Here is a 71,200-nt window from a genome sequence, read left to right as displayed (position 1 = left end):
ATTTGAGTGTGTTGCTTTCCTCCCTTACTCTTGTGTTTCATATTGATTCTTATTGTAAGGGCGAGAGACTCCAAGTTGTGGAGATTCCTCGCAAACGGGAAAAGAGCAAAGAAAAAAAAGAACACCGTGGTATTCAAGTTGATCATTGGATCACTTGAGAGGAGTTGAGTGCAACTCTCGTCCGTTGGGACGCCACAACGTGGAGTAGGCAAGTTTTGTACTTGGCCGAACCACGGGATAAATCCTCATGTCTCTTGTGCTTGTCCTTATTGTGTCTATTGTGCTTCACAAGAGTTCTCCTCTCTACTCACTTGATTTCATTATTCTAACTCTTAATCAAGTTTGTGGTGTTAAGTTTTAAGTTTTACAGGATCACCTATTCACCCCCCTCTAGGTGCTCTCAATTGGTATCGGAGCCGTTCTCTTCAAGAAAGGGACTAATCGCCCGAAGAGATGGATCCTAGGGGCAAGGGGATGGTGGTCAATGATAAGGAGAAGGACTCCTTCGTCAATGATCCAAAGGATGATAAGCCTACTGACTCAGGCTCGGGCCACAAAAGAAAAGACGGGAGGAAGAAGAAAACAAGGCGCATCAAGGAGATAGTCTACTACGACAGCGACGAATCTTCTTCTTCCCAAAAGGATGACGACATCGACTACGAGAAAAAGAAGACGGTTAATTCAAACTTTTCTTTTGATTATTCTCGTATTCCACAAAGTACAAATGCTCATTTACTCTCCATTCCACTTGGTAAACCTCCTCACTTTGATGGAGAGGACTACGGATTTTGGAGTCACAAAATGCGTAGTCACTTGCTCTCTCTCCATCCAAGCATATAGGAGATAGTAGAAAATGGAATGCACTTTGATAGTACGGATAGTCCCATGTTCATTAATGAGCAAATTCACAAAAATGCACAAGCTACTACTGTTCTTCTAGCTTCATTGTGCAGGGATGAATACCATAAGGTGAGCGGCTTGGATAACGCCAAGCAGATTTGGTACACCCTCAAAATCTCACATGAGGGGAACGACGTCACCATGCTCACCAAGATGGAGTTCGTGGAGGGCGAACTTGGGAGATTCGCAATGATCAGGGGTGAGGAGCCAACCCAAACATACAACTGGCTCAAGACCCTCGTCAACAAAATAAGGAGCTATGGAAGCACGCGATGGACGGACCACGACGTCGTCCGCCTAATGCTAAGGTCTTTTACTATCCTTGATCCACATCTTGTGAACAATATTCGTGAGAATCCTAGGTACACCAAGATGACGTCCGAGGAGATCCTTGGAAAGTTCGTAAGCGGGCGGATGATGATCAAGGAGGCAAGATACGTTGCCGATGCGTTGAATGGCCCAATCCAAGAGCCTCAAACCATTGCTCTCAAAGCAACGAGGAGCAAGGAGGCGCTACCTAGCAAGGTGGCACAAATTGAGGCGGCCGGACTTAATGATGAAGAAATGGCCCTCATCATCAAACGGCTAGGAATCTGCAACAGTTGGCTTCGCCAAAGAAGGAAAGAAATCCGCACCGGACAGTGTCCGGTGGTGCACCGGACTGTCCGGTGCGCCAGGCGACAGAAGGCAAGAATTGCCTTCTTGAAATGCTCTCAACGGCTCCTAGCTGCCTTGGGGCTATAAAAGGGACCCCTAGGCGCATGGAGGAGTACACCAAGCAACCTTTGAGCATTATTGATCACTCACACTTCATTCTTGCGCACTTGTTCAACATTCTTAGTGATTTGAGCTCCGTTCTAGTGAGAACCTCGAGATATTGTCTTGAGCTCAAGTCTTGATCTTGTGTGTGCGTATTTGCTGTGGATTTGAGTGTGTTGCTTCCCTCCCTTACTCTTGTGCTTCATATTGATTCTTATTGTAAGGGCGAGAGACTCCAAGTTGTGGAGATCCCTCACAAACGGGAAAAGAGCAAAGAAAAAAAAAGAACACCGTGTTATTCAAGTTGATCATTGGATCACTTGAGAGGAGTTGAGTGCAACTCTCGTCCGTTGGGACGCCACAACGTGGAGTAGGCAAGTTTTGTACTTGGCCGAACCACGGGATAAATCCTCGTGTCTCTTGTGCTTGTCCTTATTGTGTCTATTGTGCTTCACAAGAGTTCTCCTCTCTACTCACTTGATTTCATTATTCTAACTCTAAATCAAGTTTGTGGTGTTAAGTTTTACAAGATCACCTATTCACCCCCCCTCTAGGTGCTCTCAATCGCCGCCCTTCTTCTTGTAGTACTTCTTCTTTTCCTTCTTCATCCCCTTCTTGTCGTTGTCCCTGTCACTGTCACTAGACATAGGGCATTTAGCGATAAAATGACCGAGCTTACCACATTTGTAGCACACCCTCTTGGAGCGGGGTTTGTAATCTTTCCCCCTCCTTTGCTTGATGATTTGACGAAAACTCTTGATGATGAGTGCCATTTCCTCGTTGTCGAGCTTGGAGGCGTCCATGGGGAGCCTTGAAAGTCGCCTAGAGGGGGGTGAATAGGGCGAATCTGAAATTTATAAACTTAAGCACAACTACAAGCCGGGTTAGCGTTAGAAATATAAACGAGTCCGAGAGAGAGGACACAAAAACAAATCATGAGCAAATAAAGAGCGAGACACGATGATTTGTTTTACCGAGGTTCGGTTCTTGCAAACCTACTCCCCGTTGAGGTGGTCACAAAGACCGGGTCTCTTTCAACCCTTTCCCTCTCTCAAACGGTCACTTAGACCGAGTGAGCTTCTCTTCTCAATCAAACGGAACACGAAGTCCCCGCAAGGACCACCACACAATTGGTGTCTCTTGCCTTGGTTACAATTGAGTTTGATCACACGAAGAAATGAGAAAGAAAAGAAGCGATCCAAGCGCAAGAGCTCAAATGAACACAAATGTCACTCTCTCACTAGTCATTATTGATTGGAGTTGTCTTTGGACTTGGGAGAGGATTTGACCTCTTTGGAGTGTCTAGAATCGAATGATATAGCTCTTGTAATGTGTTGAAGGTGGAAAACTTGGATGCCATTGAATGTGGGGTGGTTGGGGTATTTATAGCCCCAACCACCAAAATATGGCCGTTGGAAGGCTGCTGTCGCATGGCGCACCGGACAGTCCGGTGCGCCATCGGACACTGTCCGGTGCGCCAGCCACGTCAGCCAGCCATTGGGGTTTGACCGTTGGAGCTCTGATAGGTGGGGCCTCTAGCTGTCCGGTGGTGCACCGGACAGGTCTTGTAGACTGTCCGGTGCGCCAACTTCTCGTGCTCTGTCCTTTGCGCGCGCAGGCGCGCATTAAATGCGTTGCAGTCGACCGTTGCGCGTGAAGTAGTCGTTGCTCCGCTGGCACACCGGACAGTCCGGTGAATTATAGCGGAGTGGCCTCCCATTTTCCCGAAGGTAGTGAGTTCAGCGTCGAGTGCCCTGGTGCACCGGACGCTGTCCGGTGGCACACCGGACAGTCCGGTGCGCCAGACCAGGGTGTCTTTCGGTTGTCTTTCGCTCTCTTTGTTTGAACCCTTTCTTGGTCTTTTTATTGGCTTATTGTGAACCTTTGCCACCTATAAAACTTATAGACTAGAGCAAACTAGTTAGTCCAATTATTTGTGTTGGACAATTCAACCACCAAAATCAATTAGGAAAAGGTGTAAGCCTAATTCCCTTTCAATCTCCCCCTTTTTGGTGATTGATGCCAACAAAAATCAAAGCAAGTATAGAAGTGCATAATTGAACTAGTTTGCATAATGTAAGTGCAAAGATTACTTAGAATTGAACCAATAAACATTTTCATAGAATATGCATGGATTGTTTCTTTATATTTAACATTTTGGACCACACTTGCACCACATGTTTTGTTTTTGCAAATTATTTTGTAAATTCTTTTCAAAGTCCTTTTGCAAATAGTCAAAGGTAAATGAATAAGATTTTGAGAAGCATTTTCAAGATTTGAAATTTTCTTCCCCTGTTTCAAATGCTTTTCCTTTGACTTAAACAAAACTCCCCCTTAATAAAATTCTCCTCTTAGTGTTCAAGAGGGTTTTAAGATACCAATTTTGAAAATACTACTTTCTCCCCTTTTGAATACAATTAGATATCAATTGAAAAATTCGTAATTTTAAAACCTTTTGAAAATTGGTGGCGGTGCGGTCCTTTTGCTTTGGGCTAATACTTTCTCCCCTTTGGCATGAATCGCCAAAAACAGATACTTGAGTGAAATATAAGCCCTTCTGAACTACTTTCTCCTCCTTTGGCAAACATAATATGAGTGAAGATTGTACCAAAGTTGGAGAGTTGCTTGAAGCGACGGCGAAGGATGAGTAATTTGATGGAGTGGAGTGGAAGCCTTTGTCTTCGCCAAAGACTCCAATTCCCTTTCAATACACCTATGACTTGGTTTGAAATATACTTGATAGCACATTAGTCATAGTATATAAAGGAGATATGACCAAAGGTATATTAATGAGCTATGTGTGCAAAACATCAAAAGAAATTCCAAGAATCAAGAATATTTATCTCATGCCTAAGTTTGTTAAACGTTTGTTCATCTAGCGGCTTGGTAAAGATATCGGCTAATTGTTCCTTAGTATTAATATATGCAATCTCGATATCCCCCTTTTGTTGGTGATCCCTTAGAAAATGATACCGAATAGCTATGTGTTTAGTGCAGCTATGCTCAACGAGATTACCCGCCATGCGGATTGTACTCTCATTATCACATAGAAGAGGAACTTTGGTTAATTTGTAACCATAGTCCCTAAGGGTTTGCCACATCCAAAGCAATTGCGCGCAACAATGGCCTGCGGCAATATACTCGGCTTCGATGGTAGAAAGAGCTACGGAATTTTGCTTCTTTGAAGCCCAAGACACCAGGGATCTTCCCAAGAACTGGCAAGTCCCCGATGTGCTCTTTCTATTAATTTTACACCCTGCCCAATCGGCATCCGAATAACCAATTAAATCAAATGTGGATCCCCGAGGGTACCAAAGCCCAAACTTAGGAGTATAAACTAAATATCTTAAGATTCGTTTTACGGCCGTAAGATGAGCTTCCTTAGGGTCGGCTTGGAATCTTGCACACATGCATACGGAAAGCATAATATCCAGTCGAGATGCACATAGATAGAGTAAAGAGCCTATCATCGACCGGTATACCTTTTGATCGACGGATTTACCTCCCGTGTCGAGGTTGAGATGCCCATTGGTTCCCATGGGTGTCTTGATGGGTTTGGCATCCTTCATCCCAAACTTGTTTAGAATGTCTTGAATGTACTTTGTTTGGCTAATGAAGGTGCCCTCTTGGAGTTGCTTCACTTGAAATCCCAAGAAGTACTTCAACTCCCCCATCATCGACATCTCGAATTTTTGTGTCATGATCCTACTAAATTCTTCACATGTAGATTCGTTAGTAGACCCAAATATAATATCATCAACATAAATTTGGCATACAAACAAATCATTGTCAAGAGTTTTAGTAAATAAAGTAGGATTGGCCTTTCCGACTTTGAAGCCATTAGTGATAAGAAAATCTGTTAGGCATTCATACCATGCTCTTGGGGCTTGCTTGAGCCCATAAAGCGCCTTAGAGAGTTTGTAAACATGGTTAGGGTACTCACTATCTTCAAAGCTGGGAGGTTGCTCAACATAGACCTCTTCCTTGATTGGTCCATTGAGGAAGGCACTTTTCACGTCCATTTGATAAAGCTTGAAGCCATGGTAAGTAGCATAGGCAAGTAAAATGCGAATTGATTCTAGCCTAGCTACGGGTGCATAGGTTTTACCGAAATCCAAACCTTCGACTTGTGAATATCCCTTGGCCACAAGTCGGGCTTTGTTTCTTGTCACCACACCATGCTCATCTTGTTTGTTGCGGAAGACCCACTTGGTTCCTACAACATTTTGGTTAGGACATGGAACTAAATGTCATACCTCATTCCTAGTGAAGTTGTTGAGCTCCTCTTGCATCGCCACCACCCAATCCGAATCTTGAAGTGCTTCCTCTACCCCGTGTGGCTCAATAGAGGAAACAAAAGAGTAATGTTCACAAAAATGAGCAACACGAGATCGAGTTGTTACCCCCTTTTGAATATCGCCGAGGATGGTGTTCACGGGGTGATCTCGTTGGATTGCTTGGTGGACTCTTGGGTGTGGCGGTCTTGGAACTTGTTCATCTTCCTCATCTTGATCATGGGTATCTCCCCCTTGATCATTGCTCTCCTCTTGAGGTGGCTCAACTCCTTGATCTTCTCCTTCATCATTTTGAGCCTCATCCTCATCTTGAGTTGGTGGAGATGTTTGCATTGAGGAAGATGGTTGATCTTGTGCATGTGGTGGCTCTTCGGATTCTTTAGGACACACATCCCCAATGGACATGTTCCTTAGTGCGACGCATGGAGCCTCTTCATCACCTATCTCATCAAGATCAACTTGCTCTACTTGAGAGCCGTTAGTCTCATCAAACACAATGTCACAAGAAACTTCAACTAGTCCAGAGGACTTGTTAAAGACTCTATATGCCCTTGTGTTTGAATCATATCCTAGTAAAAAGCCTTCTACAACCTTAGGAGCAAATTTAGATTTTCTACCTCTTTTAACAAGAATAAAACATTTGCTACCAAAGACTCTAAAATATGAAACATTGGGCTTTTTACCGGTTAGGAGTTCGTAAGATGTCTTCTTGAGGATTTGGTGTAGATATAACCGGTTGATGGCGTAGCAGGCGGTGTTGACCGCCTCGGCCCAAAACCGATCCGAAGTCTTGTACTCATCAAGCATGATTCTTGCCATGTCCAATAGAGTTCGATTCTTCCTCTCCACTACACCATTTTGTTGTGGGGTGTAGGGAGAAGAGAACTCATGCTTGATGCCCTCCTCCTCAAGGAAGCTTTCAATTTGAGAGTTCTTGAACTCCGTCCCGTTATCGCTTCTTATTTTCTTGATCCTTAAGCCGAACTCGTTTTGAGCTCGTCTCAAGAATCCCTTTAAGGTTTCTTGGGTATGAGATTTTTCCTGCAAAAAGAACACCCAAGTGAAGCGAGTATAATCATCCACAATAACTAGATAGTACTTACTCCCGCCGATGCTTATGTAAGCAATCGGGCCGAATAGATCCATGTGTAGGAGCTCGAGTGGCCTGTAAGTCGTCAAGATGTTCTTATGTGGATGATGAATACCAACTTGCTTCCCTGCCTGACATGCGCTACAAATCTTGTCTTTCTCAAAATGAACATCTGTTAGTCCCAAAATGTGTTCTCCCTTTAGAAGCTTGTGGAGATTCTTCATTCCAACATGTGCTAGTCGGCGATGCCAGAGGCAGCCCATGTTAGTCTTAGCAATTAAGCAAGTGTCGAGTTCAGCTCTATCAAAATCTACTAAGTATAGCTGACCCTCTAACACTCCCTTAAATGCTACTGAATCATCACTTCTTCTAAAGACAGTAACACCTGTATCCGTAAAAAGACAGTTGTAACCCATTTTACACAATTGCGAAACTGAAAGCAAGTTGTAATCTAGAGAATCTACAAGAAAAACATTGGAAATGGAATGGTCAGGAGAAATAGAAATTTTACCCAATCCTTTGACCAAACCTTGATTTCTATCCTCGAATGTGATAGCTCATTGGCGATCTTGGTTTTTCTCGTAGGAGGAGAACATCTTCTTCTCCCCTGTCATATGGTTTGTGCACCTGCTATCGATGATCCAGCTTGAGCCCCCGGATGCATAAACCTACAAAACAAGTTTAGTTCTTGATTTTAGGTACCCAAATGGTTTTGGGTCCTTTGGCATTAGATACAAGAACTTTGGGTACCCAAACACAAGTCTTTGATCCCTTGTGTTTGCCCCCAACATACTTGGCAACTACCTTGCTGGATTTGTTAGTCAAAACATAAGATGCATCAAAAGTTTTAAATGAAATGTTATGATCATTTGATGCAGTAGGAGTTTTCTTCTTAGGCAATTTTGCACGGGTTGATTGCCTAGAGCTAGATGTCTCACCCTTATACATAAAAACATGATTAGGGCCAAAGTGAGACTTCCTAGAGTCAATTCTCCTAATTTTGCTCTCAGGATAACCGGCAGGGTATAAAATGTAACCCTCGTTATCCTGAGGCATGAGAGCCTTGCCCTTAACAAAGTTAGACAATCTTTTAGGAGGGGCATTAAGTTTGACATTGTCCCCGTTTTGGAAGCCAATGCCATCCTTGATGCCAGGGCGTCTCCCACTATAGAGCATGCTTCTAGCAAATTTAAATTTTTCATTTTCTAAGTCATGCTCGGCAATTTTAGCATCTAATTTAGCTATATAATCATTTTGTTGTTTAATTAAAGCCATATGATCATGAATAGCATCAATGTTAATATCTCTACATCTAGTGCAAATAGTGACATGCTCAATGGTAGATGTAGAGGGTTTGCAAGAATTAAGTTCAACAATCTTAGCACGTAAAATATCATTGTTATCTCTAAGATCGGAAATGGAAGCATTGCAAACATCTAATTCTTTAGCCTTAGCAATTAATTTTTCGTTTTCAATCTTAAGGCTAGCTAGAGAGACATTTAATTCTTCAATCTTAGCAAGCAAGTTAACATTATCATCTCTAAGATTGGGAATTGAAACATCACAAATACTAGAACCAACCTTAGCAATTAGTTTAGCATTTTCATTTCTAAGGTTGGCAATAGTATCATGGCAAGTGCTTAGCTCACTAGATAATTTTTCACATTTTTCTACTTCTAGAGCATAAACATTTTTTACCTTAACATACTTCTTATTTTCCTTAATTAGGAAGTCCTCTTGGGAGTCCAAGAGTTCATCCTTCTCATGAATAGCACCAATTAATTCATTTAATTTTTCCTTTTGTTGCATGTTTAGGTTGGCAAAAAGGATGCACAAATTATCCTCATCATCACTAGCATTATCTTCGTCACTAGAGGATGCATATTTAGTGGAGGATTTTGATTCTACCTTCTTTTTGTTGTCCTTTGCCATGAGGCACTTGTGGCCGACGTTGGGGAAGAGGAGTCCCTTGGTGACGGCGATGTTGGCGACGTCCTCGTCGGAGGAGGAGTCGGAGGAGCTCTCATCGGAGTCCCACTCGCGACACACATGGGCATCGCCACCCTTCTTCTTGTAGTATCTCTTCTTTTCTCTCCTCTTTCCCTTCTAGTCGTCGCCCCTGTCACTATCACTAGATAATGGACATTTTGCAATAAAATGACCGGGCTTACCACACTTGTAGCAAACTTTCTTGGAGCGGGGCTTGTAATCCTTCCCCCTCCTTTACTTGAGGATTTGGCGGAAACTTTTGAAGATGAGCGCCATCTCCTCATTGTCGAGTTTAGAGGCGTCGATGGGTTGTCTACTTGATGTAGACTCCTCCTTTTTCTCCTCCGTTGCCTTGAATGCGACCGGTTGTGCTTCGGGCGTGGAGGGGCCATCTAGCTCGATGATTTTCTTTGAGCCTTTGATCATCAACTCAAAGTTCACAAAATTTCCTATTACTTCCTTGGGAGACATTAGTGTATATCTAGGATTACCTCGAATTAATTGAACTTGCGTAGTGTTAAGGAAAACAAGGGATCTTAGAATAACCTTGACCATCTCATGGTCATCCCATTTGGTGCTCCCGAGGTTGCGCACTTGGTTCACCAAGGTCTTCAAGCGGTTGTACATGTCTTGTGGCTCCTCCCCTTGGCGAAGCCGGAAGCGACCGAGCTCCCCCTCGATCGTCTCCCGCTTTGTGATCTTGGTCACCTCGTCTCCTTCGTGCGTGGTCTTGAGTACGTCCCAAATCTCCTTGGTGCTCTTTAATCCTTGTACCTTGTTATACTCCTCTCGACTTAGAGAGGCGAGGAGTATAGTGGTGGCTTGGGAGTTGAAGTGTCGGATTTGGGCGACCTCGTCCGAATCGTAGTCTTCATCCTCCGGAGATGGTACCTGTACTCCAATCTCAACAACATCCCAAATGCTAGTGTGGAGTGAGGTTAGATGATGCCTCATTTTATCACTCCACATATTATAATCTTCACCATCAAACATAGGTGATTTGCCTAATGGGATGGAAAGTAATTGAGTACGTTTTGGAATGCGAGGGTAGCGTAGGGGAATCTTACTAAACTTCTTGCGCTCATAGCGCTTAGAAGTTACGCATGGTGTGTCGGAGACGGAGGTGGATGGCGACGAAGAGTCGGTCTCGAAGTAGACCACCTTCCTCATCTTCTTCTTCTTGTCACCGCTCCGACACGTCTTATTGTGTGAAGGGGATCCCTTCACCTTGTTAGCGGACTCCCCGGATGGAGCCTTCCCATGGCTTGTGGCGGGCTTCTCGCCGGTCCCGAATTCGCTCTTGGCGGATGCTCCCGACATCACTTCGAGCGGTTAAGCTCTAATGAAGCACCGGGCTCTGATACCAATTGAAAGTCGCCTAGAGGGGGGGTGAATAGGGCGAATCTGAAATTTATAAACTTAAGCACAACTACAAGCCGGGTTAGCGTTAGAAATATAAACGAGTCCGAGAGAGAGGGTGCAAAAACAAATCGTGAGCAAATAAAGAGCGAGACACGATGATTTGTTTTACCGAGGTTTGGTTCTTGCAAACCTACTCCCCGTTGAGGTGGTCACAAAGACCGGGTCTCTTTCAACCCTTTCCCTCTCTCAAACAGTCACTTAGACCGAGTGAGCTTCTCTTCTCAATCAAACGAAACACGAAGTTCCCGCAAGGACCACCACACAATTGGTGTCTCTTGCCTTGGTTACAATTGAGTTTGATCCAACGAAGAAATGAGAAAGAAAAGAAGCGATCCAAGCGCAAGAGCTCAAATGAACACAAATGTCACTCTCTCACTAGTCACTATTGATTGGAGTTGTCTTTGGACTTGGGAGAGGATTTGATATCTTAGGAGTGTCTAGAATTGAATGCTATAGCTCTTGTAATGTGTTGAAGGTGGAAAACTTGGATGCCATTGAATGTGGGGTGGTTGGGGTATTTATAGCCCCAACCACCAAAATATGGCCGTTGTAAGGCTGCTGTCGCATGGCGCACCGGACAGTCCGGTGCGCCACCGGACACTGTTCGGTGCGCCAGCTACGTCAGCCACCCGTTGGGGTTCGACCGTTGGAGCTCTGACAGGTGGGGCCTCTGGGCTGTCCGGTGGTGCACCGGACAGGTCCTGTAGACTGTCCGGTGCGCCAACTGCGCGTGCTCTGTCCTCTACGCGCGCAGGCGCGCATTAAATGCGTTGCAGTCGACCGTTGCTCCGCTGGCACACCGGACAGTCCGGTGAATTATAGCGGAGCGGCCTCCCATTTTCCCGAAGGTAGCGAGTTCAGCGTCGAGTGCCCTGGTGCACCGGACACTGTCCGGTGCGCCAGACCAGGGTGCCTTTCGATTATCTTTTGCTCTCTTTGTTTGAACCCTTTCTTGGTCTTTTTATTGGCTTATTGTGAACCTTTGCCACCTGTAAAACTTATAGACTAGAGCAAACTAGTTAGTCCAATTATTTGTGTTGGACAATTCAACCACCAAAATCAATTAGGAAAAAGGTGTAAGCCTAATTCCCTTTCAAGCCTACTTGATGTAGACACTTCTTTATTCTCCTCTGTCGCTTTGAATGCGACAAGTTGTACCTCGGGTATGGAGGTACCGCCTTGCTCCAAGTTGACGATTTGTTTGGAGCCTTTGATCATTAATTCAAAGCTCACAAACTTCCCTATAACCTCCTCGGGAGACATTAGTTTATATCTAGGATCACCACGTATTAATTGAACTTGCGTAGTATTGCAAAAAACGAGTGATCTTAGAATAACCTTGACCATTTCATGGTCATCCCATTTGGTGCTCCTGAGGTTGCGCACTTGATTCACCAAGGTCTTGAGCCAGTTGTACATAGTGTGTGGCTCCTCTCCTTGGTTGAGGATGAAACGACTGAGCTCCCCCTCGACCGTCTCCCGTTTGGTAATCTTGGTCACCTCGTCTCCCTCGTGCGTGGTCTTGAGCACGTCCCAAATCTCCTTGGCACTCTTCAACCCTTGCACTTTATTATACTCCTCTCGACAAAGAGAGGCGAGGAGTATAGTAGTAGCTTGGGAGTAGAAGTGCTAGATTTGGGCAACTTCGTTTGAATCATAATCTTCGTCCCCTACATTGGGTACCTGCGCTCCAAACTCAACAATGTCCCAAATACTTGCGTGGAGTGAGGTTAGGTGATGCCTCATTTTATCACTCCACATAAAATAATCTTCACCATCAAAAACTGATGGTTTGCCTAATGGGACAAAAAGTAAAGGAGCACGTTTAGAAATGCGTGGATAGCGTAAGGGGATCTTACTAAACTTCTTGCGCTCATGGTGCTTAGAAGTGATGGACGCCGCGTCGGAGCCGGAGGTGGATGGCGACGAAGAATCGGTCTCATAGTAGGCCACTCTCTTCATCTTCTTCTTCTTGTCGCCACTCCGATGCGACTTGACGCGGGGAGGTGATTCCTCCCTTCCTTTGGCGCTGGACTCCCTTGATGGAGCCTTCCCATGGCTTATGGTCGTTTCCATCTCCCTCTTGGCGGATCCTCCCGACATCACTTCGAGTGGTTAGACTCTAAATGAAGTACTGGGCTCTGACACCAATTGAAAGTCCCTAGAGGGGGGATAGGCGGAAACTGAACTTTACAACTTTAAACACACTACAAGCCAGGGTTAGCGTTAGAATAAATCCGAGTCCGGGAGAGAGGGGAAAACAAATCAACCAAGAAATAAAGCGGATGACACGGTGATTTGTTTTACCGAGGTTCGGTTCTTGAGAACCTAGTCCCCGTTGAGGTGGTCACAAAGACCGGGTCTCTTTCAACCCTTTCCCTCTCTCAAACGGTCACTTAGTCCGAGTGAGGCTTCTTCCTTAATCTCACGGGTCACTTAGACCCCGCAAGGATCACCACACAATTGGTGTCTCTTGCCTCGCTTACAAACCACTTGAGAGTAAGAAGTGAGAAAGAAAAGAAAGCCAAGTGTTGGGGGCCTTCGTTCTCCGAAGGTCCTCAAAAACGTAATTTAACAATGTCTTCCAAGTATGGCTTATGGACAGGTACCTTCGGATTCATGATAAAAGCGTACACGATGAGAAGAGCATGATCGTGAAAAAGATTGTCGTTGCTCCGAAGCTACGCGCAAGGGAGCTTCGGCTTATCCGCGGGAAAAGGAATCGACTTAAAGGAGAAAAGGCTATTTAGTCCTCGTAGATTTGTATATAAGTCAATAATAAATGTAAAGGGCATGAATGTAATTTCTCACAGGCTGCGTCCTGTGCCTATAAATAGATGAACAGTACCCCCATACTGTTCATGTTGACTTGTGCTTGTTTTTACGTCACGCTTGTACTTTCTTGCCTTCCATCAAGCTGAAGGTACTTTTGTAATTCAATATTGTTCCTGCCTTTCCATGATTATATAATTAGAATGAATTAATAATGTGTATGTCCTTCATGACCTTCGTCTGAAGATCATTATATCCTAAGGGGAATAATGCGTCGAAAGACGAAGGGCATTAACATTTAACATCTTGTGTTGCCTTGTTCTTAATTCATAGTATTTGAGAACAAGTCCCCAACATTGGCGCCCACCTCCGGTGAACCCTTTCTGACCACCTTCGGCAAGCACTGACCTTCGTCATGTCGCCGAAGAAAACTTCAGCACCAGGGAACGCAGCACTGCAACCGCCTGGACCCAAACCAAGAAACTCTTTCTCTTCAGGAGGCTCGAAGCCAGAAGAGGAAAGCTACCAGTCCAACACTCCAGGAGGAGGAGTTGTACCAAGAAATCAGAAACATGGAAATAATCCATCAGCAAGTACAAAGGAAGAAGGAGAAGATGGCCCGACTGGCTGATCTTCAAAGGCAGATCGACGAAGCCACTGAAGAAGTACGCCATCTTGCTCAAGACGAACAAGATCGAAGGCCCCAACATAGGGAGCTTCATCAAGAAGGCTTATTCAACGAGTATGGATGGTATGATGATTTTAATCGTGATACCTTTACCTTTGATGATGCTTCTCCCTTGGCAGCAGAACTGCAGGCTATCCCATGGCCTCCATCATACAAGCCACCTCAGCTCCCCATGTATGATGGGCATTCAGATCCGAAGCAGTTTTGGATGAGTTATGAAGCAACTATATCTTCATATGGCGACAATGCAGCTGTCATGGCCAAGTCCTTCGTCATGGCAGTTCGGAATGTGGCCCAAACATGATATTCTTCTCTTCGGCCAGGGACTATTACTTCGTGGCAGAAGCTCAAGGATATGCTAGTGACAAGTTTCCAAGGCTTTCAGACGAAGCCAGTCACAGCTCAGGCCCTGTTTCAGTGCACGCAAGACCATGAGGAGTATCTCCAAGCATATGTTTGAAGGTTCTTGCGTCTGAGAGCACAAGCGCATATAGTGCCCAATGAAATTGTCATTGAGGCCATGATCAAGGGGCTTCGTCCAGGACCTACTGCCTAGTATTTCGCTAGAAAGCCTTCACAGACTCTGGAGAAACTGCTTCAAAAGATGGATGAGTACATCCGGGCTGACAATGACTTCCGCCAAAGAAGGGAGGAAGCTTACAGGTTCTCTGAGATGACCAGGGGCTTCAGAGGAAGAATCCACCTGAGGCATGTCAGGTCAATTCACAATTCCACTCAGAGTGATGACAGAGGAAGTCAGCTGCAGAGGCCGCAGTATACTTCGGGGCAGCAGCAAAGCTATTTTCGGCCGCCAGCTCCAAGAGGCAGAAGTGCCACGGGCTTTGGAGGAAGATATGGGGATCAACCTAGGAAGATCTACTGCCTATTTTGTGGTGAAGACAAGGGTCATACTACAAGAATGTGCCAAATCACCATCCAAAAGCAGAAGGAGATCGCAAAAGCCGAAGCTCGGCAAAGTCAACCGGAGCAGGTCCTGCACACTGCTTCGTGTCACTCACCCTACATACCAGAATATGTGGGTAATCATCCTGCAGCTTCTGTTGCATCGGCTAGTCAGCCACAGGCTTCTTGGCCACAGCTTCCACCTCTGCCACCACTACAACCTGCCTATTCACGAGGTCAGCAGCCAGAAGGGAGCCAACAGACCCATCAGTAGCGAGATTTCAGGGAGGAATCCGAAGCTCGCACAGTCAACAGTACTGTGCCAAAATCAAAACACATCTATTGAGAGATATCCTACCTCTGAAACATTTTTACATTCATTGTCATTTTCTTTTTAATAAGGAACAATCAATGTAAACCTAGTTTTCTTGTCATTTTTAATTTCTTGTAATAGCTTCGTTCTAGTCATAGTGAAATATATCTTTTCCACAGACTTACCAAGCTCAAAAATTGTTGAAGCTCAAAAGTCGTTCCTAAGGGAATGCAGAGCTAAAAATCGCATTGCAAGTTCCACTGAAGCTACAAAAAGTCGTTCCTAAGGAGCGCAACGTAAGTTTGTCGAAGCCACAAAAAGTCGTTCCTAAGGGAGCGCAGTGTAAGTTTTCTGCTCAAAAGTCGTTCCAAGGGGAATGCAGAGCCAAATACCGCCGAAATATAAGGCGAAGTGCGAAAAGTCAACGCGAATACCGCCGAAATAGAAGGCAAAGAAGTTCAAAAGACGTTCCTAAGGGGATGCGGAACTTACATAGAAAAATAAGCGGTGAAGCCGAAAAATAAACGGCAAAGAGATTTTGATGGTTCCTAAGGGGACGTAGAGATTGTGTTTCAGCGTGGGTATGTGTCTTCGGCATTAGCATCATTCTTTGCATCATATCATCGCATCATGTCGCATAGCATCACATCATACATCATATCACATCAATGACACGAATTGGAAACGAAGCCGATCTTCGGAGAATGCTTTACAAAAATGAAAAGGTACTAAGGCACAAAGCAAGATGAGAATTGCAGCTTCGTCGGTTCTGATGTGGAAGACAGGAAACTATTGTTTACGAAACATTGATGTTTTTACGAAGTATGGATGTTCTCACGAAGCATAAAAATTCTTCTTTACGAAGCATGAAAAGAAGGAAAGGTGTTTTTTCGCCAAAGGCTCAAAACGGTATGTACATAAAATTTCATGCATCGCAAAGAATTGAATTACAAACAACTTACATATTAGATTCAAAATTATAAACATCAAATATTACAGACTTAGTTCAGAAAATGCTACATTGATATCCTAGAAATGTTTTTATAATAACTACTACTCTTCCTTCAGAACTTTTTCTGCAGCTTCGTTAAGCAGTTTGGTAACAACTTCGTCGATAATAGCTTCGACCATATTAATGATTTCTATCGCTTTCTTTGTCTCCGGATCGGCCAGGGGGTCGAACAGCTCCGGTGGAGGAGGTAGCTCAGCTGCGATAGAAAAAATCAATCAGTTCGAAGCCAGAAAACAAACGACGAAGCTACAAGCCATTAAACAATACATATCCGTCTCTCAAGTTCTGCAGTTTTTTCAGCTTTCTTCACTGCTTCTCGAGAATCGTGAATATCTTTTTTCGCTCTTCTTCATTATTTCATGAGCCATTTCTCGGCCATCATTTTCCCAAATATCAGTGAAAAATTTGCCGCCCAGTAAACTTGCTTCGGCCGAGGGATCCTTCGTGTCTTCCACGGAGAAGGCAGCTTTGGCCTGAGCTAGGATTTTAACATGATTGCAACCCGTCTTCTCCAAGATAGCTGAAACCCCTCTCGCACCAGAGAACGCACAGACATCCCCACGATCACTCAGAATTTCCTCAAAAGCTTCGGCTTTTCCGCTGATCCACTCGATAACACCCTCGGGGTCGCCTCGTATGAAGTTGTCTCGTTTGAACAGGCGCCCACATTGGCGAAGCTAGTCTTCATCTTTTTCACGCATCCCACAGATTTTTCAAAACATCTTTCCTTGGATGCGCGAAGCTCTGCAACTGTTTTTTCTAAATAATTCTTCCAATATTCGCTGACATCTCGATTAGCTTCAGCATCAGCGCATTTTTCTTTGGCCTCAGCTAGTTGTTTCCGAAGGTCTTCGATTTCATTCTTCTGGGCCTCGGTGTGAGCTTTGGAACTAGCTTCGTCTTCTTTTATTTTATTTACCAATGAAATTAATATTTTATATTTCTCAAGGCCTTCGTTTCTTAGTTCAATCACCTCTGAATGAAGGTTGTTCAGAGCCATTGTACACCCTTCATCTTCGATATTTTTCTGTGCTCTGAGGGCATTGCTAAGGATCAAGCCCTGCAAGAGGAGTATAATATTAAGTATAAACAAATGAAATAATTCGTTTTCAAATACAAAATTGATTTTCATACCTTTATGCTATTATATGCTAAAATGTCAGCCAATTCATCCTTTGACAGTACTGAGAGACCATCTTCTAGCTTCGGAAATCCGAAGCTCCTTCCAATCTCCCGGCTGACGGATATCTCTTTGTTATCCGGGAGACAGTACAAAAAATCTTCTTCCCCGCTGCCATTAAACACCAATGCCCCCTTCGGGTATTTCAGTTTTTGGGAATAATGTTCAGCTTCTCGTTTTTCTTCCTTAGAAAGTATCTTTCCCGAAGCATGGCGGATGATATAATCAATGCTTTCTTTCAAAGCTTCGGGAGCAAGAGTAGCAACCTTTTTAGGCGAAACTTGTTGTGTGGCCTTTTCTTCTATTGCCTCTTCCTCAATTTCCGAAGGTTTTTCTCGGTGAGCTCTGAAGGGCCAGCTTCGGCACTAGCTTGGATTATTGCAGCTTTAATTTCGGCCGGCTTTGTTTCAGCTACGGTTTGCATTTTTGAAGCTTCGGCGATTTTCCCTGAAGGAGTGGAGCTTAAAGCCTTTACTGTTTCTAACACATCTAGTACATTTGCCATCCTTCTTCTTTTGGGAGTTGCCGCAAAACTTTTTTGTGCCTTCGGCACTGTTACTTCTGCCGAAGGGCTTAAAATTTCTAACGTTTTTGTTCCTTCAATTTTTGGCTCTTCGGCCTTATCTTTATCAGTCTTCGACTCAGCTAGCTCGGCTAAGGGTACCTTCGGCATTATAGCCGAATCTTCAACCTTATGCGTAGGGGGAATGGGCTCTTTTGGTTCAGCAGCTAAAGAAGTCTCCCCGCCAAACTCAGGCACTACGACCGGTTCAATATAACGTGGCTGGTGGGTAAGGACTTTCAACCTTTTGCTCTTTGGCGCAGCCTCATCTGGAGTGGCCGAAGCAGCAGTCTTGGCCAAAGCAGCAGTTTTTCTCTTCTTTCCCCGTACCCGTAGCGGGTAGCAGTAGTCGGGGTAAACAAAACCAATGGCATCAAAAACTCTGTTCAATCTCCTTTTTCCTTGACCCCCAAAGGATGTGGATAATGCATCATCTTCCGCTTTAGAATATGACCCAAGCAGTTCATCACTTGTAGCGTCGATACATTTCAGTCAGTCGTCATTTGGTTCATCAAATTTATCTCCATATCTGAAGGTGTATTTCAGTTGAACCAGCTCACCTTCGCTAGACTCGGTGACAGTCTCCTTCGGCATTTCCCAGTTCTCTACAAGCGGCCATACTCTAAAGGCTATATGCTCTTGGATTAAATCTCTTGTATCAATAAAAAAAGCAGACAGTACCAAATGCCTTTTGGCATGCTTCGACGGCTTCGTCAATCTCAACCTTCAGCCTTCGGAGGCCGAAGTGGGACCAAATGGGGCACATAATAACCTCCTTAACATCCTCCCTCGTTACTAAGTTGTTCTTCACACAAAACCATTCCTCCATCCAATTTCCTAGCCATCTTTTCCGAAATGTTGGCACTGGGTAGCTTGAGTTGGGACGAGCGATAAATCCATAACAACCGAAGTTGTTGTGATACTGTTCTTTTTCAGTGGCCTTCGTTTCGTACATAAGTTCGTGCATGCTGCAGAAGCATTTTGCGCTTGGGTCTATACCTTGGCTCCTTGTTGCCCAGACGAAGACTCCCATCCTCAATATAGCTTTGGGGGTCAGTTGATGAAGGAAAATTTGGAAGGTTTTTAACACTTCAACTACAAACCTGCTCAGTGGGAACCGAAGCCTAGCTTTAAAGAAGCTTCGGAAGATCACAACTTCATTCTTCTCAGGCGCAGGAGTGTTATTGTCTTCGCCAGCCCTCACAATAGATATATCTCGAAAGTACCTCCCCCTCATGCTCTCAAGGTGACTTTGCTTGATGGTCGACTTTCCGAAAATTGTATGGCTTGGCCTCCACGGTCGATCTTTGGAATCTTCACCCCCACTTTCTGCATCATAGTTGTCACTGTCACCAGTGTCTTCAGACAGGCCCTCCAATATCTCTTTTGGAATCTTATCTGTATTTGATTTTGCCATTGATTCTAAAAACCCAGCTATATAAGGATTCACAACCTTCTTCTGCTCAAAGAGCTTCTCCTCTTCGGTTAGCTTCGTCTCAGCAACAACCTTCTTATCTTGAGACATCTTTTCTTCGAAAATGACGAAAACATGTCCTTCAAACCGAAGCTTAGAAAGCTTGAGAAACTAAGCAAGCGTTGGTGAGCAAGAGCTATAAAATTGAGCAAATAAAGCAAGTGGCACAAATAGCGTACCAAATGTGGTCAGGGTGAGTTCTTATTTATACGCTCGACGCGCCCCGAGTTGGAGGGTCCCGTCTATCATTGACTGTTGCTATTCTAGAAAAGGGAAGGTGTTTTTTCGGACCTTCGGCTTAAGGCCTTCGTCCATGTCGCAGTCTAAATTCGTTATCTTAAACAAATTAATACTGCGAGGGGCTACTGTTGGGGGCCTTCGTCCTCTAAAGGTCCTCAAAAACGTAATTTAACAATGTCTTCCAAGTATGTCTTATGGACAGGTTCCTTCGGATTCATGATAAAAGCGTACACGATGAGAAGAGCATGATCGTGACAAAGATTGTCGTTGCTCCGAAGCTACAAGCAAGGGAGCTTCGGCTTATCCGTGGGAAAAGAAACCGACTTAAAGGAGAAAAGGCTATTTAGTCCTCATAGATTTGTATATAAGTCAATAATAAATGTAAAGGGCATGAATGTAATTTCTCACAGGCTGTGTCCTGTGCCTATAAATAGATGAACAATACCCCCGTACTGTTCACGTTGACTTGTGCTTGTTTTTACGTCACGCTTGTACTTTCTTGCCTTCCATCAAGCCGAAGGTACTTTTGTAATTCAATATTGTTCCTGCCTTTCCATGATTATATAATTAGAATGAATTAATAATGTTATATAATTGTTTATGTTGTTTCCTATATGCCATATGTTTCTTCTTTTATTTAACATATACTGTGATGATGAAGGTAGGTCCTTCATGACCTTCGTCTGAAGATCATTATATCCTAAGGGGAATAATGCTTCGAAAGACGAAGGGCATTAACATTTAACATATTGTGTTGCCTTGTTCTTAATTCACAGTATTTGAGAACAAGTCCCCAACACCAAGCCAAGCAAACAAGAGCAACAAAGAAACAAAAATGATCCTCTCACAAGTCCTAATGCGCTAGAGTTGAATTGGGGACTTTGAGCGGATCGATCACTTGAATTATGTATTTGGAGTGGAGTCTATTGCTCTTGTATTGAATGCAATGTGTTGAATGCTTGGATGGTTGGAGTGGAGGTGGTTGGGGGTATTTATAGCCCTCAATCACCAAAACAACCGTTGGGGATGGCTGCTGTTGATGGGCGCACCGGACAGCCCAGTGCGCCACCGGACACTATCCGGTGCGTCAGTCACGTCACCCAACTGTTAGGGTTATGACAGTTTCGATCGTTGGAGCTTTGTCTTCTTGTGGCACCGGACAGTCCGGTGCCGCCCCGGACAATCACTGTTCACTGTCTGGTGCGCCTCTGGCGGCTGCTCCGACTTCTGCGTGAACTGTCCGTGCACTGATGCGTTTGCAGGTGTCCGTTGTAGTCGACCGTTGCGCTGGTAGTCGTGACTCCGCTGGTGCACCAGACAGTCCGGTGGCACACCAGACAGTCCGGTGAATTATAGCGGAGTGGCGCTTGAGAAGCCCGAGGGTGGCTAGTTCAGAGTTGTACGGTCCTGGTGCACCGGACATTGTCCGGTGGCACACCGGACAGTCCGGTGCGCCAGACCAGGGTACTCTTCGGTTTCTTTTGCTCCTTTCTTTTGAACCCTAACTTTGACATTTTATTGGTTTGTATTGAACCTTTATGTACCTGTAGAATATATAATCTAGAGCAAACTAGTTAGTCCAATTATTTGTGTTGGGCATTCAACCACCAAAATTATTTATAGGAAAATGTTAAGCCCTATTTCCCCTTTCAGCATGCACAATCCCTAGAGGTACCCATAATAGGCTCCAACACAATACACGACCCAACAGCCCAACAGACGGTATCGCAGCACCAAAACAGAATCTAAACACTGACTTGTTTCGACAATTCCCATGACTCCGGATGAATTTTAAAGTGGTTACAGTTGGGTTGGAAAGCTTATATCCTTATCTTTGCATTCATATAAAACCCAACCTAACCGAAGTTCGGATGCATCCTGGTCGTCTATTTTAGTGCATACTGGTCCTAGAGTCCAAGGTGGAGACGAAGTTGAGTCAGACTTGGATTTCTCTTGCTGTGAACGTCCTAGCTTCTCCTCCCTGACATCTTGGTATTTCCCAAGTCCTTGATGGTACTCTCCAAGGTTCCTAGAGATTTTGTTGTCGTGCATGTGCTCGTGTTGTTGGCCCATGCATTATTTGTATAGGAGTGATGTCTTCATCATCCTCCCTCATTCGAATTGGAGTTGTCTTCGACTCAGGCGATGGCCAAGGGGATGGCCGAACAACCCTAAGATGTACAAGGCATGTAGGCCCAAAAACATGTGTCATTGATTTCTGGTAGATTCTGGTCATCATCTTGTTATGACGATTCTCATCAACTCCGAGTATATTTTTACGTGGGACTAGTTGGGTTGGAAAGCTTATCACCTTAGCTTCCCAACAGTATCTAGAACGTCAAAAATGGAGTATGTAGCCTGAGCGTCCGTTTTCGTGAGACCCACTCTTGCAGTCCGAACCGAATTTGCAAATAAACTGGACTTCAACTCCCCTTGAGCTTGAGATTCTATGATTGATTGAGCCTTGACCATATAGTTAACATCCATGTACTCATGAAGTAATGTCGAGCCACAAATGGGTTATGTTGGTCATGCTTATCCTGATTGGATATCCATCCTAACATCAGGCTAAATGGGTCGACTATAAAGCAGTCGTGCTCGAGCCGCTCGATGGCCTTGCACACAAGCTCATGCATGGTCCATGATGGGCCTCGTGTCGGCCTAGGCACGGTTTTGTCGAAATCCCTATAATGAGTAGCATTTGTTGCTGCCAAATAAACCAACTTTAAGATGGGATACGATGCTCGATAAGGCATGAGGTTTCAGTATCATAACAGTTTACTCGTAGTAACGCCAACAAATCTCATCTAGAACTCTTTGTGCTTTGATAACATACATATATATGCGTTTTTGTGCTTTGAAAACCCGTTCGAATTAAAAAATATCATAATTATTGTTATTTTTTTATCGTAATATTGTTTAGCACATAATATACTTTATATTTGAGTTTTCATTTATTTTAAAAAATAAATAAATAGGAAGATCGGTCAAACGTGACAGAAAAAGTCAAATGAATTATAATTTAGGATGAAGGTGCAGGCAATGCCTTATATCCAGTGGACCACGGAGAAAACAATACACTGCACTGTAGTTTGACGGGAAACAGAGGCAGGCACCAGTATTTACCATAGATATTTTTTCTTTATAAGAAGTATCGATTTTGCCACGTTCATATTTGGCTCCCCTCATCCCCTGTACAGAACCGATCACAGCAGCCATGGCAGAGCACGCGATTAACAACCCCACATTTGTACATGAACCAACCGGAGCTAACTAAACAATCCTGTATGGTTACTGCTGTAGCTAGTACCTCTACCTTACACTAAACGCGCCTAATAATTAGTATAAGCAGCTGGATTACGTTACGAGTCGGCCGCGAGCGCCGGCGAGCCGGGCGGCCTGAAGATGCCCTGCCCCGCCGCCAGGATGGCCCGCGGGTCGAACTCGGCCTTGAGCCTCGCGAACCGGTCCCACCTCGCGGCGCCGAAGTGCTCCGCCCACTCGTGCCGCGCCTTGTGGCCCGGCAGGTACTGCTTGGCGCCGATGCCCGCGCCCGCGCAGAAGTCGAGGATCCGCTGGTTCTGCCGCGCCAGCGCCTCCAGGCTCTCCGGCGCGCCCGGCAGCGCCGACCGCAGGAACGCCACCAGGTAGAACACCTCCTCGTCCGGGGTCACCGCCGAGCTCCTCGGGTCCCACCTGCGCGCACGAAGCAGCCCGTCAGCCACACGGCCCAGTCCAGATCTCAGAGCTGCAGTCGCTAATCGACGCGAAAAGGGTTTGGGATACTGCACGATACTAGTACAGAATAGAGTACGGGAAAAAATAAATAAAAAAGCAGCGGTTTTTAGCAGGATCGTCTGGTGATTCTGATACGTCTTTTTTTTAGGTTGGTTGTGTATGCGCTGAAGCTGAAAGCAACAAACAAATTGGTGCCGTCTAGGCGTCTACCCGGCCCACTGACCCCAATGCAAACAAAGTACTAAAAGGCGAGCAGGTCTCAGCTAAGGAATTCCGATTCTGACCGCTCCGAGCTCGTTGCGCCCTGTAAAGCTCTCGTCGCGGCGCCGGTTTATAAATGGCAGGTCGGCGTCACCGGCCGCAGTTGCGTGGCGTCCATTGCAACAGAATAGAGTAGGCCCTGTCGCGCGAGTGCGCGGTTTGTCCACGGCCATTCTATCTATCGGGGCTCCAGATTCGGCTCGCGCAGTTGGGCAAATAATAATCCGCTGCTACGGATGGGCTGGCTGGTGATTTGCGTGCGTGGCGCCAATAATGGGCGGCACAAGTCCATCGCAATCGCAACACATGACACATGAGCGAGCCGGCACCTGCGCTGCGCGTGCGGTGCCGTCCGCGTGTGGGCGGCGCATGTGAGGGAGGGTGCTGTCCGCCTGTCCCCGTGTCCCGAGCGCCGCATGTGGATGGAATGGAATGGAAGGTTGGTTGGTTGGAAGCGCGGGGCGGGGGCGGGGACGGCGAGGGCGACGCGCCGCGCCTCCGCGTGCGTGGCGGCAGATCGATGAGCGCGCGCGGCCTTTGGCTTGTGGTCCGTGTGTGCCTTTGTGATTTGACGACTTACTTGTGCTTGTTCATGGGGTAGATGAGGACGGGGCCGCCGGCGCCGGCGGTGCGGCCCCCCAGCACGCCACGGAAGACGCCGCGGTCGAAGTCGGCGATGCGGGACGCCGGCACGAAGAGGTTGAGCCACGGGTGCGGCACCTCCCACATCCCCTTGGCGCGCAGCTTCAGCTCCGCCTTGTGCACGCGGTCCAGGAAGTCCACGTACGGCAGGTCCGTAGTGAACACCGTGCCAGGGAGGAAGTTCAGCTCGCCCAGCAGCGTATCCACGTCCTGAACGGAGAGAAGAAGAAAAATATTAGCACACACAGTACACTGCCTGCTACTGTTATCATACGGCTAGTAACTGAAAAGCAAGGCTCCGAGTCCGAGTACCTACCTGGTCGACCGACCCTGCGGTTTCGTCGTCGTAGTTCTTGGTGACCTCGAGGCAGTAGAGGACGCTGGAATGGTGCTTGAGCGAGGTGAGCTTCACGGGGTTCTGCGGCGAGAAGAAGGAGGACCTCCAGTTGTTGATGAGGCCCTCGGCGGCGACGACGAAGCCCTCCACGTAGTCGAACCGGCGTCCGCCGCCGCTGCCGAGGGAGATGAGGCGCTCCTGGTCCGCCGTGAACTCGCTGAAGTTGGAGTAGAGCGCCCGGATCCACCGAACCTGCAAGCAACCACCACCACCACCACCACCCATGCATTCCGCCCGTCAATTCTTAGCTGCTACTAAGATTACAGGCCGATTAATTAGCAGAGGAACAAAATCTTGCGAAAGATCCCACGAGCTAAACAAAAAGAAAAAGGCGGACTCGATGACGACGACACGGCGGCGGCGGCTAATCGTTGAGCAGGGGCACCGTGGACCATGCACCTGACCGGATGACGCGTACGTATGTGTCGGACTGGCCATGGCTGGCCCGGGCGGCTGGGGGCCCTGCTTATAGATAGACCCACGGATACTACAGTGGCGATTATCAAGACGTACACGTACTACGCGTGGATCTTTTTTCGGACGCTACACATGTGGCAGCCGTTTTATTAGCGGACGGCAGAGGGGCGCTTTCCTCAACGGATCAGCAGCGCGCTCGCTCGCCACTTGCATGGCCGGCCGGTGTGCTGGGTCGGTCATTAGTTGGAAAGCGAGGCCGGTGACACACGCCACGGGAGGAGATGCACTGCCCGCCCCGCCCTGTGTTCCTTTCCCGGTGCCACACGATCGAGACACGACTCACGGGAGGGAAATTAAAGGCTATCTAATCGGTGCAGGTGGTGATCCATCAGGGCGCGCGCCTGAAGGGAGGTCCAGACACGACAGAGAGCAGAAGGGAGCGAGGAGAACGCAGTTGTGGGCTGCCTAAGCTGTTTACTTACCCTCTTGGGAGCACGCTCCAGGGCGATGCGCGCCCGCGTGATGATGCCGAACTGGCCCAGCCCGCCCAGGACGCCGAAGAACAGGTCCGGGTTCTCCGTCTCCGAGCAGGTCACCACCTCTCCCTTCCCTGCCAACGCACAGCGCACGTGTGTCAGTCAGTCGGTTCATTCGTCGATCGGCCCGCCAGAGACAGCGCCTTGCATCTACGACTCGTCGGCCGGCTCGATCGCCTAGCTAGCTGCTACGCTACCTGTGACGACGTCGAGCTCGTAGACATTGCTGATCTGTGGCCCGTGGTGGAACGCCTGCCCGCTGATGCCGGCGTTGGAGAGGGTGCCGCCCACGGACAGGTACAGGTAGTCCGTCCACGACCGCGGCGCCAGCCCGCCGTGGGACAGCGTCCAGTTGAGCACGTCCACCCACAGCTCGCCGCCCCAGACGTCCACGTAGTGCCCGCCCAGCGCCGCCGAGTGCACGGGCAATGCCCGCGCCACGGCGGCGCCGGGGCCGCGGCCGCGGCTCATGTCCACGACCACGCCGCCGGCCGCCTGCGCCTGGCCGCTGATGGAGTGGCCGTGGCCCCGCGCCGAGACGCGGAAGCCGCGCGCCGACCGGAACGCGGCGCCGACCAGGCCCGCCACGTCGCCGGCCGCGCGCGGATGGAACACCGCCATGGGCTCGGCGCGGGCGACGCCCCCGAAGTCGCGCGACGCCTCCGCGATGTCGGACGCGTCGACGCTCAGGCGCCCGCCGCCGACGTCCCCGCCGCCCAGCTGCAGGAGCTCCGCGGGCGGCTCGACGGGGAGCCCCACGGTGGAGATGAGGGAGGAGACGAGGAACAGCAGCGTGAACATGAGGCACCGCGTCATTGCCACCACTTCCCGGCCGGGCGGCCTTATGCTATGCCTTTCACTAATCACTCGCTCCGGGCTCCGCCCGCGTGCTTCTTGGAGGTCGAGGAGCAGCTATATAGCTCAGCGCAGCACGGGAGAGGAAGGGAAGTTGAGATGGAGTATTCAAGTGGTGTGCGGTGGTGGGCGACGCGGGCGTATTTATAGGCTGCTGGAGCCTGGAGGGAGGTGGTGGCGGCCTGGTAGAGCGGGGTATCAGGCAAAGGATTACGGGAGGAGACCGAGGAAGATAGGAGAGAGAGGCACAGGAAACGGTGGGGGTGACGATGTGCCGAACACAGGGAGCAGAGAACACGGACGGGCGGGCCGCCACCCGCGCGCTGCGAATAAACAACTGCGGAGGCCGGAGGGCGGAGGCGCGTCATGACTCATGCACATTCCCATCCCGGAGACTTTCACTTGCCGCCCAATTTCTTTAGCTATTGACCGGGGGTGGTGGAATACTTGTGGCCGGTGCGCTTAGCTGGGACGAATCCTGCGCCTTCCTGATAAGGATCGCTTTTCGGACAGTGCAAATTTTGTATAGTAACTTTTGATCGAAATGTTGATAGTATACTCCCTCCGTCCAAGTTTAATGGCGTTTTAGCTCATTTTATTTGTCCAGAATTATGTGTCGTTCGTGGTCTACACCTCGATGCCATTATAGTTATCTCCTCGTTTCACACACCCGTTCGCTTCGTTCCCACACCAACGGACTCTTGGTCTCCTCTCATCCACCGTGGAGGGCTGGAGGTTGTGAACCGTTTCGTGTCCTCAGCAGTAATTGCAATTAATACTTCACGCTAGATCACAGGGGTACATGCGTCTATTCTCTTGGCTGGTATTTATGTCTGAGAAAAGCTAAAACGCCAGTTAAACTTGGACGGAGGGAGTATGCATCTAGATGGGAAACTTTACTGCAGGCAAGATGTGACGAAATTCTCTTGTTCCAAAAAAGATTTCCGTTCTGTTTCAATAAGATAACCAGTGCAAGGAAGAAAGATGACTTGCCTGTGGACGCAGACAGAGTTCAGAGTCCATGGTTAATACTGTATATTTTTTTAGAGTTCCAAGGCAAAACCCCCCGGCCTTTTAACTACAGTATTGTCAAAAGACTAAAGTATTCAATACAGTGCAGTTTAAATCACACCTAGACTTGTGCTGAAGCCTGAGGCCAAGGGAACTGGTTCCAACCAGAAACAGAACCAAACAAAACTGAAAGACCTCTTACAGACAGCCTATCGGCAGAAAGCTGAAGATCACACAACTCCCAAAACCTAACCTATCTGCATTCTTTTACAGCGCGTTTGGTCCGGCGGTTTCGCTCATCCGTCGTGGCTTGGCTCCGGATGGAGCCGTCCGGCAGTTCCTTGTGGAGTGAGTTGAACCCGCATGCTAGTTTATTATTAGAACAATACAGTGGCGGACGACATCATTCTGCGATTCAAACCAAACGCTGATGTAGGCTCGGACACAGGTCTGGATGGCTCCAGAAGCAGCCCAACCTACAAACCAAACACGCTATTATTTTTCTCCACGGTGATCTGATCTCCAATTGCTCTTTCGTTTCTGGCGGGCGTAAAGTTTTCCATTTCTGTGAAAGTCCGCTTATCGCGTGTGTAGTAACAGCTCCATGCTTCTCGAGCAAGTTTCTCTGAAAACATAACTCATTCGTGAGTTTCCAGATACACCGAACGATTTTCCTGTCTCTGCTATATTTTCTCTCCTAAATTACGGTTAGTAACTTCAGAGATGACGTGCATATTCAGGCTCTGTACAGAACAGGCAGCTTGCATCCTCTGCTTTCCTTCTTTTAATTAGCCAAATTGTCTCTAGTTAGAACTTTATTGTTAGTAATAACTAACAAAAAGAAGGAAAAAAACGTACTCTAGGTGGAATTCTAATCTTCCACGCACGAGGCAGTAACTAGACAAAGGTAGCTGCACTGTAGCCTTACCACGTTTTAAAGTTCAAAAGTAGCTACACTTATTCTTATCCTTTTTGTTTTTTTAACTTTTTAATCGCGTCAATGCATTTGGCAATGTTTTTTGAGTTTTAAATTATACAAATTTTAATACGTATATTAATAGCATAAGAGGCGCAAATTTTAAGATTAATTTCCGGAGGGGAAAAATGTAGGTGTCCTCTCTCGCGTTGTTTTGACGCCGTTGACGATGATGCATTATAACCGATCGAATATAACCGATCGGGCTGCATCCGCGCGCGCGAATTTGCTGGGCGCGTGAGACATGCTGCTCGTGGGCGCGCGCGCGAAGACGACGACAGGCGTACGAACACGTCTGCTCCTTACTTGGCTTCGTACCATGCATGCCATTGCCATGGTGTCAGTAACGCCGAATATAATACGATGACAGGTCGGGAACCTGCACGTCTGTTTTTACTGCCAGTATGTACCTGTGATCGACCGGCCGACGACGAACGGCCGGGGAGCACCGGCATTTGCGATCGATCGAGCATTCTCCCCCACCCAAAAGAACAATCGCACGCATTATCCCGTGGTCTGGTCGCCGTAGGTACGGTACGCGGCCATCGCTGGAGCGGGACCGCCACCGGAACGCGGCGTTAAATTTGCTGCCATAGGTCGAGATCCCCTACGCGATTCGGTTCGGCCACGGGGGTCGACCTGTCGCTCGCGCGTTGTCTGTCGCCCGCGCGCGTGGCCGCATGCACGTGATGATGTGCCGCCGCAGCGGCGCCCCCGCGCTACGTGCGTCGCTCTCATTGGCCGGACACTCGGCGCGTCCCAGTCAAACGTCTGCTCCAGCCTCCAGGTACGTGCGGAGCGGAGGTACCGGTGTATCCGTGTATACTCCCTCGCTCGGTCGCAAAACAAAGAGCCTTTTTCTCTATATGTTAATATAAGAATTTATAGTTTCTCATAAATCATTAAGAAAAAAATAAGAGAAGGCATAGGTACCACTCACAACATTATTAATCTGAATGTTTTTTTATCAATCGAAGGCCAGTTTTTCAGCTTTTCGTTAAAAAATAAGAGCATCTCCAACAATGCCTTAAACTAGTGCCTAAAATTGAAATATAGGGCTCTACACAGGAAAAACTACTCCAACAGTGCCATATTTCATAATTTTTTGTCAAAAAACTATAGAGCACCCTCTCAAGTGACTCAAATATACTACACTGTAGTGGTCTGCCCTATAATCTAGATTTGGGACTTTACTGTTGGAGCGAGGTGTTTTGTTGGTGCCCTAAATTCTATAAAATATACTTATTTTCAAATTATAGGGCAATTTTATAGGTCACGTTGTTGGAGATGCTCTAAGAGTAGACAGATTTTTTTTAAAAAAAAAAACTGTTTTTCAGCTTCTCTTAGCTAGCTGCACAGTTTTTAGGTGAATCTGTTTAGATCTAAAAGTAGTTTCTCCTAGCTAAGAGTGATAATGAACTCTAAATTTTATGCTCTAAAATTTAAGGACCGAAACACATATTAGGACCAGACTATGTTTCTATTCATTTTTAAATTAACAGTAATTAAGGGCTCCAATACCTCTATTCCTAAACAAGACCTAAATAATTTGGGTCCTCCTGACCATCGAATCCGACAGATACACGGGGAATGCACCTCTCAGTTGCCCAGCAATAATTGCCGTGCATTGCCAGCATTTATATCTACAAGAAAATCAAAGATGATGGAGTACAAAAGCCCGTCGCAGCTCAGCATGCATGTATATTTGCCATGCATGTCGGTGATGACGGTGAGTCGGTGACCATGACCACGCTCCCCGGTCGGCGTGTGTCGATCGCGATCGAGGTTATGTCGTGCTGCTGTCTGTGTCTGGCACGATTATCACGGGACTAGGAAACGGTCCCGCCCTGACCCTCCTGTTCTGCCCGTACAAAAATTCGGGACCGCACTGCATACCATTTAAGGTCTTGCTTGGTATACACGCCACACGTCCTTAAAATGTCTGTCTGCACTTTGCTCACCCCAAAACGTGCAAGCTGTGAAGTTATATATTTAGCAATTAGGGTAGTCAAAATATATGCTATAACTAGTTTGTACTATGACCGGAGGAAAAAATACTCCTACAAAGGCGTTTGCGTATGTTATTACGTGAATAATAGCTCCACCAAATTAAATAGAGAGCTTAATCATACAAATGGCATGGTTCTAATGACAGCCCTAGAAGATCTACAAAGCCGAAGGCTAAAATATCCTAGCACACACATAGAGGTTTAAAATTCGATATTATACAAAATATGGACAATCTAAGAAGTGGCTTTATGTATCCGTTGTGGCCCATGCGACCAGTTTCCATCCATAAAGAGCATGGTAGTACTTCGACGTTGGACGCATTCGTTCCAGGCTCAAGGAGCATAGTGTTGAGAATGATGACACGTACGTAAAAATGGAGTCAATTTGTCAAAATATTTTCCCTTAAGGCCACTAATTTATATCCTAATCAAAACCTATACAAAGAACAAACTATATACCTTATGTGCACTATGTTTTAACTAAGTATGACTATCTCTAATGCAAAGAGTTATAGAACCTACGTTCAAAACTATCCACTAGCCTATATACAACTAATTAAGGTAGGAAAATAAATGTCGGCGTTTCGAGACCGGGGGTCCCTCGGGCCGACGAGTGAGTGTCGCCGCGTGCCCCAGCCCAGATGGGTCGAGCGCGAGGGCGAGCGCGAAGGGGGGAAGGAGCGAGGCGGCCAGTGACCGGCGTGAGAGAGGTGGGAATCCCACGGCCTTCGTGTTCGTCCCGCGCCCAGGTCGGGTGCGCTTGCAGTAGGGGTTTACAAGCGTCCACGCGGGAGAGGGAAGCGAGCGGCCCCAAGAGAGCGCCTGTCCCGTCCTCGTCCCCGCGCGGCCAACCTTCTCTAAGAGGGCCCTGGTCCTTCCTTTTATAGGCGTAAGGAGAGGATCCAGGTGTACAATGGGAGCGTAGCAGAGTGCTACGTGTCTAGCGGGGGAGAGCTAGCGCCCTAAGTACATGCCGATGTGGCAGCCGGAGAGATTTTGGCACCCAGCTGGTGTGATATCGTGGCCGTCGGAGGAGCGAGGGAGCTTGGCGAAGAGACAGCTGTCGGAGCGGTTGGGCCCTTGCTGACGTCCTCTTGCTTCCGTAAGGGGGCTGAGAGCCGCCGTCGTCACAGAGTATGCGGGGCGCCATCATTGCCTATCTGGCGGAGCTAGCCAGATGGGACATCGGTCTTGTTCCCTGCGGCCCGAGTCAGCTCGGGGTAGGGTGATGATGACGCCTCCTGTTGACGTGGTTGGCCTGCGCCCTAGGTCGGGCGATGCGGAGGCTCCTCCGAAGCCGAGGTCGAGTCTGTCTTCCATGGCCGAGGCCGAGTCCGAGCCCCTGGGTCGGGTGGGGCGGAGGTCGTCGGCAGAGGCCAGGGCGGAGTCCGAGCCCTGGGGTCGGGCGAAGCGGAGTTCGTCGTCTTCTAGGGCTGAGCCCGAGTCCGAGCCCTGGGTCGGGCGGAGCGGAGTTCACCGTCTTCCGGGACTGAGCCCGAGTCCGAGCCCTGGGTCGGGCGGAGCGGAGTTCGTCGTCTTCCGGGACTGAGCCCAAGTCCGAGCCCTGGGTCGGGCGGAGCGGAGTTCGTCGTCTTCTGGGGCTGAGCCCGAGTCCGAGCCCTGGGTCGGGCGGAGCGGAGTTCGTCATCTTCTGGGGCTGAGCCCGAGTCCGAGCCCTGGGTCGGGCGGAGCGGAGTTCGTCGTCTTCCGGGACTGAGTCCGAGTCCGAGCCCGAGCCCTGGGTCAGGCGGAGCGGAGCTTCCCATGGTGCCTTTGGCAGGGCCTGACTGCCTGTCAGTCTCACTCTGCCAAGTGATGCTGCAGTCGGAGCGGCGCAGGCGGCGCTGTCCTTCTGTCAGGCCGGTCAGTGGAGCGGCGAAGTGACGGCGGTCACTTCGGCTTTGCCGAGGGGCGTGCGTCAGGATAAAGATGTCAGGCCACCTTTGCGTTAAATGCTCCTGCGATTTGGTCGGTCGGTGCGGCGATTTAGTCAGGGTTGCTTCTTAGCGAAGGCAGGGCCTCGGGCGAGCCGGAAATATGTTCGCCGTCGGAGGGGGGCCTCGGGCGAGACGGAAATCCTCCGGGGTCGGCCGCCTTGTCCGAGGCTAGGCTCGGGCGAGGCATGATCGAGTCACTCGAATGGACTGATCCCTGACTTAATCGCACCCATCAGGCCTTTGCAGCTTTATGCTGATGGGGGTTACCAGCTGAGAATTAGGAGTCTTGAGGGTACCCCTAATTATGGTCCCCGACAGTAGCCCCCGAGCCTCGAAGGGAGTGTTAGCACTCGCTTGGAGGCTTTCGTCGCACTTTTTTGCAAGGGGACCAGCCTTTCTCGGTTGCATTTTGTTCCGGTGGGTGCGCGCGAGCGCACCCGCCGGGTGTAGCCCCCGAGGCCTCGGAGGAGTGGTTTCACTCCTCCGAGGTCTTAATGCCTCGCGTAATGCTTCAGCTGGTCTGGTTGTTCCCTCATGCGAACTGGCCGTAGCCCGAGTGTACGGTCGGGGCCCAAGTTCTCGGGCTGGTATGTTGACGTTGTCAACGGTTCGGCCGGAGCCGGGTTTGCGAGAGCAGCCCCCGAGCCTCCGCACAGGGCGAGAGGGCGATCAGGGACAGACTCGGCTTTTTTACATACGCCCCTGCGTCGCCTTTCCGCAAGGAGGAGGGGGGAAAGCGCGATGTTACCCTCGATGGGCGCCGAACATGGTGTCTCCGGTGAGCTGCAAGCAGGTAATCCGAGTGGACGTCCGTGCCCCGTTCGTTAGGGGTCGGCTAGGGGCCCAGAGGCACGCCCAAAAGTACCTGCGGGTGATCTGCCGGACCCGGTCCCCTGGCGACGGGGTTCGAGGGCTCGATGCCTCCCTCTGATGGGATTCTGTTACAAGATCGCTCTCGCTGGTCTCGGAAATGTCCTAGGGTACCTCGGGAGCGCAGCCCGAGCCTTGGTTATGTATCGAACGTACCCCTGGTCATCCCTCGCTCGGCGTCTGAGGTGGCTGTGAACCCTTCGGGGGCCAGCCTTCGAACCCCTGATCAGTAATGGGCGCGGAGCCCAAGTAGCCTGAGGCGGCCGTGGAACCCTTCGGGGGGCCGGCCTTCGAACCTCTGACCAGTAGTGGGTGTAGGGCCCACGCGATCTGAGGCGGCTGTTGAAACCCTTCGGGGGGCCAGCCTTCGAATCTCTGATCAGTAAGGAGGCTCGGAGCCTGGTTCCTTCACGGGGAAGGATCCTTTTCGGGGTATCCCCCTTTCTCGGTCCCTGTTGCAAGAGATAGAGAAAGAGGAAAAAAGGAAAAGGATACGAAATCAAACGACGCGGCGTACCTTTTTTGGCGCGGTTATTACGGCGAAGGCGAAGCGTCGCCCGCTGCTCCTGCCAGAAGCGCTGCCTGTCCCGCCGCGGAGTTAATGCGACGGGGCGAGTGGTTGGCGGGGCGGTCGTTGCGCGTGCGCGAGCCGTTCGAGGAACGGATCACGGGCGTGTTGTTTTCATGCCGTGAGAGGGGGTTCTCTTGCCGCCCCCGGATGGGACGTGAGCTTGGCTGACGACGTGACCGCTGCTTCCGCCCGCCTGCCACCGTCATTACTGCCGGCCCACTTTTGGCCGCATTGACCGCCGCGCCAGGCTGGCGCTGCTGGGTCGTGCGCTGGGTCGCCTCGAGTCGCGGTATTGGTTCCGCAATCGAGGAGGCGCGGTGGTGGCGCAAGTGGCGGTGCAGTTGCTTGCATGATGCATCCGGCGCGCCGGTTGCGTGACGCGTGGGCCTGGGCCTCCATGCTGGGCGTGTCGGGAGTCGGAGAAGCGCGTCCACTTGGCGCGGTTGCATGCCGCCTGCATGGCTGCCCGCCTCCTTCGCCCGTTGGTCTGGGCAAAAGTGGAGGGTCACTTGTAACCGCTGGGCGGTCGTGTGCGCCACGCGCGGCGGTTTGGCTTCTTCTGCTCTGAGCCGGCTTGCATGACATGCGGGACCCAGCCCCCGCACCGCAGGGGAGGGCCTTGGAGCGTGTTGGAGAAGACTCAGCCCGTGACGGTTGGGGGCGCAAGTAGGGAGAGTTGCCTTTAAAAGGAGGGCGACCCCCTTCGGAAGGCGACCATGTCTTCGCGCTCCCTCATGCATCGTGTCTTTCCACCTTCCAAGCCCCCGGATGGGGGATACCCGTCGTCTTTTCGCCTCATCGTTGGAGGAACGCAACTCCGTGGGAGTTGGTACATTTCAGCCATCGTTCGGCTTCAAGGATTTTCATCATGCAACCCGACTGCACCCCTCCACCGGCGGTCACCCAAGATGGTGACCTCCAGCTTGATGGTGGGGGAAAGCGAGCCGGGCTGCGACCTCTGCCCCTCCCTCAGCCTCAAGGATTTTCATCACCAGGGCTGGGGAGGGGAGTGTGCCGAGTTGGGGTCGGCCCCTGCGTGGGCGGTGGCCCGCTCCTTCACTCAGTGATCGGAGGGAAGGGCGGTCGTCGTCCGTGGCGCCGGCAGCTGCACCGTGCCTGGCTCTCGGACGCGAGTGGCTTCGGAGCCGCTCGCGGCGCCGGCGTCTGCCACGGCAGCTGGAAGAGGTTCTTCCGCCGGCGAGATAGCCAGGGCCGGCCACGGATCGACCTCCAACTCTACGGCCTTCTGCCCGTCCTTGCCTCACGAGTTTGGGCATGGGCGGGGGCCTCCTGGCAGCAGCATCCGCCCTGAGGTCAGTGCTGCCGCTGTTCGGCCCCCCGGAGCAGAAGTCGTCGTCGTCGCTGCTGCTGGAGCGGGTGACGGCGCGCCGTTCGTCGGTCTTCTGTTGCTCCGCAGGCCCTCCCCTATCGAGTGGGGTTGTTCGTACCTGCGGAGGGGGAACCGGAGTTCCGTTTGTAATGGCACTTTGAATGCCAGTGTTTTTGTTCATTATGGCTGTCGGGGCCTGAACATGTATGTAATTTTGGCACGGAGCCGTGTTTTTTCCCTCATTTTCGAGCACTAAGACTCGCCTGTTGATTATCTGAACCGCTTCACCAAGCATGAGTCGCCCCGTGTCAAGGTGACGAGTGAGGTATCCGTATCCCGGAGGCGTAGGAATCCCTCGGCTCGGTCGGCCTTGTTGTCTGAGGCTCCTCTAGCTTAGTTAAAGTGACCCATTGGCCGCTCTTCGACGAGCCGAGGCCAGGGGTAGCGATATCAGCATGAACAGAGGCGGAGTTGGCTCGAAAATGAAACCTGGTTGGCCGGAGTCTAGCCGGGTTGTCCGTTAGCGGGACCGACGCCGGAGTTGATCAGCCGAGGCCTCGGGTCGGGCTAGCGCCCTTGGAAGATGGTCGGCCGAGGCCCCAGGGGTAACCGGCCGAGCCGCCTGCTCGGGCCGGATTCCCGGAGAAGTCCCTGGCAGCGATTGCCCGGGCGTGGCGATGACGTCGTCCTCCAGAGTGGAGATCCTCGGACCGCGTCGCCGTCCGAGGCTAGGTCGGACCTCGCCGAAGGCGTCGTCGATGCCGAGGGTGCTACTGCCCCCGTCCGGCGTCAAGACCCGAGCCTGCAGGATCAGAGTGTCTTGTAGCGTGTGCCTTCTGCGGCCGCCGAGGCCAGAATACACACCCTCGCTATGTTGTAAAGCTGTGTCTCCTTTCCTCTTGTTTCGAGTATCTGGACTTTTTTGTCGGTAACAGGGATGTTTGTGCGAGCGAGAGTTGCTTCTCGCGGAAGGTGATGAGTGAGGTATCCGTATCCCGGAGGCGTGGGAGTCCCTCGGCTCGGTCGGCCTTGCCGCTTACGCGCACTTTCACCCGTCCATGAGGCCCTGTCACCGACTCAGTCGAGAAGGCTCGAAGGATCGCTTCGGCAGAAGAGCTTCCGAACGTGAAGACTTGTTCGGTCCGCGGAATCACTTTATCCGAACGCGAGTTACTTATCGCAGAAGGGTGATTGAGAGCACCTAGATGGGGGGTGAATAGGTGATCCTGTGAAACTTAAACTTATAGCCACAAAAACTTGTTAAGTGTTAGCACAATAATCGCCAAGTGGCTAGAGAGGAGTCTCAACAAAACACAATACCACAAGAGATCAAACATAGAGATGACACAGTGGTTTATCCCGTGGTTCGGCCAAGACCAACGCTTGCCTACTCCACGTTGTGGCGTCCCAACGGACGAGGGTTGCAATCAACCCCTCTCAAGCGGTCCAAAGACCAACTTGAATACCACGGTGTTTTGCTTTGCCTTTCAATATCCCGTTTGCGAGGAATCTCCACAACTTGGAGCCTCTCGCCCTTACACTTGAGATTCACAAAGAAATATGGAGTAAGGGAGGAACTAGCAACACACACAAGACTCAAAATCAGAGCAACAGCACGCACACAAGTCGCAACAAGAGCTCGCAACACAACTCAATGAGTTCACAACTCAACAAAAGCTCTAGATGCTATCACAATGAACCAAATGTGCGGAATCGATGTCTTGGTGCTTAGGAATGTTGTAGGAATGCTTGGTGTACTCCTCCATGCGCCTAGGGGTCCCTTTTATAGCCCCAAGGCAGCTAGGAGCCGTTGAGAGCAAATCTGGAAGGCTGATCTTGCCTTCTGTCGACTGGTGCACCGGACAGTCCGGTGCACACCGGACACTGTCCGGTGCCCAATTTCTTTCCTTAAACGGCGCAGCCGACCATTGGCCGCAAGAGAGCCGTTGGCGCACCGGACATGTCCGGTGCCCCCTTCTAGCCGTTGGCTCGGCCACGTGTCCCGCGCAGATCGCGCGGCCGACCGTTGGCCCGGCCGACCGTTGGCTCACCGGACAGTCCGGTGCACACCGGACAGTCCGGTGCACACCGGACAGTCCGGTGAATTATAGCCGTACGTCACCGGTAAATTCCCGAGAGCGCCCAGTTCGCCCGAGTCAGTCTGGCGCACCGGACACTGTCCGGTGCACCACCGGACAGTCCGGTGCTCCAGACCGAACAGCCTTTTGGCTGTACACAACCAACTTTTCTCTGACTCGATTTCTCCTGTTTCAAGCACTTAGACACAATACATTAGTCTTCAAAACAATGTACTAAGGCTTAGAAACATACCTTTACTCTTGATTTTCACTTTGTCCATCCATGGGTATAGATTCACATTTAAGCACTTGTGTTGGCACTCAATCACCAAAATACTTAGAAATGGCCCAAGGGCACATTTCCCTTTCAATCTCCCCCTTTTTGGTGATTTATGCCAACACAACATAAAGCAACTAGAACAAGTGCAATATCACTTCAAATAAAACTCAAATTTATTTTGATTCAATTTTGGCATATATGAATCATCCTTTGCCACCACTTGGTTTGTTTTTGCAAATCAAAACTCAAATTTCTATCTCTAAGTCAAACACACATGTTAAGTCATAAAGAGAGTCATTTAAGGAGTATTTGATCCAGGATTCCAAAAACTCCCCCTTTTTCCCATAATCAACATTTCTCCCCACAAGAAGCCAACTTTTGACAAGAGAGACAATAAAAGAGTTTTGACAAAACAAAAAACTCTATTCTACTATTTTCAAAATCTCTCAAGTGGTAGCTGATACATTTATCACTTTGGCCTTTATTTTCTCCCCCTTTGGCATCAAGCACCAAAACGAGATCAATCTTGGCCTTTAACCCCATTGCCTCACCAAAATCTTCAATTAAGAGCAAATAGGCAATAAGAGTTAAAAGATGAACTTGGAAAAGTTACTCTTTTTCATCGGAGTGCAGTGGAAGTCTTGCATGGTCCAAGTCCACGTTTTCCCTTTTAATTCTCCTTCGAGACTAAAACAAGCAAACTCAAGCATATGGTTAGTCTCAAAGGGTCAAGTTGTAACACATCTCCCCCTAAAACTGTGCATCACTGTGCAACGGACTTGTGAGGTCCAGGGAGTGTTTGTACAACTTGAGCACCATACTAAACAACAAAATGCAAAAAGGAACATGATCAAAAGCATAAATACATGTATGCTACAATTCAATCCAAGTTCCGCGAATCTAAGACATTTAGCTCACTACGCAGCCTGCAAAAGGTCTTCTCATCTAGAGGCTTGGTAAAGATATCGGCTAGCTGGTTCTCGGTGCTAACATGAAACACTTCGATATCTCCCTTTTGCTGGTGGTCTCTCAAAAAGTGATGCCGGATGTCAATGTGCTTTGTGCGGCTGTGTTCAACAGGATTTTCCGCCATGCGGATAGCACTCTCATTGTCACATAGGAGTGGGACTTTACTCAGATTGTAGCCAAAGTCCCGAAGGGTTTGCCTCATCCAAAGTAGTTGCGCGCAACACTGCCCTGCGGCAACATACTCGGCCTCAGCGGTGGATAGGGCAACAGAGGTTTGTTTCTTAGAGTTCCACGACACCAGGGACCTTCCTAAGAATTGGCACGTCCCTGATGTACTCTTCCTATCGACCTTACATCCAGCATAGTCGGAATCTGAGTATCCAACCAAGTCAAAGGTAGACCCCTTTGGATACCAGAGCCCGAAGCAAGGCGTAGCAACCAAATATCTAAGTATTCGCTTCACCACCACTAAGTGACACTCCTTAGGATTGGATTGAAATCTAGCACACATGCATACGCTAAGCATAATATCCGGTCTACTAGCACATAAATAAAGTAAAGACCCTATCATTGACCGGTATGCTTTTTGATCAACGGACTTACCTCCTTTGTTGAGGTCGGTGTGTCCGTCGGTCCCCATTGGAGTCTTTGCGGGCTTGGCGTCCTTCATCCCAAACCGCTTCAGCAAGTCTTGTGTGTACTTTGTTTGGGAGATGAAGGTGCCGTCCTTGAGTTGCTTCACTTGAAACCCAAGGAAGTAGTTCAACTCGCCCATCATCGACATCTCGAATTTCTGCATCATAACCCTGCTAAACTCTTCACAAGACTTTTGGTTAGTAGAACCAAATATTATGTCATCGACATAAATTTGGCACACAAAAAGATCACCGTCGCAAGTCTTAGTAAAAAGAGTTGGATCGGCTTTCCCAACCTTGAAAGCATTAGCAATTAAGAAGTCTCTAAGGCATTCATACCATGCTCTTGGGGCTTGCTTAAGTCCATAGAGCGCCTTAGAGAGCTTACACACGTGGTCGGGGTACCGTTCATCCTCGAAGCCAGGGGGTTGCTCCACGTACACCTCCTCCTTGATTGGCCCATTGAGGAAAGCGCTCTTCACATCCATTTGGTACAACCTGAAAGAATGGTGAGCGGCATATGCTAGCAAGATACGAATTGATTCTAGCCTAGCCACAGGAGCAAACGTCTCCTCAAAGTCCAAACCTGCGACTTGGGCATAACCTTTTGCCACAAGTCGAGCCTTGTTCCTCGTCACCACCCTGTGCTCGTCCTGTTTGTTGCGGAACACCCACTTGGTTCCCACAATATTTTGCTTGGGACGAGGCACCAGTGTCCAAACTTCATTGCGCTTGAAGTTGTTGAGTTCCTCCTGCATGGCCAATACCCAATCCGGATCTAGCAAGGCCTCCTCTACCCTGAAAGGCTCAATAGAAGAGACAAAAGAGTAATGCTCACAAAAATTAACTAATCGAGATCGAGTAGTTACTCCCTTGCTAATGTCACCCAAAATTTGGTTGACGGGATGATCCCTTTGAATCACCGCTCGAACTTGGGTTGGAGGTGCCGGTTGCGCTTCTTCCTCCATCACGTGATCATCTTGTGCTCCCCCTTGATCACACGCCTCCTTTTGATGAACCTGTTCATCGTCTTGAGTTGGGGGATGCACCGTTGTTGAGGAAGAAGGTTGATCTCGTTCATCTTGTTCTTGTGGCCGCACTTCTCCAATCGCCATGGTTCGTATAGCGGCCGTCGGAACATCTTCTTCATCTACATCATCACAATCAACAACTTGCTCTCTTGGAGAGCCATTAGTCTCATCAAATACAACGTCGCTAGAGACTTCAACCAAACCCGATGATTTGTTGAAGACTCTATACGCCTTTGTATTTGAGTCATAACCTAACAAAAACCCTTCTACAGCTTTGGGAGCAAATTTAGAATTTCTACCCTTCTTCACTAGAATGTAGCACCTGCTCCCAAATACACGAAAGTAAGATACATTGGGTTTGTTACCGGTTAGTAGCTCATACGAAGTCTTCTTGAGGAGGCGACGAAGGTAAACCCTGTTGATGGCGTGACAAGCCGTGTTCACGGCTTCCGACCAAAAACGCTCGGGGGTCTTGAATTCTCCAAGCATCGTCCTCGCCATATCGATTAGCGTCCTGTTCTTCCTCTCTACCACACCATTTTGCTGTGGTGTGTAGGGAGCGGAGAACTCGTGCTTGATCCCTTCATCCTCAAGGAACTCCTCCACTTGAAGGTTCTTGAACTCGGACCCGTTGTCGCTCCTTATCTTCTTCACCTTGAGCTCAAACTCATTTTGAGCTCTCCTGAGGAAGCGCTTGAGGGTCCCTTGGGTTTCAGACTTATCCTGCAAAAAGAACACCCAAGTGAAGCGGGAAAAGTCATCAACAATAACTAAACCATATTTACTTCCTCCTATGCTTAGATAGGCGACGGGTCCGAAGAGGTCCATATGTAGCAGCTCCAGGGGTCTTGATGTGGTCATCACATTCTTGCTGTGATGCGCTCCTCCCACCTGTTTCCCTGCCTGACAAGCTGCACAAGGTCTATCTTTTTCGAATTGTACATTAGTCAAACCTATCACGTGTTCTCCCTTTAGAAGCTTGTGAAGGTTCTTCATCCCCACATGTGCTAAGCGGCGATGCCACAGCCAGCCCATGCTAGTCTTAGCAATTAAGCATGCATCTAGACCGGCCTCTTCTTTTGCAAAATCAACTAAGTAAAGCTTGTCGTCTAATACACCCTTAAAGGCTAGTGAACCATCACTTCTTCTAAAGACAGACACATCTACATTTGTAAAAAGACAATTATATCCCATATTGCATAGTTGACTAACAGATAGCAAATTGTAACCAAGAGACTCAACTAAAAACACATTGGAGATAGAGTGCTCATTAGAAATTGCAATTTTACCAAACCCTTTTACCTTGCCTTGATTTCCATCACCGAATATAATTGAATCTTGGGAATCCTTATTCTTGACGTAGGAGGTGAACATCTTCTTCTCCCCCGTCATATGGTTTGTGCATCCGCTGTCGATAATCCAGCTTGAACCCCCGGATGCATAAACCTGCAAGGCAAATTTAGGCTTGGGTCTTAGGTACCCAACTCATGTTGGGTCCTACAAGGTTAGTGCAAATATCCTTAGGGACCCAAATGCAAGTTTTGTCTCCCTTGCATTTTGCCCCTAACTTCCTAGCAACTATTTTCCTATCCTTTCTACAAATAGCAAAGGAAGCATTTAAAGCATGATAAATTGTAGAGGGTTCATTCATTACTTTCCTAGGAACATTAACAACATTTCTCCTAGGCATATTATGAACAACATTTCTCCTATCAACATTTCTATCATGCACATAAGAAGAACTAGAAGCAAACATGTCATGAGAATCAAAAGCATCATATGCGTTACATCTCCTATAAGCATTTCTAGATTGTCTCCTATCATGGTACATAAAGGCATGGTTCTTTTGCACACTACTAGCCATAGGGGCCTTCCCTTTCTCCTTGGCGGAGATGGGAGCCTTATGGCTTGTCAAGTTCTTGGCTTCCTTCTTGTAGCCAAGTCCATCCTTAATTGAGGGGTGTCTACCAATTGTGTAGGCATCCCTTGCAAATTTTAGCTTATCAAAATTACTCTTGCTAGTCTTAAGTTGAGCATTAAGACTAGCCAATTCATCATTAAATTTGGAAATTGAAACTAGGTGTTCACTACAAGCATCAATGTCAAAATATTTACACCTATTGCAAGTTTCAACAATTTCTACACAAGATGTTGATTTACTAGCTATTTCTAACTTAGCATTCAAATCATCATTAACACTTTTTAATTTAGAGATGGATTCATGACAAGTAGATAATTCACTAGAGAGCATTTCATTCCTTTTAATTTCTAGAGCAAGAGAATTTTGTGCACTAACAAATTTATCATGCTCCTCATATAAAAGATCCTCTTGTTTTTCTAGTAATCTATTCTTGTCATTCAAAGCATCAATCAACTCATTAATCTTATTAATTTTAGATCTATCTAATCCCTTGAATAAGCATGAGTAATCTATCTCATCATCATCACTAGACTCATCCTCACTTGAAGAAGCATAAGTACTAGTATCATGAGAGCTTACTTTCTTCTCCCTTGCCATGAGGCAAGTGTGACGCTCGTTGGGGAAGAGGGATGACTTGTTGAAGGCGGTGGCGGCGAGTCCTTCATTGTCGAAGTCGGAGGAGGAGCAATCCGAATCCCACTCCTTTCTGATATGTGCCTCGCCCTTGGCCTTCTTGTAATGCTTCTTCTTCTCCCTTTTGTTCCCCTTTTCCTGGTCACTTTCATTATCGGGACAGTTAGCAATGAAATGACCAATCTTACCACATTTGAAGCACGAGCGCTTCTCCTTTGTCTTGGTCTTGCTTGGTTGTCCCTTGCGACCTTTAAGCGCCGTCTTGAAGCGCTTAATGATGAGGGCCATCTCCTCATTATTTAGCCCGGCCGCCTCAACTTGCGCCACCTTGCTCGGTAGCGCCTCCTTGCTCCTCGCTGCCTTGAGAGCAATGGGTTGAGGCTCATGAATAGGACCATTCAACGCGTCGTCCACATATCTTGCCTCCTTGATCATCATTCGCCCGCTTACGAACTTCCCTAGAACTTCGGGCGACATCTTGGTGTACCTAGGATTTTCACGAATATTGTTCACCAAATGAGGATCAAGAACGGTAAAGGACCTTAGCATTAGGCGGACGACGTCGTGATCCGTCCATCGCGTGCTTCCGTAGCTCCTTATTTTGTTGATAAGGGTCTTGAGCCGGTTGTATGTTTGAGTTGGCTCCTCGCCCCTTATCATTGCGAACCGTCCAAGCTCGCCCTCCACCAACTCCATCTTGGTGAGCAAGGTGACATCATTCCCCTCATGAGAGATCTTGAGGGTGTCCCAGATCTGCTTGGCATTGTCCAAGCCGCTCACCTTATGGTACTCGTCCCTGCACAAAGAGGCTAGCAACACAGTAGTAGCTTGTGCATTTTTATGAATCTGTTCATTAATAAACATGGGACTATCCGTACTATCAAAGTGCATTCCACTTTCTACAATCTCCCATATGCTAGGATGGAGAGAGAACAAGTGACTACGCATTTTGTGACTCCAAAATCCGTAGTCCTCTCCATCAAAATGAGGAGGTTTACCAAGTGGAATAGATAATAAATGAGCATTAGTACTTTGAGGAATACGAGAGTAATCAAAAGAAAAGTTCGAATTGACCGGTTTCTTTCTCTCGTATTCGTTGTGGTCGTTGTCCTTATGGGAGGAAGTAGACTCATCGCTGTCGTAGTAGACGATCTCCTTGATGCGTCTTGTCTTCTTCTTCTTCCCATCTTTGCGTCTGTGGCCCGAGCCCGAGTCGTTGGACTTGTCATCCCTTGGCTCGTTGACGAAAGACTCCTTCTCCTTGTCGTTGATCACGATTCCCTTCCCTTTAGGATCCATCTCTTCGGGCGGTTAGTCCCTTTGTGAAGAGAACGGCTCTGATACCAATTGAGAGCACCTAGAGGGGGGTGAATAGGTGATCCTGTGAAACTTAAACTTATAGCCACAAAAACTTGTTAAATGTTAGCACAATAATCGCCAAGTGGCTAGAGAGGAGTCTCAACAAAACACAATACCACAAGAGATCAAACACAGAGATGACACAGTGGTTTATCCCGTGGTTCGGCCAAGACCAACGCTTGCCTACTCCACGTTGTGGCGTCCCAACGGACGAGGGTTGCAATCAACCCCTCTCAAGCGGTCCAAAGACCAACTTGAATACCATGGTGTTTTGCTTTGCCTTTCAATATCCCGTTTGCGAGGAATCTCCACAACTTGGAGCCTCTCGCCCTTACACTTGAGATTCACAAAGAAATATGGAGTAAGGGAGGAACTAGCAACGCACACAAGACTCAAAATCAGAGCAACAGCACGCACACAAGTCGCAACAAGAGCTCGCAACACAACTCAATGAGTTCACAACTCAACAAAAGCTCTAGATGCTATCACAATGAACCAAATGTGCGGAATCGATGTCTTGGTGCTTAGGAATGTTGTAGGAATGCTTGGTGTACTCCTCCATGCGCCTAGGGGTCCCTTTTATAGCCCCAAGGCAGCTAGGAGCCGTTGAGAGCAAATCTGGAAGGCTGATCTTGCCTTCTGTCGACTGGTGCACCGGACAGTCCGGTGCACACCGGACACTGTCCGGTGTCCGATTTCTTTCCTTAAACGGCGCAGCCGACCATTGGCCGCCAGAAAGCCGTTGGCGCACCGGACATGTCCGGTGCACACCGGACATGTCCGGTGCACACCGGACAGTCCGGTGCCCCCTTCTAGCCGTTGGCTCGGCCACGTGTCCCGCGCAGATCGCGCGGCCGACCGTTGGCCTGGCCGACCGTTGGCTCACCGGACAGTCTGGTGCACACCGGACAGTCCGGTGAATTATAGCTGTACGTCGCCGGTAAATTCCCGAGAGCGCCCAGTTCGCCCGAGTCAGTCTGGCGCACCGGACACTGTCCGGTGCACCACCGGACAGTCCGGTGCTCCAGACCGAACAGCCTTTTGGCTGTACACAGCCAACTTTTCTCTGACTCGATTTCTCCTGTTTCAAGCACTTAGACACAATACATTAGTCTTCAAAACAATGTACTAAGGCTTAGAAACATACCTTTACTCTTGATTTTCACTTTGTCCATCCATGGGTATAGATTCACATTTAAGCACTTGTGTTGGCACTCAATCACCAAAATACTTAGAAATGGCCCAAGGGCACATTTCCCTTTCAGTGATGAGTGAGGTATCCGTATCCCGGAGGCGTAGGAGTCCCTCGGCTCGGTCAGCCTTGGCTGCTTACGTGTACTCCGTCGTTTTCAGGATCCACTTTTCGAAGTAGTCAGAAAGCACGAAAGATATTCTGGCAGAAGAGATCTTTTTTTGAGGAAAATTTCAACGCAGAGGGGGTTTCCCCCCTTTTAGCCCCCGAGGGAGGGTCGGGCTTTGCCGAGGCGAGGCCGACCCTTCCTTGATGACTAAACTTTTGCGTGGGTGCGAAGTATATGAACAACTTGAAAGCATCTTAAGGGTAGAAGCGACGTAGCTGTTGGATGTTCCAAGCGTTGCTGTAGACCTCGCCTTGACTGTTGGCCAGCTTGTACGTTCCGGGCTTCAGAACTTTGGCGATGACGAATGGCCCCTCCCAGGGTGGCGTGAGCTTGTGCCTCCCTCGGGCGTCTTGCCGCAGCCGAAGCACCAGGTCGCCCACCTGGAGGTCTCGGGGCCGGACCCCTCGGGCGTGGTAGTGTCGTAGGGACTGCTGATACCGCGCCGAGTGTAGTAAGGCCTTGTCCCGAGCATCTTCCAGCTGGTCCAGCGAGTCTTCTCGGCTAGCTTGGTTGCTTTGATCGCTGTAGGCCCTCGTCCTCGGGGAGCCGTATTCCAGGTCAGTGGGCAAGACGGCCTCGGCCCCGTAGACCAGGAAGAACGGCGTGAAACCCGTGGCTCGGCTCGGCGTTGTCCTCAGGCTCCAGGCCACCGAGGGGAGTTCCTTCATCCATCGTTTGCCGAACTTGTTGAGGTCGTTGTAAATCCGAGGCTTGAGCCCTTGTAGAATCATGCCGTTGGCACGCTCTACTTGCCCATTCGACATGGGATGAGCCACGGCGGCCCAGTCCACTCGGATGTGGTGATCCTCGCAGAAGTCCAAGAATTTTCTACCGGTGAACTGGGTGCCGTTGTCGGTGATGATGGAGTTCGGGACCCCGAAGCGATGGATGATGTTGGTGAAGAACGCCACCGCCTGCTCAGACCTGATGCTGTTTAGAGGTCGGACCTCAATCCACTTGGAGAATTTGTCGATGGCGACCAGCAGGTGCGTGTAGCCCCCGGGCGCCTTCTGCAAGGGGCCGACGAGGTCCAGACCCCACACAGCAAAGGGCCAGGTGATGGGTATCGTCTGCAGAGCCTGAGCGGGCAAGTGGGTCTGCTTCGCATAGAATTGACACCCTTCGCAGGTGCGGACAATTCTAGTGGCGTCAGCCACCGCCGTTGGCCAGTAGAAGCCTTGCCGGAAAGCATTCCCGACAAGGGCTCGAGGCGCTGCGTGATGGCCGCAAGCCCCCGAGTGTATCTCTCGCAGGAGTTCCCGACCTTCGGCGACGGAGATGCATCGCTGGAGGATGCCTGAGGGGCTGCGGTGGTAGAGCTTCTTCTCATCGCCCAGCAAGACGAACGACTTGGCGCGTCGCGCTACCCGCCGAGCCTCGGCTCGGTCGAGGGGTAGCTCTCCTTGGCAGAGATATTGCAGGTACGGGGTCTGCCAATTTCGATCAGGCGTGGCCCCGCTCCGCTCCTCCTCGATGCGCATCGCCTCACCCTCGGAGGCCGAGGGTACCTCGGGCTGAACCGAGGGCGCCTCGGGTCGAGCTGAGGGTGCCTCGGGCTGTGCCGAGGGTACCTCGGGCTGGACCGAGGGCGCCTCAGGCTCGGGCGTGTCGTCGATCTTGACGGAGGGTTGATGCAGATCCTGGGAGAAGACGTCCGGGGGAACCGTTGTTCGCCCCGAGGCTATTTTTGCCAGCTCGTCCGCAGTCTCGTTGTAACGCCGAGCGATGTGGTTAAGCTCGAGCCCGTAGAACTTGTCTTCCAGGCGCCGAACCTCATCGCAGTAGGCCTCCATCTTCGGGTCGCGGCAGTGGGAGTTCTTCATGACTTGGTCGATGACGAGCTGCGAGTCACCGCGGGCGTCGAGGCGCCTGACCCCTAGCTCGATGGCGATCCGCAACCCGTTGACCAGAGCCTCGTACTCAGCCACATTGTTGGATGCCGGGAAATGGAGGCGTAGCACATAGCGTAGGTGTTTCCCGAGGGGCGAGATGAAGAGTAGGCCCGCGCCGGCTCCCGTCTTCATCAGCGACCCGTCGAAAAACATGGTCCAGAGCTCCGGTTGGATCGGAGCCGTCGGTAGCTGGGTGTCGACCCATTCGGCTACGAAGTCCGCCAAGACCTGGGACTTGATGGCCTTCCGAGGGGCGAACGAGATTGTCTCGCCCATGATTTCCACCGCCCACTTTGCAATCCTGCCCGAGGCCTCTCGGCACTGGATGATCTCCCCCAGGGGGAAGGATGACACCACAGTTACCGGATGAGACTCGAAGTAGTGTCGCAACTTCCGCCGCGTCAGGATCACTGCATACAGCAGCTTCTGAACTTGTGGGTAGCGGATCTTGGTTTCGGATAGTACCTCGCTGACGAAGTAAACTGGCCTCTGAACGGGCAATGCATGCCCCTCTTCCTGCCTCTCGACCACAATCGCGGCGCTAACCACCTGAGTGGTCGCGGCGACGTATACCAAGTGGGCTTCTCCGGCAGCTGGGGGCACCAAGATAGGCGCCTTTGTGAGGAGCGCCTTCAGGTTCCCGATAGCTTCCTCGGCCTCAGGGGTCCAAGTGAAACACTCGGCCTTCCTTAAGAGACGGTACAGAGGCAGACCTCTTTCGCCGAGGCGTGAGATGAAGCGGCTCAGAGCCGCGAGACATCCCATGACCCTCTGTACGCCTTTTAAGTCCTTGATAGGCCCCATGCTGGTGATGGCTGCGATCTTCTCCGGGTTGGCTTCGATGCCCCGCTCGGAGACGATGAACCCCAAGAGCATGCCCCGAGGCACCCCGAAGACACACTTCTCAGGATTGAGCTTGACGCCTTTCGCTTTGAGACATCGGAATGTCACTTCAAGGTCGGAGAGGAGGTCGGAAGCTTTCCTCGTATTGACTACGATGTCATCAACGTAGGCCTCGACCGTGCGACCGATGTGTTCGCCGAACACATGGTTCATGCACCGCTGGTACGTCGCGCCCGCATTCCTCAAACCGAACGACATGGTGACATAGCAGTACATGCCGAAGGGCGTGATGAAAGAAGTCGCGAGCTGGTCGGACTCTTTCATCCTGATTTGGTGATACCCTGAGTAGGCGTCGAGGAAAGACAGGGTTTCGCACCCAGCAGTGGAATCCACGATTTGATCGATGCGAGGCTGAGGGTAGGGAACCTTCGGACATGCTTTGTTGAGACCAGTGTAGTCTACACACATCCACCATTTCCCCCCTTTCTTTCTCACAAGCACAGGGTTGGCAAGCCATTCGGGATGGAATACCTCTTTGATGAACCCGGCTGCCGTTAGCTTGTGGATCTCCTCGCCTATCACTCTACGCTTCTCCTCGTCGAATCGGCGCAGAGGCTGCTTGACGGGTCGGGCTCCGGCCCGAATATCCAGCGAGTGCTCGGCGACATCCCTCGGTATGCCGGGCATGTCCGAGGGACTCCACGCGAAGACGTCGGCGTTCGCGCGGAGAAAGTCGACGAGCACTGCTTCCTATTTGGGGTCGAGCCCGGAACCGATCCGGATCTGCTTGGAGGCATCGCCACTGGGGTCGAGGGGGACGGCCTTAACCGTCTCCACTGGCTCGAAGTTGCCGGCATGACGCTTCACGTCTGGCACCTCTTTGGAGAGGCTTTCTAGGTCAACGATGAGGGCCTCGGACTCGGCGAGGGCCTCGACGTACTCCACGCACTCCACGTCGCATTCGAACGCGTGTTTGTACGTGGGGTCGACGGTGATGACCCCGTTGGGGCCCGGCATCTTGAGCTTCAGGTAGGTGTAGTTGGGGACGGCCATAAACTTCGCGTAGCATGGCCTCCCCAGTACCGCGTGGTAGGTTCCTCGGAACCCGACCACCTCGAACGTCAGAGTCTCCCTTCGGAAGTTGGAGGGCGTTGCGAAGCAGACGGGAAGGTCGAGTCGTCCGAGGGGCTGGACGCGCTTCCCGGGAATGATCCCGTGGAAGGGCACAGCGCCTGCTCAGACGGAGGACAGATCGACGCGCAGGAGCCTGAGGGTCTCGGCGTAGATGATGTTGAGGCTGCTGCCCCCGTCCATAAGGACCTTGGTGAGCCTGACGTCGCCGACGACGGGGTCGACGACGAGCGGGTATTTCCCCGGGCTCGGCACGTGGTCGGGGTGGTCAGCTTGGTCGAAGGTGATGGGCTTGTCGGACCAGTCTAGGTAGACTAGCGCCGCCACCTTCACCGAGCAGACCTCCCGGCGCTCTTGCTTGCGATGCCGAGCCGAGGCATTCGCCGCATGCCCACCGTAGACCATGAAGCAGTCGCGGACCTCGGGGAACTCTCCTGCTTGGTGATCTTCCTTCTTGTCGTCGTCGCGGGCCCTGCCACCCTCCGTGGGTGGCCCGGCCCTGTGGAAGTGGCATCGAAGCATGACGCACTCCTCAAGGGTGTGCTTGACGGGCCCCTGATGATAGGGGCACAGCTCCTTGAGCATCTTGTCGAAGAGGTTGGCACCTCCGGGGGGCTTCCGAGGGTTCTTGTACTCGGCGGCGGCGACAAGGTCCGCGTCGGCGGTGTCGCGTTTCGCTTGTGACTTCTTCTTGCCTTTCTTCTTGGCGCCGCGCTGAGTAGACGCCTCGGGAGCATCTTCCGATGGGCGGCCCTGGGGCTGCTTGTCCTTTTGGAAGATAGCCTCGACCGCCTCCTGGCCAGAGGCGAACTTGGTGGCGATGTCCATCAGCTCGCTCGCCCTGGTGGGGGTCTTGCGACCCATCTTGCTCACCAGGTCGCGGCAGGTGGTGCCGGCAAGGAACGCGCCGATGACATTCGAGTCGGTGATGTTGGGCAGCTCGGTGCGCTGCTTCGAGAATCGCCGGATGTAGTCCCGGAGAGACTCTCCCGGCTGCTGCCGACAGCTTCGGAGGTCCCAGGAATTCCTGGGGCGCACGTACGTGCCCTGGAAATTGCCGGCGAAGGCTTGGACCAGGTCATCCCAGTTGGAGATCTGCCCCGGAGGCAGGTGCTCCAACCAGGCGCGAGCGGTGTCGGAGAGGAACAGGGGGAGGTTGCGGATGATGAGGTCGTCGTCGTCCGTTCCACCCAGCTGGCAGGCTAGGCGGTAGTCCGCGAGCCACAGTTCCGGTCTTGTTTCCCCCGAGTACTTTGTGATAGTAGTCGGGGGTCGGAACCGGGTCGGGAACGGTGCCCGTCGGATGGCCCGGCTGAAGGCCTGCGGACCGGGTGGTTCGGGCGAGGGACTCTGATCCTCCCCGCTGTCATAGCGTCCCCCACGCCTGGGGTGGTAACCTCGGCGCACCCTCTCGTCGAGGTGGGCCCGACGGTCGCGATGATGGTGCTCGTTGTCGAGGCGGCCCGAGGCCGCAGGCGCGGTGTTGCGCGTGCGCCCGGTGTAGACCGAGGCTTCCCGCATGAATCGGGAAGTCGCAACATGAGGTTCCGAGGGGTATCCCTGCCTTCGGGAGGCAGAGCTCTCGGCCCGTCGGACCGCAGCGCCTTCCAGGAGATTCTTGAGCTCCCCCTGGATTCGCCAACCCTCGGTGGTTGATGGCTCCGGCATTGCGCGGAGAAGCATCGCTGCTGCAGCCAGGTTCTGACCGACCCCACTGGATGCGGGTGGCGGCCTGACCCTGACGTCATCGGCGACGCGGTGCTGGAAACCTTGGGGCAGGTGACGTATTTCTCCGGCCAGGGGTTGGCCCGCCCATGCCTGCCCGACGTCCCGGCGGATCGGCTCAACCGCTCCTGCTCCCTCGTCGAGCCTGGCCTGCGCCCCGCGGACTTGCTCAAGCTGTGGGTCGTGACCCCCCGCCGGGACGGGGACCACAGCTAGCTCTCATGGGATGTCAGCGCGGGGCACCGGCCTAGGGAGGTCACCGTCCTCCGGCATGCCGAGATGATTGCCTTCGGAGGGACCCCCTAGATCGACGTGGAAACATTCGCGGCTTGGGCTGCAGTCCTCGTCGTCGAGGCTGCGGCTACCGTCGGAACAGTCGGAGAGGCAGTAGTCACATGCGGTCATGAAGTCCCGCATGGCACTGGGGTTGCCAAGTCCAGAGAAATCCCAACAGATGCTGGGGTCGTCATCTTCCTCGGACCCAGAGGGCCCGTAGGTCGAGACGTCCGTCAGCCGGTCCCAAGGCGACCGCATGCGAAACCCCAGAGGGTTTGAACTCGCCTCTACGAGAGCGCCCGCCAAAGCAAGGTCGCTAGGCGGGTTGAGGCTAAGTCCAAATGACGTAGGATGGGAATCGGTCGGTACCTTTCGGTCGACGAGCAGCGACATAGTCACGTTGGGGACTGATTGCACCGTCATCTCAGGTATGAGGGCGACGTCCTGCAAGCTCTTCGTGAGCGCGCCGGCGTCGTCTGCTTGCTCAGGATTGGCGTGTCGCGGGGAGACGACGCTCGCCTTCGTCTCAAACGTGAGGTCGATGCCCGACGCGCCCCCCGTTGGGGCGCTGGGGCCGTCGACTCGCTCGACAGCCGACGAGGCACGGCCTCCCGCTTGGCCTTGGTTGCCCCGCCTCCTCCTCCGTTGGCGGGGGAGAGGACGGGGCGAGCTCGAATGTTGTTCTTCCACCACGCGGGGAAGACGTCGTCGATTCCGCCGCCGGCGGGCGGGCTGTCGGCCGCCATTGTCGTTGTCGCGCGGCGGTAGAAGAAGTATCATGTCGTAGCTGCCGTCGAAGGACATGAACTCTAGACTCCCGAAACGGAGCACCGTCCCGGGTCGGAGAGGTTGCTGGAGACTGCCCATCTGGAGCTTGACGAGAAGCTGTTCGTCAACACACAGCAGGCCCCTACCTGGCGCGCCAACTGTCGGCGTTTCGAGACCGGGGGGTCCCTCGGGCCGACGAGTGAGTGTCGCTGCGTGCCCCAGCCCAGATGGGTCGAGTGCGAGGGCGAGCGCGAAGGGGGGAAGGAGCGAGGCGGCCGGTGACCGGCGTGAGAGAGGTGGGAATCCCGCGGCCTTCGTGTTCGTCCCGCGCCCAGGTCGGGTGCGCTTGCAGTAGGGGTTTACAAGCGTCCATGCGGGAGTGGGAAGCGAGCGGCCCCAAGAGAGCGCCTGTCCCGTCCTCGTCCCCGCGCGGCCAACCTTCTCTAAGAGGGCCCTGGTCCTTCCTTTTATAGGCGTAAGGAGAGGATCCAGGTGTACAATGGGAGCGTAGCAGAGTGCTACGTGTCTAGCGGGGGAGAGCTAGCGCCCTAAGTACATGCCGATGTGGCAGCCGGAGAGATTTTGGCACCCAGCTGGTGTGATGTCGTGGCCGTCGGAGGAGCGAGAGAGCTTGGCGAAGAGACAGCTGTCGGAGCGGTTGGGCCCTTGCTGACGTCCTCTTGCTTCCGTAAGGGGGCTGAGAGCCGCCGTCGTCACAGAGTATGCGGGGCGCCATCATTGCCTATCTGGCGGAGCTAGCCAGATGGGACACCGGTCTTGTTCCCTGCGGCCCGAGTCAGCTCGGGGTAGGGTGATGATGGCGCCTCCTATTGACGTGGTTGGCCTGCGCCCTAGGTCGGGCGATGCGGAGGCTCCTCCGAAGCCGAGGTCGAGTCTGTCTTCCATGGCCGAGGCCGAGTCCGAGCCCCTGGGTCGGGCGGGGCGGAGGTCGTCGGCAGAGGCCAGGGCGGAGTCCGAGCCCTGGGGTCGGGCGAAGCGGAGTTCGTCGTCTTCTGGGGCTGAGCCCGAGTCCGAGCCCTGGGTCGGGCGGAGCGGAGTTCGCCGTCTTCCGGGACTGAGCCCGAGTCCGAGCCCTGGGTCGGGCGGAGCGGAGTTCGTCGTCTTCCGGGACTGAGCCCGAGTCCGAGCCCTGGGTCGGGCGGAGCGGAGTTCGTCGTCTTCTGGGGCTGAGCCCGAGTCCGAGCCCTGGGTCGGGCGGAGCGGAGTTCGTCGTCTTCTGGGGCTGAGCCCGAGTCCGAGCCCTGGGTCGGGCGGAGCGGAGTTCGTCGTCTTCCGGGACTGAGTCCGAGTCCGAGCCCTGGGTCAGGCGGAGCGGAGCTTCCCATGGTGCCTTTGGCAGGGCCTGACTGCCTGTTAGTCTCACTCTGCCAAGTGACGCTGCAGTCGGAGCGGCGCGGGCGGCGCTGTCCTTCTGTCAGGCCGGTCAGTGGAGCGGCGAAGTGACGGCGGTCACTTCGGCTTTGCCGGGGGGCGTGCGTCAGGATAAAGGTGTCAGGCCACCTTTGCGTTAAATGCTCCTGCGATTTGGTCGGTCGGTGCGGCGATTTAGTCAGGGTTGCTTCTTAGCGAAGGCAGGGCCTCGGGCGAGCCGGAAATATGTTCGCCGTCGGAGGGGGGCCTCGGGCGAGACGGAAATCCTCCGGGGTCGGCCGCCCTTGTCCGAGGCTAGGCTCGGGCGAGGCATGATCGAGTCACTCGAATGGACTGATCCCTGACTTAATCGCACCCATCAGGCCTTTGCAGCTTTATGCTGATGGGGGTTACCAGCTGAGAATTAGGAGTCTTGAGGGTACCCCTAATTATGGTCCCCGACAATAAAGCACAAAACCAAGCTAACACAATAAATGTGCTCATGTATAAGTGGGCCTTTGGCGTGGTCTCTCGTGCATGCTATCTACCATCTTCACTATTGAGTTTCTGGCCGAAACACCACGAGCCTCATTCTCTCCCGTACATGGTGGTGGCCACACCTCAAACGTAGTTGATATCCATCTCGTAAGACATACATCCCTCCCGATACAATCAATACAATAGGGCATATAAGCACCAAGGAATAAGAGGAGTATATTCTCACTTCTAACACTAGAGAAAGCACTATATACAACGGTCTAACTAATATAAGCACTTTCAAAGCGCCTACGCCAATCACCTAGTGGTTCAATGAGCACTTGGTGTCTAGAGTTGTTTTGTACGAGTCTCAATCGCTTAGTACTTCTATGAGCACTTGGTGTCTAGAGCTGTTGTGTACGAGTCTCAATTCAGTTAGTATCTTTCTCAGCTCCTGCACTGCTTAAATGGTCGGTTGGGGTGATATATAGGTCTAAAATAGTTGTTGGAAGTAACACAATTTTTTTGCATACTAGCTAGACATGCGCGATGCATGAAGTCATCATATACGTCGGTGCATGTCCACATTAGCTTAACTATCCATCAGAACTAGCTCTTGCTAGCCTTCTAAGCACGAGCATTTGGTGCTTTGACCAATACATCAAACACGTTTGGTGCGTTATAGCCTTTCTTGTGTTGCTCTGCAACCTCTCTAAGTACTCTTTTCGATGGGGTATCTGGTGGCACATCAGACATATGTCTGGTACCATATGGATGTCCCTAAACTTGCTTCAAATCTCTTGCAGTACCATATCCGACGCACACATACGTGTCTGGTGTACTCTGTTTCGGTAGTTATTCTTTCGTACAGTTTCACTAATGTAGTGTTGTTTTATCTTGTGCACTTTCAGACACGTCCGAGCTGTTGAGTGATCTATTTTTTTTTTCATTTATTCACGTGTCGTGTTAAAATGGTGCGAGACAATGTATCACATGCCAGGTAACAACACTATATCAAGATTAGAGGATGCAGCCCCAGTAGGCAGGCCTTTACATATTTAGTAACAACATTAATTACTAAGATTAGACGCATGTCGACCCTTTTCTACTTATATATAGCATTCTATCTTTAACATACATATAACCTTCTATACTTGAGTACTTACACGTTGTTATATTAATTAGCTGAAAGTGGTACATATATATACTGGTGGTAGCGTACTTGTTTTTTTTTCTGGAACGAGGTCGTCAGGACTCACGAGAGATATGGACGGGCGAGTGGATAAAACGGCTGGGTTGACATGATCGACACGTACGGGTTGTCCGGTTTGGCACAAGGAGCCGTAACACCGATCTCGCTTGCCGGAACGCTCCGCCAACGACGTCATGCCGCATCCGCATGAAGGAAGAATAAAATCCCTTGGGTGATGACACAAAATGCAAGCGTGTTTGGTCATCATTCGATCGTGCTGCCGTGCGTGGATTCGCACCCGCCGGCGGGATCCGGACGAATGTCATGTGACAAAGCTGCAAGCGGCGGTTTCGTCATTTCTTGCATGTAGAGCTAGCTTGCGTGTGCATGCATGCGAGCACGTCACGAAATATATGTACTGTCAGTATATGCCCCCATATCACGATGGTATTCGTTAATTGCTAGAGGAAGTGTGTAAATCATTTGATCCTCTAAATCTGGACCACACCTTGCCAAGAGAGCCCAACAAGAGCAACAAGAGGAACCCTAGCTAATAATACATGCAAAAATGCACAGCGCTCGTACGGTACAGTCCATGAGACGTACGTACGTACCCCTAGTTTTGGTGCACACACGTTCGGCGGGCGGTGTGCCGGCCGGAGGAAGGCAAGGCAACATGCATGTCGAAGCCGACGTCGACCGGCCGATCTATGCATTAAATATATAATAATACTAATAGCACCCTTGGTGATCGATGAATCGACACATACAGCCCCACTAGTCCCCACTAGCGCTAGCTAGGCACCGAATCATATATCTCGCACACTGGTGGTGGACCCATTGGTTGGTTCTTCGTTAGTTTAGTTACTGGTGGCTTACTGAAATGCAAGAGCCAAGAGGAGGCCGGCCCGGAGCGCCACCAGCAGGGCAGCAGACAACAAATTCGACGACGACATGACATGACTAACCCCGCATGCCAATATAAATTAATCCTAGGTATATTATTGTTCGTGGCGCGCGGTACAGTCCGGTCGCTTTCAGGCTGATTTCGGAGCGGATCTGCGTGCCACACGAAGAAGTGATTTGGTTGGCCAGCGCCCCGCGAGAGACCTAACACATGTACTACGTACTAGATGCTCGTACGTGCTGCGTGTCACGCAGTGCAGGCCTCCGCCCAGCAGGCTATATATGGTACAAAACAAAAATAAATAAGCTCAAAGCCTGCGGCACGTTCAACTTTTCACTGGCGGTTTCCGTTATCAAACGTCAGTGAAAGAAACAGGTGGGCCCGGCTTTAAAACCCGCCAGTGGAAACCTATTTCCACTGGCGGTTATCTTAACACAACCGCCAGTGGAAACATCCTATTTCCACTGGCGGTTATCTTAACTTAACCGCCAGTGGAAACATCTTATTTCCACTGGCGGTTTTTAAAGACAACCGCCAGTGGAAATCAATTTTCATTGGCGGTTTTTAAAGACAACCGCCAGTGAAGTGTCTGTTATAAATACCCCTCTTCCCCCGACAGTGAACTGTATGCTCGCAGCCAACTTCCATTGGAGGCGATTTTGGAGGTCCAGAATTCACAAAATACATGGGGAGAGGTTTTGATCTTCATTTTTGGAAGAAGATTGCTAAGAAAGGTTGGTTTATGTTGCTAATGTCAATTTTTATTCATTTTTGCTCAATTTTAGCCACATTTTGGATCTAGGGTTTCACCATTGGAGAGAGAGTGTATCCTCTCTCAATTTTAGCCACATTTTAGCCACATTTTTGCTCTATTCGCTCAAATAAAGTTGTTTAATATGGTTAGATTTTGTCTATCCTCTCTCCTTTTTCATGTTTAGTTCTCAAATCAGTTTATCCATGACATATTAAGTTGTTTAATGAATGGTTCATGTGTTGTGTGGAGAGAGAAGAAGATAGGTTTGGTAATTAAGATTGTTTTTATTAGTTGCTATGAAAGTTGGTTTAATTATGTTTTAATTGCCAATTATTGTTCATCTTTGCTCAATTTTGGAACTAGGCCTTCACCATGTGTTAGAGAGAAGAGTATGGCTAGGAAAGTTTAGTTTTATGTTCCTCTTGCCAATTTTTGTTCATTTTCCTTAAATTTAGCCATATTTTGGATATAGGGTTTCACCCCTTCATCCTTCCCGACAGGTGGTGATGGAGAGGACATCCTGGATGTATAACTTATCAAGGCTAGATCCATCATACATATCCGAGGTCCATAGGTTTATTGATGTCGCTACGAACCATGCTTGGAGAACAAAGACAAAACACATATATTGTCCATGCATGGACTGCAAAAATGCTGCTGTATTTAATGACACAGAACAAATCATATCTCATCTGGTATGCCGAGGATTTATGAAGGATTACACAATTTGGACAAAGCATGGAGAGGGTAGCTCTTCGCCTTATACGACTGGAAACCCTGAGAACATCGACGACAGATTTCAGTTCGTTCACGAGACACACCAACCTCTTCCACAGAGCGAACATGTAGTGCAAAATGTTACTGATCATGGTTACGCTGGAGGAAATGAACATGATAGACCTCATGTTCTGCCAAGTGTTATGGATGAGGAAGATGCAGAGTTGCTAGAGGCAATGTTGCGTCGTCATACAGATCAATCGATGTTCTTAATGAAAGGTATGGAGTCCCTGAAGAAGGCAGCAGAAGAGCCTTTGTACGACGAGTCTAAGGGTTGTACCAAAGAGTTCACGACGCTCCGGTCTGTGCTAAAGCTGTTGATGTTAAAAGCTAAATATGGTGTGTCTGATGCTGGCTTCGATGCGTTCTTGAGTATTATCGCAGACATGCTTCCAAAGGAGAACAATGTGCCTGCTAACACGTACTATGCAAAGAAACTAATCAGTCCGCTCACTATGGGTGTGGAGAAGATCCACGCGTGTAGAAATCACTGTATCCTTTATCGAGGTGATGATTATAAAGACTTGGAGAGCTGCCCAAAGTGCGGTGCAAGTAGGTACAAGACGAATAAAGACTATCGAGAGGACGAAGAGTGTGTTGCATCCGTGTCTAAAGGGAAGAAGCGAAAGAAAGCCCAAAAAAAGACTTCAAAATCCACGAGCAAAGAAAAAGAAGTAGACTATTATGCGCTCAAAAAGATTCCTGCTTTGGTGATGTGGTACCTCCCCGTCGTCGATCGATTGAGGTGTTTGTTCGCTAATCCTGAGGATGCCAGACTTATGAGCTGGCATGCTTCTGATGAGCACAAAAACGATGGGAAGCTTCGACATCCAGCCGATGGGAAGCAGTGGCAAGATTTCAATGACAACCACCGAGACTTTGCCGATGAACCGAGAAATGTTAGGTTCGCACTGAGTACTGATGGAATGAACCCATTTGCTGAGAGGAGCAGCAAGCATAGCACATGGCCGGTGATCCTCACCATATACAACCTTCCTCCATGGTTGATGCAGAAACGGAAGTACATTTTGCTAACCATCCTTATTTCTAGACCTACACAACCTGGAGTTGACATGGATGTATTTTTGGAGCCCTTAATGGAGGATATGAAAATATTGTGGGAAACAGGTGTTCAAATGTTGGATGAGTATCGTAAAGGTTCATTCACGCTGAGAGCAATTCTTTTTGTTACGATCAACGATTACCCTGCTCTCTTCACATTATCAGGCCAGTTTAAGGGAAAGGTTGGTTGCACAGTATGCATTAATGGAACTGCTTACGTATCCCTTGCTGCATCTAGGAAGATAGTTTACATGAGGCACAAACGCTTTTTATTGGAAGGACACAGGTACCGCATGCGAAAGATGGATAAGTACTTCGACAATAATGGTGAACTACATTCTACTGCTCCATCGGGTAACAATAGAGGTCATAGAGTTTTTGAAATAGTCAGGAATATCAAGTTTGTTTACGGGAAGAAGACAAAAGACGGAAAAACAAGGAAGGATGTCAAACCAGCTTCGGGGGCTATATTCAAGAAGAAGTCTATTTTCTTCGAGTACTTGCCTTACTGGAAAGAGTTAGATGTGCGGCATGCGATCGATGGTATGCACGTTCAGAAGAACGTGTTTGAAAGCATAATGGGCACCTTGCTAGACATAAAGGGCAAAACAAAAGAAGGGCTCAATTCACGCATGGACTTGGTAGATTTAGGCATAAAAAAGGAACTACATCCCGTTCTTCAAGAAAATGGGAAGTACCATCTCCCAGCAGCAAGCTACAATCTCAATGTAGATGAGAAACATGCGATGTGTGTTTGGCTTAAGAATTTGAAAGTCCCATCCGGATTCTGCTCTAGCATACGGAGTATTGTGTCAATGAAAGACCTGACAATCACCAACTACAACTCACATGATTGCCATGTCATGCTGACTACATTCCTACCTATTGCCATCAGGGCTATAAATCCTTTGTTTTTAAAGATGGCAATCACACGGTTGTGCTACTTTTTCAACAGGATTTCACAAAAGGTAATTGGCCGTGATGAGTTGGCATCTCTTCAGGAATTCGCAGTGGAGACAATATCACAGTTTGAGATGTGTTTCCCTCCATCGTTCTTTGATATTATGGTGCACCTTGTGGTGCACTTGGTGCCACAAATAGAGGCATTGGGTCCTATGTACTTGCATGAAATGTGGACGTATGAGCGTTTCATGTCAATACTGAATGGCTATGTATCAACCCGTGCTCGTCCTGAGGCATCCATGATAGAGGGGTACTGTACCGAAGAGGCCATTGAGTCCGGAGGTCCATTCTGCAATAGTATCCTAAAAGACCAGGTTGCAATAGGTCTGCCTCCGTCACGACACGAGGGTAGACTGTATGGAAGCGGGAGGATGGGACGGAAATCTTTCATCCCACCGGATTACGATATAGTACTTGAGGCACATCAGAGCATCCTACATCAGCTAACGATAATGGAGCCATTTATCCAACAACACATCAATGAGCTTCGCGAGCAAAATCCTGGGCATACGGATGATTGGGTAATGAAGCAACATAAGCAGCGGTTCAACACATGGCTAATGGTGAAGGACATTCCACGTGGAGAAACAATAGAAGAACAAACCATCAAGGGCTTGGCATCTGGACCATCACGCCAGGTCACAACATGGCAAACCTATGACATTAGTGGATTCACATTTTGTACCAAGTTCAAGGACAAAAAGAGCATGTCACAAAACAGTGGTGTTCGATGCGAGGCCATAGATGATGAAACTGGTGAGATTATTACATATTTTGGCTTTATTGAGGACATATGGGAACTAGACTATGGTACATTTCAGATCTCGGTTTTCCGATGTCAATGGGTTGAAGACAAACATGTCACGGTAGACAACTATGGGGTCAGAGTTCTTGATCTAAGTAAGGTAGGTTACAAAGATGACCCATGGATCCTTGCTAATCGTGCTGCACAGGTCTTCTATGCTGAACAGATCATTTCTAACAATGAGAAGAAAAGCACCGACAAACCGAAGCATGTAGTTTTTCCTGGAAAACAACAAGCTATAGGAGTTGATGGTGTATCTGATTTAGAGAATTTTAACCAGTTCAACGACATGTCTCTTTTCATAGACCATCCAACCAAGATAAGGAACATTGAGCGAAGCATCCCACGCAATTCGTTGCCCTGGGTACGCCACGATGGACAAGGCAGAACAATAGCTTCCTAGATTATATACTTGTCATGTAATTGATTATTGTTAGGAACTTGTCATGTAATTGATTATTGTTAGCGACAAACCGAAGCATGTAATTGTCTTCATTCAATTTTCGTGGCTACCATTTACAATTTTACATGACTTTCTATTGACTTTATAGAGAGAGAGGAGAGGGAGAGAGAGAGGAGAGAGAGGAGAGAGAGGAGAGGGAGAGAGAGAGGAGAGAGAGGAGAGAGAGGAGAGGGAGAGGAGAGAGAGGATGGAGAGAGAGGAGAGAGAGAGAGGATGGAGAGAGAGGAGAGAGAGAGGGGATGGAGAGAGAGGATGGAGAGGGAGAGGGGAGAGAGAGTGGAGAGGAGATAGAGGATGGAGAGGGAGAGGGAAGAGAGAGTGGAGAGGAGAGAGAGGATGGAAAGAGAGGAGAGGATGGAGAGAGAGGAGAGGGGAGAGAGAGGGGATGGAGAGAGAGGATGGAGAGGGAGAGGGGAGAGAGAGGGGATGGAGAGAGGTTAAAGTATACTAAACAATATATAAAAGTATACTTAATATAATATATAAAAAGTGAAGTAAAACAATATATAAAAAACTATGTTAAATAATAATAAAAAACAATTTCTACTGGCGGTTGTCATAGAGAACCGCCAGTAGAAATGGCTTCTACAGTCTGTGGAAGCCATTTCTACTGGCGGTTCTCTATGACAACCGCCAGTAGAAATAGTTTCTACTGGCGGTTCTCATTGTCAACCGCCAGTAGAAATACTTCTACAGTCTGTGGAAGCCATTTCTACTGGCGGTTCTCGTTGTCAACCGCCAGTAGAAATGGCGCCTATATAAAGGGTGGCGCGCGGGAGCCGAAAAATTTACAAGTCCCTGGCGCCAGTTCACTTCAAGACGACGCCGTCAGGCTGCTGGATTTCGACCCCGAGGGTTTTCGCCGGCGATCGTCCCCGCGCCCGTCCCCACGCCGCCATTCCCGCCCCCGCACCGCCGTCTCCAGGTTTCTTTCTCTTTCCCCTAATCTGTACCGCCGCCGTCTACCGCGCCGGGCCGCCGCCGCCGCCGCCGCGTTTTAGTAAACCCTAGGGCACACGCCGCCGCCGAGAGGGAGGAAGAGAGATGAAGGAGAGGGAGAGGGAAGAGAGAGGAGGGAGAGGGAGAGGGAGGAGAGAGGAGGGCGCACGCGCCGCCGCCGCCGAGAGGGAGGAAGAGAGAGGAAGGAGAGGGAGAGATAGAGGGAGGGAGAGGAGGGTGAGAGAGAGAGGAGGGAGAGGAGAGAGATAGAGAGAGGGAGAGAGATAGAGGGAGAGGAGAGAGATAGAGGGCTCATACAAATGTATTCAAATGTGTTCAAATGTATTCAAATGTAGAGAGAGGGAGAGAGATAGAGAGAGAGGGAGAGAGATAGAGGGCTCATACAAATGTATTCAAATGTATTCAAATGTAGAGAGAGGGAGAGAGATAGAGAGAGAGGGAGAGAGATAGAGGGCTCATACAAAAGAAGGGCTCATACAATACTTATTTTTATTCATATGTGTGTTATATATGTGTTCAAATGTATGTGTTCAATATATATATGTGTTCATATGTGTTCAAATGTATGTGTTCAATATATATTTGTGTTCATATGTGTTCAAATGTATGTTGAATATATACATTGTAATTTTATCCGTCACAACTCGATAACTGTCGGCGTTTCGAGACAGGGGGGTCCCTAAGCCGACGAGTGAGTGTGCTGCGTGCCCCAGCCCAGATGGGTCGAGCGCGTGGGCGAGCGCGAAGGGGGGAGAGGCGAGGTGACCGGAGTCGAGCGGGAGAGAGGTGGAAGTCCCGCGGCCTTCGTGTTCGTCCCGCGCCCAGGTCGGGTGCGCTTGCAGTAGGGGGGTTACAAGCGTCCACGCGGGTGAGGGAAGCGAGCGGCCCCAAGAGAGCGCCTGTCCCGTCCTCGGTCCCGCGCGGCCAACCTTCTCTGAGAAGGCCCTGGTCCTTCCTTTTATAGTCGTAAGGAGAGGATCCAGGTGTACAATGGGGGGTGTAGCAGAGCGCTACGTGTCTAGCGGAGGGAGAGCTAGCGCCCTAGGTACATGCCAATGTGGCAGCCGGAGAGATCTGGGCACCCTGCTGGTGTGATGTCGTGGCTGTCGGAGGTGCGGCGGAGCTTGGCGGAGGGACAGCTGTTGGAGCGGTCGAGTCCCTGCTGACGTCGTTCTGCTTCCGTAAGAGAGCTGGGGGCCGCCGTCGTCATAGAGCTTGTGGAGCGCCATCATTGCCCCTCTGGCGGAGCTGGCCGGATGGGACGCCGGTCTTGTTCTCTGTGACCCGAGTCGATTCGGGGTAGGATGATGATGGCGCTTCCTGTTGACGTGGCGGTCTGTGCCCTAGGCAGGGCGACGTGGGGGTTCCTCCGAAGCCGAGGTCGAGTCCGTCTTCTGTTGCCGTGGCCGAGCCCGAGCCATGGGGTCGGGCGAGGCGGAAGTCGTTCGGCCGAGGCGAAGTCCGAGCCCTGGGGTCGGGCGAGGCGGAGTTTCGTCGTCTTCCGGGTCTTAGCCCGAGTCCGAGCCCTGGGGTTGGGCGGAGCGGAGTTCCGTCGTCTTCCGGGTCTTAGCCCGAGTCCGAGCCCTGGGGTCGGGCGGAGCGGAGTTCGCCGTCTTCCGGGTCTTAGCCCGAGTCCGAGCCCTGGGGTCGGGCGGAGCGGAGTTCGCCGTCTTCCGGGTCTTAGCCCGAGTCCGAGCCCTGGGGTCGGGCGGAGCGGAGTTCGCCGTCTTCCGGGTCTTAGCCCGAGTCCGAGCCCTGGGGTCGGGCGGAGCGGAGTTCACCGTCTTCCGGGTCTTAGCCCGAGTCCGAGCCCTGGGGTCGGGCGGAGCGGAGTTCGCCGTGGCGCCTTTGTCAAGACCTGACTGCCGGTCAGACTCACTCTGTCGAGTGGTGCTGCAGTCGGAGTGGCGCAGGCGGCGCTGTCCCTCTGTCAGACTGGTTAGTGGAGCGGTGGAGTGACGGCGGTCACTTCGGCTCTGCCGGGGGCGCGTGTCAGGATAAAGGTGCCAGGCCACCTTTGCGTTAAATGCCCCTGCAATTTGGTCAGTCGGTGTGGCGATTTAGTCAAGGTTGCTTCTGAGCGAAGCCAAGGCCTCGGGCGAGCCGGTGATGTGTCCGCCATAAAAAGGGGGCCTCGGGCGAGACGGAAGTCTCTCGAGGTCGGCTGCCCTTGGCCGAGGCTAGGCTCGGGTGAAGCATGATTGAGTCACTCGTGTGGACTGATCCCTGACTTAATCGTACCCATCAGGCCTTTGCAGCTTTATGCTGATGGGGGTTACCAGCTGAGAATTAGGCGTCTTGAGGGTACCCCTAATTATGGTCCCCGACAGTAGCCCCCGAGCCTCGAAGGGAGTGTTAGCACTCGCTTGGAGGCTTTTGTCGCACTTTTTTGCAAGGGGACCAGCCTTTCTCGGTTGCCTTTCGTTCCGGCGGGTGCGCGTGAGCGCACCCGCCGGGTGTAGCCCCCGAGGCCTCGGAGGAGTGGTTACACTCCTTCGAGGTCTTAATACCTCGCGTAACGCTTCGGCTGGCCTGGTCGTTCCCTCATGCGAACTGGCCGTAGCCCGGGTGCACGGTCGGGGCCCAAGCTCTCGGGCTGGTATGTTGACGCTGTCAACGATTTGGCCGGAGCCGGTTTTTGCGAGAGCAGCCCCCGAGCCTCCGCACAGGGCGAGAGGACGATCAGGGACAGACTCGACTTTTTACATACGCCCCTACGTCGCCTTTCCGCAAGGAGGAGGGGGGGAGTGCGCCATGTTACCCTCGATGGGCACCGAACATGGTGTCTCCGGTGAGCTGCAAGCGGGTAATCCGAGTGGACGTCCGTGCCCCGTTCGTTGGGGGTCGGCTAGGGGCCCAGAGGCACGCCCAAAAGTACCTGCGGGTGATTTGCCGGACCCGGTCCCCTGGCGACGGGGTCCGAGGGCTCGATGCCTCCCTCCGATGGGATTCCGTTACAAGATCGTTCCCGCTGGTCTCGGAAATGTCCTAGGGTACCTCGGGAGCGCAGCCCGAGCCTCGGTTATGTATCGAACGTACCCCTGGTCATCCCTCGCTCGGTGTCTGAGGCGACTGTGAACCCTTCGGGGGCCAGCCTTCGAACCCCTGATTAGTAATGGGCGCGGAGCCCGAGTAGCCTGAGGCGGCCATGGAACCCTTCGGGGGGCTGGCCTTCGAACCCCTGACCAGTAGTGGGTGTCGGGCCCACGCGATCTGAGGCGGCTGTTGAACCCTTCGGAGGGCCAGCCTTCGAACCCCTGATCAGTAGTGGGGGGCTCGGAGCCCGGTTCCTTCGCGGAGAAGGATCCCTTTCGGGGCATCCCCCTTTCCCGGTCCCTGTTGCAAGAGATAGAGAAAGAGGAAAACGGAAAAGGATACGAAATCGGACGACGTGGCGTACCTTTTCTGACGCGGTTATTATGGCGAAGGTGAAGCGTCGCGCGCTCCTCCCGTCAGAGACGCCGCCTGTCCCGCCGCAGAGTAAATGCGACGGGGCGAGTGGTTGGCGGGGCGGCCGTTGCGCGTGTGCGATCCGTTCAAGGAACGGGTCACGGGTGCACCGTTTCCACGCCGTGAGAGGAGGCTCTCTTGCTGTCCCGGGATGGGACGTGAGCCTGGCTGACGACGTGACCGCTGCGCCCGCCCGCCTACCACCGCTATTACTGCCGGCCCACTTTCGGTCGCTTTGACCGACACGCCAGGCTGGCGCTGTTGGGTTGCCTCGAGTCGCGGCATTGGCTCCGCAACCGAAGAGGCGCGATGGTGGCACAAGTGGGGGTGCGGTTGCTTGCATGCAGCAACTGGCGCGCCGGTTGCTCGACGCGTGGGCCTGGGTTCCCAAGCTGACGTGTCAGAAGTTGGAGAAGCGCGTCCACCTGGCGCGGTTGCATGCCGCCTGCATGGCTGCCCGCCCCTTCTGCCCGTTGGTCTGGGCGAAAATGGGGGGTCGCTTGTAACCGCTGGACGGTCGTGCGCACCACGCGCAGCGGTTTGGCTTCTTCTGCCCTGAGCCGGCTTGCATGACATGCGGGACCCAGCCCCCGAGTCGCAGGGGAGGGCCTTGGCGCGTGTTGGAGAAGACTCAGCCTGTGGCGCCTGGGGGCGCACGTAGGGAGAGTTGCCTTTAAAAGGAGGGAGACTCCTTTCGGAAGGCAACCATGTCTTCTTCCTCCCTTAAGCGTCGTGTCTTCCCATCTTCCAAGCCCCCGGATGGGGGGTATCCGCCGCCTTTCCGCCTCCTCGTTGGAGGAACGCAACTCCATGGGAGTTGGTACCTCTCAGCCATCGTTCGGCTTCAAGGATTTTCATCAGCCGGCCCGGCCGTACCCCCATGCCGTCGATCACCCAGGACGGTGACCGCCGGTTTCTGGGTGGGGAAGAGCAAGCCGGGCTGCGATCTTGGTCCCACCCTCAGCTTCAAGGATGTTCATCATCCCCGCTGGGGCGGGAGCCACGCTGAGCCGGCGCTCTTCCTTCCGCGAGGGTCCGCGGGTCGCCCTTTCCCGCGGCGTTTGGGGGTGGAGGCGCTCGCTGGCCCTACGGACGGCGCGGACTTAGACAACGTGGGGCTGATCGACGGCGGGCGTCGTCACCTCCAGCGTGTCGGAGTCGTTGGCCGGGCTTCCGGCGGCCCCTCCTGCCGGAGGGTGACCGCCGCATCGTGTGCACGGGAGGACCACCCACGATTCCGCGCGCCGTTAGGGCGGCGTTCGTGTTCTGGGGTGGTCCTGCTTTTGCATCGGGACGGCGCCCTTGCGCGGAGGCCGGCGCCCCACTCGTTTGGGAGGATTTGAGTGGGGATCTGCCGGGGGGCTGGTGTCCCCGCCATCGGCGCCGAGGCGGAGGCGGCTCGAGAAGTCCCCGTCACCGACGGGATCACTGCCACCACCCGCGCCCCGGGCCACCGCGCCGGCGTGCTTGTCCTCGCCCCTCGAGCGTCGGCGGGGGCGAGGGCAAGATCGCGGCAGCGCCGACCCACTGTCGCCGTAGTCAGGATGGGCGGCGGCGAGCCGGCCGTCGGTCTTCTGTTGCTCCGCAGGCCTTCCCCATGGAATGGGGTCGTTCGTACCTGCGGAGAGGGGAACCGAAGTTCCGTTCGTAATGGCACTTCGAATGCCAGTGTTTTTTGTTCATTGTGGCTGTCGGGGCCTGAACATGTATGTAATTTCGGCACGGAGCCATGTTTTTTCCTCATTTTCGAGCACTAAGTCTCGCCTGTTGGTTATCTGAACCGCTTTACCAAGCATGAGTCGCCCCGTGTTAAGGTGACGGGTGAGGTATCCGTATCCCGGAGGCGTAGGAATCCCTCGGCCCGTTTGGCCTTGTTGTCTGGGGCTCCTCTAGCTTAGTTAAAGAGACCCCTCGGCCGCCCTTCGGTGGACCGAGGCCAGGGGTAGCGATATCAGTATGAACAGAGGCGGAGTTGGCTCGAGAATGGGAACCTGGTTGGCCGGAGCCTAGTCGTGTTGTCCGTCAGCGGAGCCGACGCCAGAGTCGATCAGTTGAGGCTTCGGGTCGGGTTGGCGCCCTTGGAAGCCGGTTGACCGAGGCCCCGGGGGTAACCGGTTGAGCCGCCTGCTCGGGCCGGGGTCCCGGAGGAGTCCCTGGATCGCGTCGCCGCCCGAGGCTGGGTCGGACTTTGCTGAAGACGTCGTCGATGCCGAGGGTGCTATGGCTCCCTTCAGCGTGAAGACCCGAGCCTGCAGGATCAGATCATCTTGTAGCGTGTGCTTTCTGCGGCCGCCGAGGCCAGAAAAAACACACCCTCGCCGCGCTTGCGAAGCTGCGCCTTTTTTCCTCTTGTTTCGAGCATCTGGACTCTGTCGGTAACAGGGATGTTTGTGTGAGCGAGAGTTGTTTTTCGCGGAAGGGACGAGTGAGGTATCCGTATCCCAGAGGCGTGGGAATCCCTCGGCTCGGTCGGCCTTGCCGCTTACGCGTACTTTCACCCGTCCATGAGGCCCTGTCCCCGACTCAGTCGAGAAAGCTTGAAGGACTGCTTCGGCAGGAGAACTTCCGAACGTGAAGACTTGTTCGGTCCACGGGGTCGCTTTATCCGAGCGCAAGTTACTTATCGCAGAAGGTGATGAGTGAGGTATCCGTATCCCGGAGGCGTAGGAGTCCCTCGGCTCGGTCAGCCTTGGCTGCTTACGTGTACTCCGTCGTTTCCAGGATCCGCTTTTCGAAGTAGTCAAGAAGCACGAAAGAAATCCTGCTAAAAAGAGATCCTTTTTCGAGGAAAAAATCGACGCAGAGGGGGTCTCCCCCCTTTTAGCCCCCGAGGGAGGGTCGGGCTTTGCCGAGGCTAGGCCGACCCTTCCTTGACGACCAAACTTTGCGTAGGTGTGAGGTATATGAACAACTTGAAAACATCTTAAGGGTAGAAGCGACGTAGCTGTTTGATGTTCCAAGCGTTGCCGTAGATTTCGCCTTGATTGTTGGCCAGCTTGTATGTTCCGGGCTTCAGAACTTTGGCGATGACGAATGGCCCTTCCCAGGGGGGCGTGAGCTTGTGCCTCCCTCGGGCGTCTTGCCGCAGCCGGAGCACCAGGTCGCCCACCTGGAGTTCTCGGGACCGGACCCCTCGGGCGTGGTAGCGTCGCAGGGACTGTTGGTGCCGCGCCGAGTGTAGTAAGGCCCTGTCCCGAGCTTCCTCCAGCTGGTCCAGCGATTCCTCTCGGCTAGCTTGGTTGCTTTGTTTGGTGTAGGCCCTCGCCCTCGGGGAGCCGTATTCCAGGTCAGTGGGCAAGATAGCTTCAGCCCCGTAGACCAGGAAAAACGGCGTGAAGCCCGTGGCACGACTCGGCGTCGTCCTTAGGCTCCAGACCACCGAGGGGAGTTCCTTCATCCATCGCTTGCCGAACTTGTTGAGGTCGTTGTAGATTCGAGGCTTGAGCCCTTGTAGAATCATGCCGTTGGCACGCTCTACTTGCCCATTCGACATGGGATGTGCCACGGCGGCCCAGTCCACCCGGATATGGTGATCCTCGCAAAAATCCAAGAATTTTTTGCCGGTGAACTGGGTGCCGTTGTCGGTGATGATGGAGTTCGGGACCCCGAAGCGATGGATGATGTTGGTGAAGAATGCCACCGCCTGCTCGGACCTGATGCTGTTCAGAGGTCGGACCTCGATCCACTTGGAGAATTTGTCGATGGCGACCAGCAGGTGCGTGTAGCCCCCGGGCGCCTTCTGCAAGGGACCGACGAGGTCCAGACCCCATACAGCGAAGGGCCAGGTGATGGGTATTGCCTGCAGAGCCTGAGCGGGCAGGTGTGTCCGCTTCGCGTAGAATTGGCACCCTTCGCAGGTGCGGACAATTCTAGTGGCGTCAGCCACCGCCGTTGGCCAGTAGAAGCCTTGCCGGAAAGCATTTCCGACAAGGGCTCGGGGCGCTGCGTGGTGGCCGCAAGCCCCCGAGTGTATTTCTTGCAGCAGTTCCCGACCTTCGGCGATGGAGATGCATCGCTGGAGGATGCCCGAGGGGCTGCGATGGTAGAGCTCCTCTTCGTCGCCCAGCAAGACGAATGACTTGGCGCGTCGCGCTACCCGCCGAGCCTCGGCTTGGTCGAGGGGTAGCTCTCCTCGGCGGAGATATTGCAGGTACGGGGCCTGCCAATCTTGATCTGGCGTGGCCCCGCTCTGCCCTTCCTCGATGTTCAGTGCCCCGCCCTCGGGGGCCGAGGGTACCTCGGGCTGTGCCGAGGGTACCTCGGGCTGAGCCGAGGGTACCTCGGGCTGAGCCGGGGGTACCTCGGGCTCGGGCGCGTCGTCGAGCTTGACGGAGGGTTGATGCAGATCCCGGGAGAAGACGTCCGGGGGGACTGTCGTTCGCCCCGAGGCTATCTTAGCCAGCTCGTCTGCGGTTTCGTTGTAGCGCCGAGCGATGTGGTTGAGCTCGAGCCCGAAGAACTTGTCTTCCAGGCGCCGAACCTCGTCGCAGTAGGCCTCCATCTTCGGGTCGCGGCAGTGGGAGTTCTTCATGACTTGGTCGATGACGAGCTGCGAATCACCGCGGGCGTCGAGGCTTCTGACCCCTAGCTCGATGGCGATCCGCAATCCGTTGACCAGAGCTTCGTACTCGGCCACATTGTTGGACGCCGGGAAATGGAGGCGCAGCACGTAGCGCAAGTGCTTTCCGAGGGGCGAGATGAAGAGCAGGCCCGCGCCGGCCCCCGTCTTCATCAGCGACCCGTCGAAAAACATGGTCCAGAGCTCCGGTTGGATCGGAGTCGTTGGCAGCTGGGTGTCGACCCATTCGGCCACGAAATCCGCCAACACCTGGGACTTGATGGCCTTCCGAGGGGCGAACGAGATCGTTTCGCCCATGATTTCCACCGCCCACTTTGCGATCCTGCCCGAGGCCTCTCGGCACTGGATGATCTCCCCCAGGGGGAAGGATGACACCACAGTTACCGGATGAGACTCGAAGTAGTGTCGCAGCTTCCGCCTCGTCAGGATCACAGCATACAGCAGCTTTTGAACTTGTGGATAGCGGATCTTAGTCTCGGACAGCACTTCGCTGATGAAGTAGACCGGCCTCTGAACGGGCAATGCATGCCCTTCCTCTTGCCTTTCGACCACAATCGCGGCGCTAACCACGTGAGTGGTCGCGGCGACGTAGACCAAGAGGGCTTCTCCGTCCGCCGGGGGCACCAAGACAGGCGCCTTTGTAAGGAGCGCCTTCAGGTTGCCGAGGGCTTCCTCGGCCTCAGGGGTCCAAGCGAAACACTCGGCCTTCCTTAAGAGGCGGTACAGAGGCAGACCTCTTTCGCCGAGGCGTGAGATGAAGCGGCTCAAGGCCGCGAGGCATCCCATGACCCTCTGTACCCCTTTTAAGTCCTTGATGGGTCCCATGCTGGTGATGGCCGCGATCTTCTCTGGGTTGGCTTCGATGCCTCGCTCGGAGACGATGAACCCTAGGAGCATGCCTCGGGGGACCCCGAAGACACACTTCTCAGGATTAAGCTTGACTCCTTTCGCCTTGAGACACCGGAATGTCACTTCAAGGTCGGAGAGGAGGTCGGAAGCCTTCCTTGTCTTGACTACGATGTCATCGACGTAGGCCTCGACTGTGCGACCGATGTGTTCGCTGAACACATGGTTCATGCACCGCTGGTACGTCGCGCCCGCATTCCTCAATCCGAACGGCATGGTGACATAGCAGTACATGCCGAACGACGTGATGAAAGAAGTCGCGAGCTGGTCGGACTCTTTCATCCGGATCTGGTGATACCCTGAGTAGGCATCGAGGAAGGACAGGGTTTCGCACCCAGCGGTGGAATCCACGATTTGGTCGATGCGAGGCAGAGGGTAGGGAACCTTCGGGCATGCTTTGTTGAGACCAGTGTAGTCTACATACATCCGCCATTTCCCCCCTTTCTTCCTCACAAGCACAGGGTTGGCAAGCCATTCGGGATG

At 51.5% G+C, this 71,200-nt stretch overlaps 1 protein-coding gene across 1 annotated transcript; it reads right to left on the bottom strand.

Moving 5' to 3' along the window:
* Positions 1-22,720: 22,720 nt before the first annotated feature.
* On the bottom strand, positions 22,721-26,559 carry LOC100272805 (uncharacterized). Its single transcript, NM_001360129.1, has 5 exons — positions 25,788-26,559; positions 25,537-25,664; positions 24,557-24,829; positions 24,179-24,450; positions 22,721-23,295 (listed from the first exon to the last, which is right to left on the bottom strand). Exons 1-5 carry the CDS (start codon positions 26,404-26,406, stop codon positions 22,962-22,964), a joined length of 1,626 nt encoding a protein of 541 aa, NP_001347058.1. The 5' UTR covers positions 26,407-26,559; the 3' UTR covers positions 22,721-22,961.
* Positions 26,560-71,200: the final 44,641 nt, after the last annotated feature.

Source organism: Zea mays, chromosome 3 (genome assembly GCF_902167145.1).
Source record: "Zea mays cultivar B73 chromosome 3, Zm-B73-REFERENCE-NAM-5.0, whole genome shotgun sequence".
In the NCBI taxonomy this organism is placed as follows: domain Eukaryota; kingdom Viridiplantae; phylum Streptophyta; class Magnoliopsida; order Poales; family Poaceae; genus Zea; species Zea mays.
This window is presented reverse-complemented; position numbering and strand designations above follow the sequence as displayed.

Coding starts and splice junctions, on each gene's coding strand:
- LOC100272805 (NM_001360129.1), bottom strand. CDS start 26,406: ATGACGCGGTGCCTCATGTTCACGCTGCTGTTCCTCGTCTCCTCCCTC. Junction 24,451..24,556: donor CCGCAGGGTCGGTCGACCAG/GTAGGTACTCGG, acceptor CTCTCCGTTCAG/GACGTGGATACGCTGCTGGG. Junction 23,296..24,178: donor TACCCCATGAACAAGCACAA/GTAAGTCGTCAA, acceptor TCGTGCGCGCAG/GTGGGACCCGAGGAGCTCGG.